We start from the raw sequence: 72089 nt of genomic DNA on the forward strand, positions 1-72089 counted from the left end.
CTATTAGTAAATTTACAGAAAAGAGGTGTTTGTGAGGAAATGAGTGGATTCCATTTATTTCCATGCAGTTTTTAAAGCAGTCTAATCCAGGTCAGACTGGCTGCTGCTTAAAATGTGTCTCAGTTCTAGCACAAAGTAGTTCTCTAAGTCTGAAATAAGCTCTTGTAGGTGATAATGTGCAATTCATCCATTGCCCTAGTCAGCTGCCAAGAAACAGTTCAGTAGCTTTCTCTTTATATTTTTCTGGTTGATGACATGTCCCTAAAGAAAAAGCTGTTATATTTGCAAGTGTTCGTGAAAAGCAGAGAGGATTTGCAATGTTCAAAAAATATAATACCCAAATCACTACCTGAAATTTCATTAGCCACTTAAAATTTTCAGTTGATTGTATGCGAACTTCAACAAAACCCATATAGCTTTGCGGACAGTTCAGCAGGGAAATGCTTAGCCCCTCTTGAATTCTACATAGTCCAGACAGTGAACAGATTGTTTGCATTATTCCTTTTTCCTTCAAAATCTGTTCTTTTCTTTGCATTGTTCTAAACAATAATATCCCATTGGCTGTCCCCAGTGAGACTCCTAATTTGAAGTCATATTAACCTAAATTACAAACGTACAACACTTAATACGTTTATAAGTAGCAATTAGTTACGTTTTCATAAAGTTAAACCTTTCACCAATGTTAAATAGCCAAATATGGGGTAAACATTAGAAAATGAAATGTATATTTCTAAAGAGAATTAATCCTTTATGTATTGATAAAATCAAGAGGGTACTGTTTTATGTTACCTCTAATAATTGAAGTCTTAGGTTTAGACTTCTAAATCTGAATGCTTTTCCTTAGAGTCACTTTGAATCTTTCTCCTGTTAAGTGAAGGCACTGACAGCCAGTATTTTTTCATTTTACACTTTTTAAATACGAGGAAAGAAACACCCACCTTCTAAGGTTTAGTGTTTTAAACATGTCAGAGAACCTCATTTTGTATGGAGACATGAAGACCAGAATGACATGAATACTGATTTGTCTTCTCTCCTTAAAGAATACAAAAAGGAGGAGCATTGGAAAATATATTTAATTTAGTTGTTCCAACAGAAAATGCTACCTTGACTCAGTTTGCCAGGCAAACTACACTGGACTCAGCCTTTACAATATCAAGTCTAGAGAGATGTAAGGTTCGTGCTTGTTCAGTGGAGATCTTTCTGGAATAAAAGAACACTGAAGTTCTCCTTCAGATGATTGTTGTGTATGGATGTGGTAAGCCTGCAATTTCCATTTCATCTGCAGTGCTTGGCTTTGAGCAGCCTATAGCACGGGTTATTCAACTGATCGCGTGGTGCAACAGGCTTGATTTTTGTAAAAGCTATTGATGTTGGCAGCTTTGCCAAACTGTTTAGTTCCATCCCACAGCCAAATGGTTGTTAAATACCAACAAGTATCCATAGATGGTTTCTAAGGGAACTTGCATATCAACATACAAATATTAAATGTGCCTTTCACATGCATAATCACTTGTTGGTAACATAGTTGAAGAAAATGCTGTCAATTATTTTAGGTTGTTTAAATATTTCTGTATATTAATAGAGTTTATATAGTTTGAAGGAGAAAAGTGAACAGCAGAAAATGAGGTAGTTAAGAGATAAAAGGTAAAATAAGTAGTCTGTTATACTTGTAATGCAGAGTCAGTACCTCACTTAATTTACCACTGTTCCTGACAGGAAGAACTACGTAACAGCATGGTAATATTCATTAGGTTGGGACTGATACTCTGAAGTTCTGATTATGGAAGCAACAGATGGAGTTACCACATCTAGATCTTTGAAATGCTGAGGGATAGTTCATCTTGTGTGCCATTTAATGCAGTCAAGGTAGTGAATATTTACAATATCACTGATAACTAAGGTAAAAAAAAAAAAAAAAGTCTGTTTATGCATTCAAACCTACAGTATAATTGAAAATAGAGAGCTTAATTGTTGCTTTCACTTTAAGTCATTTTAAATGTTGATGTTTGCTAAGGAAATCTAGGAACTGCTTGTCATTGAGTGCTCCATTGTGCTGCCCCTGTCAATTCAGACTGGCCATCGTGCCAGTCTAATAGCTTTCCCTTTTCTTCCTTAAAAATATTTTAACCACTGGGATAACTGTAGATAGTAATAAATTAAGAACTCATAAACGTATGCAGTGTAAAGAACTGTTTTTTAAACAAGATTAAGCTCTTGGGAACTTGGAGCACAATATTCTACTACATGTGCATGTAAAACAAGTACTGCATGCTACAAGGAATGTTTGCTTGGCTGACAGAAACTGAAGAGTGCTTGAAGTTTGCATTGGACTAGTTCCAACAATCTCTATATAAATACATTTTAAAAAATCCGTTTAATTGATTTACGGGTAGGACCTTGAAAAGTGAGAGATCAGAGCAGGATTTATTCTACAAGTTTCCCAGAAAAGGAATTTGCTCAAGCAAGAACTAGTTTTGAAAACTTAAGACGGCAATTTCACTTACCTGTATTTCTATACACGCGAGGGGGATCAGTCAGGTTTTATAAAAGCATGTAATCACAGTAATAACATGTTTGAGGTCATGAGTGACATACTCAAGGACTATTCAATTTTTGTCAAATTAGTGTCTGTTACTAATCTGTGAGCCTATAAGCTTTCCTCTTTAGATGTATCTCAGAACCAGAGGGGCTTTTGGCAAAAGAGGTGTTTTTTATAGCACCAAGTCTTCCATAATGATCTTAGCTTGGGAATATTGTGCCTATGTAAGCGTACAGATAAGGTAAAATAATGGAAACCAAGAAGGAATCTCTAACTAGGATAATTAACTCTAGGTGCTAATTTTCAATACATTTAGAAGCACGGGGAGGGGGAGAGTCATAAATTTGAGAGAGTTTGTACAATTATATTTTTATGCAGTGAGGATCAAAAAGTAAGTACTGCAAAGATCTTGTAATTTGTGCTCACACCTGCTCAAGACAATGTAATATGTACGTGTAATGTGCAAACATAACTCTACAAGGAGGGTACTCATATGCTGCCAATGAAGTACATATTCCTGTACTTCAGAGGCTGTTACAGTATTGCTCATTGACATGACTGATTCATTTTCAGGTGGATGCCCAAAACATAATTCCTTCCAAACAGGTGGAGGGAAAAAAAAAAAAAAGCAACCAAGAAATGGTCTGCTAGTGACTTACAGCCAAGGTACAGCTCTTGAGCCAGCTGTGGCTCCCTGTTGGGACTACCTTGCGGGACTGGCTGTGCTAATGGAAAGGCATCTGTGGGAGAACTCAAGCTCCAGTGGAAACAGGTCACTATGGTACACAGCAATACACACACACCAAATTAAGTAGTAGGAGTCCCCTGTCTATGATCTAGTCTCCAAAGTATGTCATACACATCTTCTGTCTCTTGGCTGCAAACTGTTGCCATGACCTGTGGAAGGTTGCTATGTTTCGGGCTGTTTATGCAGTCATTCTAAGCTGCGGTTCATATTTTCAAGTTTTTTTAATGGTTGGATGAAAATAGCATTTGTTCCTCAGAAAGGATTATTTCTGTGTCCATTAAGTGAATTCTGTGAAGCTTGTCAGATCATCTGAAATAAAGTTTATTTAAAAGAAAGACAACTACAGTTGACAGACCGGTGAATGCATGAAACCAAGAAGATGAGGAAGCAGCAATGTTGGATTGATATGGTAGTACAGCATCAAATTGATACGAGGAAAGAAGATGTAGATTTTCAAGATCCCCGTATGCTGTTATCTACTTAAACACTAAATCTACTTCTTTACTAGCTTTGGCTAGTGATGCAATCTCGTGTGTGTGGTGGGACTGTCAGGTAGGAGGCAGTGTGATTTTCTGGATTTTTTTTTTTCCACTCCTCTTGCCCTTTTACTTGCACTTTAAAGATAATTGCTTGATCCTCCTCCAGTTTCAGCCTAAGGAAAAGGCTTTAAGTTGTGATTATTTTTAATATAATTGAAGAAAGAAAATGATAAGGTCAGTCACCAATAAAATGGATTTCTTGTTTTATGAGGAGCATATAAAAAACAATGAGATCTATTGCTCAAGAGTATATCGAGGACAAACTTTTCTTGTTTAACTTTCCCACAGCTGCTTTGTAAACTAACAGGAACGTTCTTTCACCTTTTACACAACAGAAACTGTTTTGGATTTTTTTTGTTCCTGAATTCAAGATTAATGATTTAGTCATTTATATTCAGAAAATAACTAATTAAGCAAAATTTATAACACTGAAGTGATGCTAAGACTGTAAAGACCATGCCAAATGTTTTGCCCTCTAATGCTGTGTGTGACGTGGTGAAGTCACGCATAAAACAGCTGCAAGAAAAACATTCACAAAATGAAAAACAGTAACTTTTTCTTAACATGGCCACAGGAATATAACATACAGGAACTTCCTGTCAACAAGCGATTTGCTGGGGGTCCAAAAATCCCTGAAGCTATGCTCAGTTACAGATGGTGCATTAGTTAGGCTGGAACACAGCTACTAGAGTCTGTGCATCTGCTTTTGAAAATGGAAGGAGTGCGTAAGTCTCCACAAAGAAAGCACGTTATTCTACTTAAACTGTTATATGGCATGTTACTTTTGGGTCAGATTGCATTCTATGGAGTGTGCTTTAATGGAATAAAATTGTGGTATTCCATGTCAAATGCTTTATATTGTGCCTTGTTGCAAAAGGCCTGAAACTCCTTTTTTTCCTGAGATAAGTATTTTAATGAGAAACCTCACACTCCGCTGGTGGTAGAAGGCTGGTTTCAAATAGCGTACATGATCATGAGTACCAATTTACTTTTCCATACCACTTTTCGCTTGAGAATCTCAAGGTACTTTGCAATCATTAAATCTTTACTCCTCCCCTAAGAGTTCACAGAAGCCCTCTGAGTAAATCCGGGGCCCCTTTTCTGTCCCTTTGTGCGAGGTCAAGGAGCCACATTGATGCTAGGGCTACCAGAACTCCAGCTCTGCTTGGGGATGTACTTCCCTGGCATGGATGGCCCACAAGAAATACGTAAGGCTGCCCAAGAGCATCCATCCAAGAACCATGTGGGTAACTTTGCTTGAAGCAGGAATTTAGCTGTGTTCTGGGTTTGTCTGTGACATTTGTTGATATCTGGGCACTGATGAGGCTGATAGGGCATACTGAAAGGGTCCTCTGGTGAATTATATGGGGACTTTCTGCAACTTCCAACACATTTCAGGCTGGGGAGGATGCAGAGATGGCTTTTTATTTTTACTGGATTTACAAAAACCACATCCACTAGAACAGTTATTTCTGTGTTACTGTAATGTTATTGCATATTTTTGCTGCCTAGTTACTTTTAAAAATAAGGAACTATTATTTTTAAGTTAAGGAAATATGCTATACCAAACTCTGTGCAAAAGTGAAAAAAATCTCCTACCTATTATTTGAATACAATTTTCCAACACAGTTCCTGAAATGATTAGTCGTGCCAGAATTCCTTAGCTTAGTCTGCATAAAAGGCTGCTATTAGCACTAAGTAACTAAAACTGCACATGGAGTTATCACTCCCCTGAAACAGCACCTAAAATGAAAGAAATGGAATAATAGTGCTTATCTGGCAACAGGTTCTTAAAATCTTTAAGCTGTTTTCAGTCTCCACACTTTACTGCATAATACACAGGTATTTCTTTTTATCAGCAAGACTGTACAGCGTGCTGCCTCTTTCCTATAATTAGAGCAAACATTTGGAAATTGCAATAATGCTTTCTCAGTATCTTTGCAAGAAAGAAAATAACCTAAAAAGGGAAGAAAGGCTAGTCTAAGAAGGAGCACAGCTAATCTAAACATCAACCAAAACTTGCAATCAGGGAAAACAAAACAAAACAAAACCAACCACGCCTAAATGCCTTCCCTTCTCCAACCAGATCCTTTCAGGATCTGTGTTTTGGTTTTGTTTTTCAAACTCTGTCTTCACTACAGATTTCCCTACTTGGAAATATTATCGTTTAAGATCACTCTACAGCAACAACAGATAAAGCTGTGCCAAGCTGCAAACAGGCCCATGGTGTAAAAGTTTGCAATCAGTAAAGGACATGCATGCTACAGACACAGGCTACCCTACCGTGGAAATATTAAGTTCATCTGTCATTTCAATAGTGTTCATGTTGTTCAGATAGCTGCGTGCTATTTCTATATTTAGTAGACACTTCTCAAATAAGAAAATTGTGAAGAAAAATTCAACTTGGGAAGTTGAATTGTGGACTGTCAAATTCTTGACTATTGTCTTTATTATAATTTCAGCCAATGATACTTTTGCTGTAAGTAAGGGCCTTTTCAAGTTTCCTGAATGTAACAAATGATTCAAAACTCTTGAGTTCATGAAAATAACAGGACAATTTTATGCCATGAAAAGACAGTAGAAGAAATTGTAGGGACTTGTGTAGCATTAGGAAACTACAAACATTGCTGTGTTGCTAGTTCGTTGTCAGATCTGAAGCAGCTCTAGGTTCCCACTCAGTAGACAGTGTTGGTCCAAGTATAGTGCTAGATCCTAAAGAGGTGTTAAGGACACAAAGGCACAATATATATTATCAAAATTCAGACAGGCCACAGTGTTCAGATGGTAGTTTATTCTCCCAGGAATGAACGGTTAACAATAGCTTCTGGGACAGTTAAAAGCAATTTGATTATTAGAGTTCTGGCATGTTTATGCCAAAGCTTTTTGATGGGACCTATAAGGCTTGCCAAGTTGGAACAAGGACCTAATACAACAAAACCGGGAAATGGTCCTGTCTAAGTTTGTGGTTGCAAAAGATGACCAGCTTATAGTGAAGGCTTTTGGGTTTGAGAATAGTGTTGAGAACTGTAAGGAAAGAGTGCTGGTCATGCAGTACAAGGATAAGGGGTCATTTTGGCAAATGAAACTGGTTTATTGTTAATGCCTTAGGGTCACGCTTAAAACTAAATTTAGGTTATAGCAATGGCCCAACAGTGAAAGTACTTCTTCAACTCCTGCAATCCCAAATAATAACAGCATGTGTAAACTCCACCATGGGCCTTTGACTCTTGCCAGTTTAGAGATGAGAAATCCATAGACCGTGCAAAGCCAGCAATGGAAAAACCACATATTTTAATTTGCTTCTGAGCTTGAAGCCAAACCTTATGGTACCTTTAGTTCACAAGTGAACTAATTAGATCACCAGATCTAATGATAATCCCCTTCATCCTGCCTGCAGACCTCACCCACTCCACAATTTGGTAGTATTCTTCAATAAATATTGTTTTATCTGTGCTGTCCCCAACCCACAGGACTCCAGAGTCCCAAGCCAATCTCCAGTTCTAATTCTTATCTCAGTCTTGCAGCATTCGGCAATAAATACCATTTTTCATCCTTTCTTGTTTTCTCTCTCAGTGCTAACCCTAATCTGAACTATAACCGCAGTCTGGAAAGCTATACAGCCATAGTCCATTGACAATCCAACCAAAAAAAAAGTCTAAGTCCTCACTTACTACTCTGTGAGAATGGCCCCCTCATTTATTTAGGTATAACCTGGAGACTCACAACTGATAGTCACTCTCAGTCCCAAACACTCATCTTGACCGTGTGGGTTTCTGAGGAATGTGTAGGGAGTCAAACTTGACACTCCCTGCCATCTTTAACCTTAATCCAACACCCAATATTGGCAGGCCCAAAATTGATTAAAGCAGAAGCTGGAGGAGAAATGAATTAAATTAGTTTTAAACCTAGGATTTTGCACAAGACTAAAAATCTTTATGGTTCCCCATGGCTTACAGGTCTAAGGTGAGGACTCAGGATTTACAGGCACAAAAAAAGTTAATGTTTGTCTTAACATACATATGTGTTGCTGGTCTTTTTACATTAAGGTTTAGACAACAGCCAGGAACTACATTATCAGATTGTTGGATCCTTTAATTTCTTGGCTTGAATGATGTCTGGAATGAACGGCAGCATATGGTTTTAGATAGATGCAAGATGCTTTTAAGACTACCTTCAGGCTTGATTTTTGGGATAGAAAACCTAAGTTTATCGTTACATTCTGCATTGCCCATAATACTAAAATGAAGGCGTATGCTAAAGGAGTAGATATTTGAAAGACGATTATGAGATAGGTTATGGGTGACTTGACTGTAAGGTTGAGCAAAAGCAAGGATTAAAATGTGTTGCTTTGTTCGACAAAAGCAGCAGTGCTCCAGCGAGGGCTGGTGCTAGCAGAAAAGCAGGGAGGACTGCCAGAATTCCCTCAGCTTTGGTGACATCTGGGACAGTGGTGGCATGTCACTTAAACCAGTTCAATGAGGATCAGGGAAAACGAGCTAAAGCATTCTTAAAAATAAATTTGGCTGCACATACTCTTTGGCGTGTCATCACCACAGAACTCAGGAAGCAAGCAGCCACCTTCTGAGGCAGGGTTTCTTTTGACTCGCTGAATGGCTTTCATCCTGTTCCCAGAACTTGACCTACATAAAGTTACTGCTCCTCTGTTTCTGTCCTTAAATGCTTCTGCAGCGGGTGTATTCGGACAAGGACCATCCTATAAATGGTTGGATCGCATCCTTTTTTCTCAGTCTGTGTGTAAGCCCTGAGTATGGCTATGGGCAGGAGTTGCCAGATTACAGCCAGCAGGGCAGACCTGAATGCATGCAGCTGGGAGGTGTTTTTAAGGAAGCTTTGTTAACATTTCTCCCCTGTGCTTCCTGTGTCTGGGTGAGAAGATATAAACAGAGAAGATATCAACGCCCTGAACACTTAGGCTTTATTTGAGACTATTCCTTGAGAATTGCTTGTAACGCTGCACGACAGCAGGAATTTAATAACGTGTGCGCTGCACTAAGGGAAGCAAGTCCCTCAGGCCTAACTGCAGCCGCTCCACTCCCTGCACGACGACCACCGTGTGCTCACAGGAGGGTAAGGCTAATCGCCGCCGCCCGCCCCTCAGGGCCGCCCCGAGGCGTTCCCGTCGCCGTCCCCGTCCCGCCCCGGAAGGCCGGCGGCCCCCGCGGCACGGAGCGGCCCCCTGGCGGCGGCGGGGCGGCCTGAGGAAAGGGCGGCGAGACTCCCCCCCAGTCCCGTGGGGCCGCCATGCTGTTCCGCTTCGGCGTGGTGCTGCCCGGCCGCATGGCGGAGGGCGACGGCGCGGTGCTGGTGGCCGGCTCGCGGCCGGAGCTGGGCCAGTGGGACCCGCAGCGCGCCGTGCCCATGAAGCCGGCGCGGGCGGCGGCGGCGCTGTCGGCGCAGGAGCCGGCGCTGTGGCTGGGGGAGGTGCTGCTGCCCGGCGAGGAGGCCGCCAGCCCTTTCTGGTACAAGTTCCTGCGGCGGCAGGGCGGCCGCCTGCTCTGGGAAGGTAACGCTGAGCTGCGCTATCGTGAGGGCCTTTGGGGGCTGGTTAGCTTTACCATCGGAATTACAGAAAAAAAAAAATTAGGGAAAAGCTCTGTCACGTCTTTTCCAGTCCCTTTGCTGTTTCAGTTTCACCGCGCATCTCCCCTGCGTTGTCAAATGCTGAGTAAGTTCAGTGTTCAGGTGACGTGAGGCTCCGTGAGCTGGTTTAGTAGGCCTCATTTAAATACTACGCCTAAAATAACCTGCAGAGCTCCCAGTTTGCCTCTTGTCGCTAAGGAAAGGATCAGACCTGGTGAACGAAGGACAGATGACCCGAGAGTTCATGACTTGCATAACATAAAATAGTTTTACAGTCCATGCACAGAAGTGGCACATTATAAAGCTGTTTCTTTTCATCCATTTTAAGGACACGTACCATGCTTTCAAACTTTTATATGGCCAGTCTGCCATATAAACTTAAACATGGATATCGTCATAACTACCACATTTGTTCTGTGAAAATACTGTTTACGTCATGAAGTACTACTTACGTCATGTCATAGCAAATGTTTTATTTGTAGTTACAATAAACGGTACATTCTGCCTGTTTTAACCATGTTTTTCTTTTGCAGACGTGCAGGAAAAGTGAATTTATGAAATAAAAATCTTTGCATCTGTCCAAGGAAGCAGAATTGGGTATTTTTTTTGAAGGTGCTGAGTTCTACATAACATGTCAGTGATATTGGTGTGGAGAAAGTTCTTCGCCACTCAGGATATAGAAATAATAATTAAAAAAAAAAAAAGGTGTTCCAGTCTTTAAAGAACCTGTAATTGTAAGGTACAAGTTACTATCCAGTTCAGAGTAATGTTCCCTTGGGGACATACCTGGGAGTGCCTTTAGTACGTGTAGTAGATTGTCAAAACAGAGTATTCTTATTACTCAGTAGTACTATTGATCCAGTTTTAGGATTAACCTGTGTGGAATTTTGTGTCATTGTACATGCTCAGCAGTTTGAGTTTACAGGTTAGCTAGAATGATAGAAGATAAACTGGAATATCATCCAAATGCAGAGGTTTTTTTTAGTTAGTCACTCATATTAATCCCTTTTTTTCCTAAGTTGTTATTTACAAAAAAGAGCTATATTTGCCTAAATCCTGAAATCTATTGTTATTCATAGCTCCCATGAAGGGAGTTTAAGAATGTTTTTCTATTTAATAAAATAAAAAAAATTGCAAGATATTGTTTGTCATTTTTTCTAATGATTTTATTGAGCTATAGTTGAAGAAAGACATCTATAAAAAAAAACACTTTTTTGATAAGTAAATGCTGTGCTTTCTATGTTTAGTATGCTATGTGTTCAGAATGAAGATGTGCTTTGGGAGACACTTAGCAGTTACAAAACATCTGCAAGAAAGAAGACCTGGGCATGAGGGATAGAGGAAGGTGCAGAATGACACTTGCTCTAAATTTATAAGTTGAGGCATTCATGTATAACCAGAGAAACTCTTGACCAGTTATGAATGTCAGAGGTTTACATATTTTGGATGTGAAATAATACAAAACTTGACAAAGTGTTGTATTTAAGAAAATTACTTTCATTTTTTTATTAATATACTTTGCATAAGAATTCCACTGCAAATTATGCATGTTATTTTTACAACCCTACAGCATATGTTGCATCATATATTTTGAGTTTAGCTCATCCTCACAACATTCAGCGTGATGGGGAAACTGAAAAAGACAATGAGGATTTGTTTCCGTGGACTGGAAGAGTCAAAGTCTCAGGCTTTTGGGTTTTGCCAAATGGTCTGATAGGAAGCCTTTGGATCAGGCTTGGGTTGCAGGAGGGTTGCTGGCTTGCCATCTGTGTCTTGCGGGAGCTAGTTTCCCTCTGTAGGAGAATGGGGTGGGAGAGGAGACTTGTGCCCCCAGAGGGTCAGATGCTTACCTCTGCTGGTGCAGACTGTCCCAGGGTGATGATGCTGGTCTGCATCAAGGGCCTCTAAAGCTGTTGGGCTCTTCTGTCTCAAATCACGATCCCTGCATGCGCTGTGGTCCAAATAAGGTTTCTTTGGGAATGGTACTTTGCTTACCTGCTGTGAGTCCAGATGAAAGGCCTGAAATTCAGAAGGATTTTGAACTATGCCACAGTATTTGTGGAAAACCGGTTGATGGTAATGAGCCTCAGAATCTGGGAAGAGTTTTACCCAATAAAAAAAGAAAGGAATGTATGTAATATCTTTTTTTTTTTTTTTTTTTTTTTAAACTATATCCTGCATAGCTTTCTGTACTCTGCTTTTGATGTAGATTCTTCAGAACTGGGTTTATGCATTTCTCAGTTTGGAAAGTACAAGTATATTGTGCCTGATGTCAAAACTAAATAAATACAAGATGGAGCTTATGCTTGCATTTATTCTTGTGAGTTTATGCCTGAACACCTACCATGCTTTTTGTTTGTTTGTTTGTTTGTTTTTTCTTTATCTCTGGTCTAAATAAACTATGCAAGGTATAGGTACTATGTAAAATACAATGTTCCATAAAAGAACGGACAAAATGCCAAGGGTATGCCCCAAACTGTGTTTTGATATGATCAAATTCAATCTCCTGACACACTTTCACATAAGCATTGGTTTGAGACAGGGGGTGCTTGCTTGAAGCTTTGTAAATGATAGAGTCATGCCAGTTAAAAGCTTAGAACCTAGGTGCTAGCAATTTGTGAATGTGAGCAGAGCCTTATTCCTTACCAGAAAAAAGTCAATTCTGGAGAGGAGAGAAAAGGAAATGTCTTGTTTGAATTCACTTGTAACTATTGTTCTCTGGGGTTTCTTGGAGGCCCCAAGCAAACAATACAACGCAGTTCAATTTAGAAACAACTATGCTGCACAGCCTCTGACTCCCTGTGTTGACCTTCCAATGTTTCCAGCTCATGCAAGCTTGTTAGTTACAGTGTAAGCCCTCTGTTGGATGATGTATGCTTCTCATAATAGTTCAAAAGGACTGGTAAAGTTAGGGTGTAATAATATTTTTCATAATATTTTAACAGAACTAGTGGAAATATTAACCAGAACTAAAATTTGCTCCTAACTTTCAAGTATCAACCACCTGATTGGCTGAAAACATCGGCGATCCTAAGGTACATCAAAACTTTCAACTCAAGTAACAATTAGAGCAGTTTGCACATTTTGCTGTGCATGTGTCCTGGTTTTCTTCTGTGGTTTACATGCAGCCATCCAGGAGTGGCAGCTTTCTGCTTCTCTTGTCTGTATGAGAAAAAGAAACAGGTATGTGACAGTGGGCTCTTATTCTCCACTGGATGTTAAGAAGAGCTGAGTTTTTCCCCATGTTGCATGAATTGGTTTACCTACTTTTTTCAGTGGTACATCAAGAGCTTTTTGCATGCAAATAGGAAAAGGAGCTACTAGGAGCTTTGATCACTGTCCTCCAGGTAACTACATCGTAGCTATGCCTCAGGGATTACTGGGTGCAGGGAGGATGGGGTGCTGTGGCTTTGGGGGGAAGCCTGCGGGTGTGGGTCCCTGCTGTCCCTGTTCACATCTGGCTGCAGGGTGCTGTGCCCAGTCCTGCTTGTAGTGCAGTTCGGACCATCTGGATGAACCAGTTATGTCTCCTGATCCACCAGACTACAGGGATTGTGGCTTTGTTGCCTGTCTCTTGACAGCGGCCACTCGCTTTCTAGATAAAGTGCTTCTAAAGAACATTTTGCCCTTAGATCTTCCTGGCTGGATCTGCCCGCCCGGAGGTTGGTGCTGCAGGGGCTGAATTAGATGTCCTAGGGTAAGTAAGGCCTACAACACTGCATCTGAGCTGTGCAGAGCTGGAGAAGATAGGGGCTATTGGTATTTTCCTGGAAATGGCAGAGTTCTTCATGGAAGCTCTTCTTAAAGTTTAGTCCAGCTGCGTACAAAAGCAGGGTGAGCAACTTTTTTTTTTTTTTTAATAGGTGTTCATTTTTAATGTGGCAACCGAAACCAGTCTTACCTCTTGGCCTTGACTGTGTAGAACAAGAATACTTGCTGATTTTAACGGGGTGATGTTTTAAAGGCAGCAAGGGAAGTTAATACCTAGTTGCCATTCAAGTTCAAGAGACTGTAACAGAATAAAAAAAAATTAGGGCTAAACTGTAGTGGGATAAGGCTTCGTAAAACCAAGGTGATTCTAGAGAAGTACAATTTAATGCAACATTAATTTTTCTGTAACTGACATGCACCTCTTTTCTTTCTTTCCCAAAGCTAATCTACAGATCCACAAATTACATAGAATTTCTATTACTGAACAAACAATTAAAAAACACAAAACGAGAGGATAACATTTCTTCAGTCTTTTTAAAAGAACTATTTTATGTAGCATTATTCCCACTGGGTGTCGCCATTTTACTTGTGTATAGCCAGCGACTGCTTAGCTTCATGCAACTGCTTACAAATTTCATCAGTATTTAGCGTAATCTGTTCCGCTTTTGAAAATAATATAGGGTTTTACTTCCCCACCCCAACCTCATTTTTAAGTAGGTAATGTCTGAGAAGGAACATAAAGTGCAATTGGGTTTTGATAGTTGAATAATTATGTATAATATGCTTTTTGTTCATCCAAGGCTATTGCTTCCTGAACAATGCTAGATCCCCTAGCACCTTTTAGGTGTGAGGAAACTTGTTATGAGTAAAAGAGAATAATTTTGGAATCTGCTACTCAATCCCTCTTTAATGAATGGAGAGGAGTACAATAGCTCTTGTTATTTTGTTATTCAACCCTTTCAAGACATACTTATCGTAGATTACAGTCATCATAGATGATTGGTAACAAGTTTTTTTGTTCCATCCTATCTGTATGTCAACATTAATCAACTTGTACTGAGCAGACGTATGAACCAATGCAGAGTTGCCCAAGAAAGTGCAAAATTAAAAGAATAAAAATAAGTATGTGCACATGCATTTCTCTGGATTTGGCAGGTATGTGTAATTTACTACCCAGAGGGATAATCAGAGGCCAGCTTTGGCTGCCGTGAAAGGCTGATAAACATTTGTGCTTATAGTGATGAAGTTACAATAAATGTATCATTTAACAAATGCCTTATTTACCATTATTGCCATCATCCACTTCACTCCCTGCCCTCACTCCCAAGGGACAGCAGCATGCAATACGGGTCAAGAATTTATTTTCAATGGTGAGAAACATCGAGCAGTAATAAGTAACTGGCATGAGCCTTTGGTTACGATTTTGCCATGGCTACTATCCTGATGTAGCTTTTTTCCTGCCTATAATTTAGTGATCTTTTCTGGTATGGTCAAAAGTAACAATCGGTAATATACAGTACAATGCTGTAGAGAGTTTCGAAGCAGTAAGACTGTGTTACATTATGCATTTTATTATCAGGCATTTTTCTATCATCTGCATTTTCTTTATACTTATTTCCACCATCTGTCTAAGAAGAACCTTTGTTTTCATGAGCCGAATTCCCTTTGAGTTGCTTTTCTCTGGCTTAATCTACATCTGACTGGACATTTGGCTAAAAATTATGACTATAGTAGCAGCTCCCACTGAGAAACACCTGTGCCTAAGCAGACCTAGAGAGAGAAATAAAGCAGGTGTTTTTGCGAGTTGCCTTTGAAAATTCCTATTTTCTCATCTGTGGTTTAAAAAAAAAAAAAAAAAGGCCTTGTTGATTAGCAGCTGAAGAGGGCTTTCTTGTAAACCATTTACTTCTAATTCTGGCATAATTAAAATCTATGAAAAGAATGCTTTTAGAATTAGACTAATAGGCTAAAAAATCGTGAATTCAGTCTGGATTTTAATAGATTTAGAACTTATTTCCCAGGTTATGCATATTAGTCCTACAACACTACAACATGAGAATTTGAAGCAGTCTGCTTTAAATCTGACAGAAAATTAATGTGCAATGAAATAGTCTTTTGCTTTTTGGATATTTCTTTGGGGCTAGCAAATGCAAGGAAACTTTTCTGGAAATAAAACCAGTCATGAACAAGAAGTTAGTGAACTAAGTGTGGCGTTACAATTTTGTCTCAACTATTTAAGTAATTATTTAAATAATTCAATAAATTTGCTTACTGTTTTCTGAATCTAATGGGAAGGCAGTTTATTGACAGCAGAAAAATACATTAAAAAGCAGGGTAAGTGTACTTTTAAGCCTGCAAGTAATGATTACTACATGACATACAGAATTCAAATGTGTTATCTGGCAGTATTTGTCAGAGAGGTAAAAACAAAGGCCAGCTGTGTAGGAGCTTTGCTTAGACTTTGGAAAGGTGGGACTCCCGTCTAAGGGTCTGTTGCAGCCTCTGAATGCCAGAATACGTGACCTAGTGAGGGAAATTTCTGCCTCCCATATCTCCGTTTTTTAACAATCAATAGCATTTCAGTCTTGGTGAGATTGAGACAGGTCTTATTTCCAGACATGAAAGATTGAATTTCATTCTAACAGGCAGCAGGGAGGCTTTCATGGCAGTCTGATGTAAAGGGTGAGTAAATTTGAATATTTTGAGTGTAGTGGTGGAAGTCCAGTTATAACCATGTCTGATAATAACACCTTGAAGAATCACATTCAGATAACTATAGGAATGAGGTCCAAACCAGAACTTGAGGACTTCCTCTGTTGTAATGTAGGCATGAAAGATAAAGAAGCTAGCGCATACTTAGGCTTTTAATTTCTTCATTTCAGAGGGTTTTTATACGTATCCTTTAGTTCCTGTTCTTTTTTTTTTTTTTTTAAAATCTTTTATTCCTTTTTTCCATTTCCTTATCCTCAGAATGTTCATAGAGCTTATGATGTTATTAAACTCTTCCAGGGGAATTTCTAAGTGTGATCTCAAGATATTCATTTACCTTGTTTAAAGGACCTAGTTTAATATTTCAAATTATTTCAATTGTGCCAAAATGAGTCTGTGTGTTGGCAGACTGTTGGATCATATTTTTTTAATCTCTGTGGTACAACTGCAGTAAAACAGTATCTGAAGGTTCTTCTTTGTATTCTGTTACTGTATGTGGTTAGTTCAAATCTCAGAAGATCCTCTTCTGGTCCCTGTTGATCTTCTTCTAGTCCTTGATCTTTGGACATATTTTTCTTACGTATATGTTCATCTGTTTTTCCTTTGTTTTGTTCTTGTCTTAGTCTTTTGCCAGTCCCATTTTTCAGTTATGTGAAGGTCTTTGGTTTTAATCTTTGTTTTTTTCTTTGTACAGCCAGCTTCCTTAGCATGCCACTTTGATCATCCTTCATATGCATTAAACTAGGAGCCATATGTGCAGTCATGCAGATTTTGAAAGAGCACTCTGTAAAGCTTGAACTGTAGGCATGACTGCTGATTGCTTTGTTCTTGAGCAATTCCCTAGATCAGTGGATTCCACTGAGGAAGTATCAGCAGTAGAAAGAGCAACAAGTAGGTTACAAAAGCAGTGGGATTTGTTAATTTAACCTCTAGAAAATTATTTTTCATTTCTCTGTCAGATAAGCATTTTTGCTCTGAGTGTCACAAATATAGAATTTAAACAAAATCATTCTGGACCTTATTGAAGGAAAAGAATGCTACCCTATCATTTAAACTAGGTCCTGTATCTTCTAATAAACTGTTCCAAATTCTTCATGTACTTTAATTAGGAAACTCCACACAATCGTTTAACAAGAGGATGTTCAGATGTTTAACTCACTGCTTTTCACGACTAAATTATATGTGTCTTCAAATGATGTGCATACTTGCCTCCCCAAAATAAACAAATAAACTATTTTTTTGCCACTTGGAAAAAAATCAATAAAAACAAGATTAAGAAAAATATTAATTTAGAAGTGGCTTGGGCTATAAAAACATGCCCTTCCTGTTGTGTGTTGTCCTTTCTCAAAGTGCATATGTGCTTGCTTGCTTTTCCCCAAAGATGAACTGTAGAAAATGGATTTTACGTGGGTTTTTTTTTTTTTTTTTTTTTTTTTTTTTTTTTTGCTTTACTACTGTCTCCAGGAAAAGGAAAGATGAAATGCCATTAAAATTCTCCCAAATATTTGAAGATCCGTAATGTTTTCTTGACTTCAAATATTAAAATTCCTCTCAAATAATTGTTTATATCCTGTAAAAAGTGCCTGTAAGCCTACCCAGTGGTCTGGTGCTGTGTGCTCTGAGCAACGTGTGAGAAAACGGCATTTAGTTCTGAGACCCGTGCTCTTCTCTTGTAAATGCTGCTGAGGGGATGCACAGCTACTTTGCCTGAGCAGAACATTTAAATGAGAGCTGTGATGAATTCCTGCTCTTGGAGACTGATCGAATCGTGGGGAGTTTATTCAAATTATCTCGGTCTTTGTACAATGTTTGCTTAAGCTTGGAGAGACTAGCCAGTGTAAGGGGACTGATGTATTTATGCACCAAAGGGTGTCTTTTGGTGAGAGCCTGCCTTGCATCTCACATAGGGATTTTGCAGTATGCCCTTATGCTCAGCTTTAAGCTGCTTCCCTCCAAATGGAGTGAAATCTAGAATGCCCAGCTTGTAACTGGGATGCAAAGTCCTCCATATGCTCAGTTTCCACACTGGACTGGCCAGTGGTGCAGACCTTATTGCTGGTAAAGATGTGATATGCACCTGCGGTCCTGGAAGCATATTGGATTGCAGCAAATTTAGAGCTTCAGGTACAGAGATCAAATCTCAGCAGTAGACCTTCAGTTTTGGTAACTTAGTTTATGAAATGCTTCGTGTATTTGAGAAACAAGTAAATAATACATTGTGCTGAGCATAACATTTCTGTGTGGAATGCTGCTGACTGACTTCGTGAGGTCACTTAGAAGATCCAGTGGGGATCCAAGCCCAAGTGGAGTGGGAAGTTGGTGTGGATATGAGCAGCTTCAGCCGTAAGGAGACATGTCTGGACTCTGCACACATGCAGTCTCATGGCACTTCTTTCTGCCCTGGGCACTTTTCTTTCTGGTGCTTGAGCAGAAGGTAAGAAATTAGAAAGGGCACCAAGACATTTCCAATGCACTGAGAAGACTTGGATTCTGCTGAGCTTGGTCCTACTGCCTTCATCATGGTCTGTTTCCTCCCAGACTAACCAACCATAGCACTCAGACAGCCCTGGACTAGAGAGAGAGGGATGAGGTGATGTTCTTTCATCTGCGGTGCTGCTGGTCACTGCCTGTAGCTAGTACCCTGCCCAACTCCCTCTGCTAGGCATGAGAAAGTCCCCTGCTTCAATGATTCAAATCCAGAAAATAATTTGCTTGGCCTATAATGGCAAGGAAGGGGAGAGTAATTGTTTCACATAGTGTACCAAATTTTCATCCTGCCTCTGACAGCTGTTTTGTTCTTGGCACAAACTCTTCCTGTGCTTCTGAGAAGTCTTGAGCTGGGTCTTTGGAGTCAGAGGGATGGAGTCAAGGAACTCTACCACAAATTAGGTGCAAGGAGCTTGCTCCATCAGGGGCTAAGGTGCCACTAAGGCATGATTGCCTGGACGTACTAAGTGTATGTCCATGAAGTTGCATCATGAGGTTGATGCAAAGGGAACTCACGAGGAAAGGTTTATAAAGATAGGGTTACAAAAGAAAGAGCTGAAGATTGCCTAGTTAATGATTTCTGCTCATGCCTCAAGCAGCGCCCATTTTTGTAGCTGTATGTGCTCTGCAAATATATAACAGAAAATTTAAGTGATCCTATTTGTTTTCTATTTAAAACATTGTTTATGATCAGTTAACTTAAATAAAAGCTGGTTTAATTGGCTGACTTTTATTTTTGTGTAAAATGACTCTGAAAGATAAAAGTTAAGAAAATTCATTCTTTAGCTGTTTTATAGCAGCTCTAAATTATAGATGAGTTCTGCATTAGTCTTGCAAACTTGTCATGTGGCTCTACATCTAAAACTGTTTCCTTGCATTGTTATTTTATAGCAACCAAAAAAAAATAGTTTTCCTCTGACAGGCTCTGCTAGAAGAAGCATGATGTAAACTGATACAACTGTTTTCACTTAAAAAAAATAATAAAAGTTTCTATAATGCATCTTGTGAAGCAAGTGGTGGCACGAAGCACTTGTGTGGGAAGATATTATCTGGGAAGTAGGATCTTTTGGATATTACCTGGGTAGTGAAATCACAATCATTTGTGGTAAATGCCTTCATTTATAACTCTTGCAAGAGACTAAGAACTCTTAGTATTCAGTATCCTAAACAATTCAGTATGATCATTTTTTTCCTTCTTCATAGCAGTATTTTTTAGATATGATAGCCCTATTTGTCTCTGAAATCATCTCACTCTATTTGTTTTTGTATTCGTATACGTTCTGTTGCACAGACGTCATATTTCAGTAAGAGGGGTGTTAATTCATAGACCAGTATAGAATATAAGGAGAAGTAAAGAGCTGTGTAATTCTCATGAAAAATGTTATGAATGCAAGCTGTTATTGTTTACTTGAGTATTAAAATGAAAACGGAAACATTGGGATGCTCATTTGACTGTAGGCCACAGCAGGAATGTGAGGTTGAGTGGTTCAGAAAAATCAACAGTGATAAATAACAGTTAGAGGAGGAAGCTTTTAAGAATGAGATTTGACAAAACCTGTTTGAGGGAACAAATGAAGCAAATGCCTAGTGGCAATTTACTTTTGGCCTCACTTGCATGCATGTTGTAGGCTAGATAAGGAAATGAATGATGGTGGAGATGGAAAGATTACAAGGCAAGGAGGTTACTGCTATTTAAGAGAACAGATGATAGTGAAGAAAGGGAAAAAAAAAAGAGCTAATAGTTAAAGCTAAGGGAGTACGATGGGCAGTAGAACTGGTGGATGGCAGAAGTACATTCACCTCAAGCTGAAGCAGCTGGAAATGGGCAAATACAAGGTATGGAGTGGTGCAGTTGTGATCGCAAGCATGAAGCTTCAGACTTGCTTGTCTTGTAGGACCTACTAGCACCTTGGGGAAAGGAGAAATTAAGCAGGAGGGAGAGAACATGGTTTGATTGCAAAAGTTGATGCAGAAACCTTGGTGGAAGAGGAGGAACAAGTGCGAGCAATGCACGGGGAGGATACCCCATGGGGCTGGCAGCCTGTGCCCACCCCAGCTAGGAGCAGGGCACCTGGGGACAGGTCAGGCAACGATGTGAGCCTGTGGGTGGGTGAGGGTCAGGATCAGACCCAGCCTTGTGATGGCTGGGCAGGGCCGTGGTGATGTGCATTGCTACACAGCTGTCAGAGTATAAAGCAGGGAAGGCAAGGTGTATTATTTGTGGCTGTAAAGATTTTGGTGAATGCATGAAGTCAGTTAAGTGGTGTAAACATTCATAGGTTTTGTTGCACTGTTGTATTTGTTGAAGTAAACCACTTTCTTCAAATACTGTTTAAACATGGTAAAGAATGTGTAAGCAATTAGAAATGTAAGATAAAAATAAAGTGATAAGACTGATTGTTTCAGGAGCTATATACTGATACCGCTCACCTTATTTATCAAAAGCTGTGCCATACCATTGCATATGATACATAATGGCTCAGCACTATCGAAAGAGAAACTAGTTTTCTGCCTCATATTTTCTTTTTCTTTTTGGTAAATAATAATATTCACAATTATGGTAAAATGTGCTGCGTTTCATCTGGCAATAAGGAGTTTGTTTCAGCTTTACTATTAAATATTAGTCTTATACTCTAATCATTGCATTTCAAATCTCCTAAAATGCTATTCTCTGGGAAATTTTCCCTAAATGCGATGCTTGGAAGCTGGTCATGCATTTATGTGCAGTGTGAAATCAAAGACATTCCTTCAGGCATCATTTTACTCAGAAATGTTCTAACATTATTAATAATGTATAAACGTAACAGGTTTACATTAAAAGCAAGCCTTAGACTAGGTCACTTCTGATCTGCACAATAATTCCTGCATAGCAATTAGTATTACAATAAGTTTGTAAAAACAGAGGAGAAAGAATATTCATGTACTGAGTTTTTGGAGGCTAGATAACCTTTCCATTACTGCCATAACCCTGTTCACTTCAAACTGCTCACTCTGGCATGGTATTAAAAATTAGTTGCCTGTAATAAAGCTCAAACTATTGATATAAGAGAAGTTGAAGGTGTAATGGATATTAGGTAGTGCATAGCTGTAACAAAAGTTTCTTACTTTACACAAGGCCACGTAAGGCAAGAGTGCTTGCTCAGTATTGCAGATGTACCAGTCTCTCTCAGGGTCACTTTGGACAATTTTCCTGTGTGCGAAGAGGCTTTGTAAGTGTGACATATGCATCTAAAGAGCACAAAGCAATCTTTTATTGGTTAAAGGCAGGATGTAATGAGCTCCTAGGCTAGGCATTAGTATGCTGTCAATCCCCAGTACGACACTTGAAGAGTCTTTGCTGGCCAGATAGTTGCAGATCAGATGGAGGAGAGCCAGTCTTCACTGCTCCTTCAAACAAGTCTTCATTGCTGCTGGGTTGCTGTTTTCCACCTGCTTACTTTGCTTCTTTGGGATTTTATGTCATTCCACATCGGTGTTTTTCCTCTTGAATCCATGGCTGGTCATTCCAGCATCAACAGTCCTACCTTTGCTTGCAGTTGTATCTTTCTTGTCTCGCATGGCTGTACTCTATACTTTCTCCAAGGTCTGTCTCATAGCTTAGCAATTTCCTTAGAAGTCTGAGGGAAGGTTAAGCAGCTGTGCCTTGGATCATGGAAAGCTGAACCCCGGAGAGGGAGGTCACACAGCACAAACATTAAACATAAAGGTCAAATATTATCAGACATCAAATGAGGAATTTAAATGAAATTAATTATTCTTGAAATTGCAAGTGCCATGGTTCATGATTTGGGATACTTATACAGATTTAATGTTTCTTTAAGTCATTTGCAACAAGTGATTGAAATGCTGTATTTTTTTTTTTTGGGGGGGGGGGGGGGGGGGCAGTTCTGCTCTTCCAGTTATTTCAGGTGTAAAGCGTATGTTCTAGAAATGTAGTCTGAACAGGTAGCAAACACCACTCCTTGCCTTAAATACTCAGTTTACAGCACCTGCAGATCATTTGGAAGATTTTCTGGATACGCAGACTGCAGTTGTCCTTTCTTCTGTTCTAGGTAATGGGCCCCATCATGATCGAAGTTGTGTTTACAATGAGAGCAACATAGTCGATGGAGTTTACTGCCTCCCAATAACACACTGGATTGAAGTCTCTGGACATACTGATGAGATGAAACATACAACTGACTTCTATTTTAATATTGCAGGACATCAGGCTATCCATTACTCCAGGTAAAACACAAGTCCATGCCTTGGCCAGTGTCAAGTATTCAAACAGAAAATCAGTATGATATCAGCAAACTTTGAATTAGAAGTGGCGAATGGCAATATGCACGCAAAAGTTCCCCAGAAAAGCTGAACAAAAATTAAACACCTCTTTGCAATTAAATGTCTTTTTTTTTTTTTTTTTTTCTCGATAATAAGGAGAGTTTTGGAGTTCAAGGATACCTGCATTCTATGTTGCATCACATATGAAAATGCTTATCAGTAATTTATGGATAAAATTATGAGGAACTCTTATTTACAAGTGTTTGTCAATATGCATCTATACCCATGTATAACCAATATATTTGTGCTTGGGATTATTTTAATGAAGTACATAATTTGGGGAAACAAAAAGAATATATTCCTGGACCAGAACTTTAGGGCATTGTGTTATTGCTTATTTGTGGAAACAATGGCAATTAGTGACAGCTCTTATAGATGACTTCTGCTTCTTAAACATAATGAATGCATTCCCTTTAAAAAGAAAAGAAAAGAAAAGAAAAGAAAAGAAAAGAAAAGAAAAGAAAAGAAAAGAAAAGAAAAGAAAAGAAAAGAAAAGAAAAGAAAAGAAAAGAAAAGAAAAGAAAAGAAAAGAAAAGAAAAAAGAGAAAAAAGAGAAAAGGAGGTAAAATTTAATTAAGTCTTAAAATGCATTTATTTCCCTGGGGTTCTGTTGAGTCTAACTGATTCCTGCTGCTTTTTGTGTCTAGAAGACCTCTGTAAACTTGGGTTCCTGTAATTGTAGCTCATCTTTGTAGTGCTGGGTTCAAGAAGTGCTACTAGAGCCACTGCTGCTTTGTGAGGGAAAGCAGAATAAGAAGATACAGATACCTCCAAAGCCTGCACTGAAAATGAGTCTGACTGAATTAGGAACCAGTAAGACTTAAAGTGAAGATGGTATGCATCCTTCAGGGCTGTACATAAAGCAGAGGCTGTGTTTAGAGCGGCAGGCTTGGCACTGGTGGCTAACTGTGCACTGAGGACTTGGGGACCATTTGTAACTTTGCCCTTGTCTCCAGCTGTGGATGTGACAACAAGTTTGTTGATTGATAATGGTTACATCAATACTGGCAACCCTGATATGCCATGTGCAGCTGATGTTGCTTACAGAACAGTTAATGATCCTAAAAGAATATTTATTTTTTGAAAAAAAAAAATCAGATGTTTATACTTTCATTGGGTCTTAGCATTCCTTTGTGTGAATTTCTCCAGATTACCCTTTCGGCTACTCCAGCCTCACTCTTGTCTCCTTCTTCTACTGTTTTATCTGAGCCCTTATGCAGTGTAGGAAGCAGAATTGTTTTTTTCTCATGAGAGTTGCAGTGTATGACAGAAAGATTTTCTTTTCTTGGTGTCTTCTGGAATATTACAGATTCATAAATAGTGTCAGGCATATGTGGGTATTCATGTGACTTTGTACCATTTCCCAGAGACTTCCTCAAGCTATATAATACTCCTGACAGATTGTTATCTGTATCTTAAACATCCATTTCCAGCATCCTATCAGAGAAAAGATCTTGTTTCCTCCAAAGCAGAAACTTGTCAATCCCAAATAATCTTCACTTGGCAGAGGGAGTTTGTGAGAAAGAGGAACAGCTGTCAGAAAGAGAATATTTAAACACCAAAGGCTAACTTATCTTTCTTTCCAGAGGCAGCAGTGATCCATTTAATACTGCCTTATCTGCATGACTATATGTTTCCAAGATGAGGTAAAAAGCTGCAGATTCCACTAAAGAATATTTGGATAAAATTTTCTGTGTTGCATAGTCAGTTCCAGATGAGGATCTCCTCCGTTCCCATCTCTCATACCTTCACTGCAAGGAAGCCTTATATGCACGTCTTCAGTAATTCTTATCTCATTTTTTGAAGCTGTATTAAGTAAGCATACCCCGTAACAGCGCTGTCATGTAATTATTAATACTTTGAAGATATGCACCCTTAAATGATTTTTCAGTTGTTAACAGCTGGGGGCAGATTCACCCTTCCACTGGTTATTAACAAAGCAGCCCAAAGCTACTGGCTAGTTGAGATTTTTTTTTTCTTTTTCTTTTTTTTCCAGTTAAAGTGAGCTAATGAAAATGCCGTTATTTTTTATGGATTTATTGATTTGGAAGACTGCTGTGGACATTAGTATCAACAAAAACAAAAAAACCCAACAACACACAAACAAGCAAAAGCTAAGAAGCAGTCCCTCTGTCTTTACAGCTGAAAGCTTAGTTTATGGTCTGGTCTAGTTCCCCAGCTGAGATTACATTTGCCCATGTTGTAAAGCAGCGGTACCACAGGGAGCTTTAGGAGCACGGATTCTGAGTACTGCCACTAGCTATAAGAGCTGAAAAGAACAGTGGCACCTGGAAAGAAGTTATTTATTGGGGAAAACTTGTGATGTGCCTGTTCTCTACATTGGTGCTGATCTGTTACAGTTAATAGGATTGCCAGGTGCAAATCAGCTAGAGAGGAAAGATTTTCTCTGACAAAATGGCCTCCTACGTGAGCTGGTGAAATGATTTTACTTGTCATCTGTCTAATCACAATGATTAAAAGCAGTTGCTGCTGTTAACTGTTTCTTCTTAAAACATGTGCTTAAATTTTAAATGGGTTGTAGTGATATGAGATGTTGCCAAAAGTCGTTCTGAATAATTTTGAGGATGACAGTGATGCTTTGAGGAATCTTTTTTTTTTTGATTGTTTGTTTTTTATTCAGCGTATATGTATTCATTCATAAATCAGTGAACTTTTTAGACTTACAGGTTGCAGAATATGTGGTGCATTTTTTAACCATACTAGGATTTTAATTATTTTTTAAGTGTGAAATGGAGTTCACCTGCAGCTAGAGTCATGACTGATACTTCTGTAATGTTAGTGTTCACTTTTTTTTTTTGAAATGTAGCGACACACCTCACTTAAATCTGATTCAGAAAAAGAAAAAAAAAAACAGTCCATTTCTCTTTTGTGTTAGGTATTACTGTAATAAGATGCCTTAAATTGCGGAAGAGTTCATTTAGGACACAGTAATTTTCCAAAGCAAAGAAGAGTTATTTCATCTTTTCTGTGAGAAGATGGTTTCAAAAAGTCTGTAAATGTGGGTCACTTTAACTCTGTATCAGTTCCATTTGTGAAAGGTGGAACATCATAATTCAAAAGTGTTATCTGACTGAATATTTATTAATATTCTTCTGCAGTTCTCAGATGAACAGCTCTGTGTAAGGATAAAGAGGGAGTGACACCTGAAATTTCAAAATCCTTAAATAATATGTTGGAGACAGTGATGCTTGATGACAGAATTAGGTAATAGAGGAACGCATATCACTGAGAGCAAGGGCCATCTAGTTACAGTTTTCTATTTTCAGACTGTTGTTAGGTCCCCAGATCCATATTTACCATCCTCCCACCTCTGGGAAGTACTAGAGGCAAAAGAAAGGTCAGCATTTATCAGCAGAATACTGCTTTAATGCCTCAAGAAGCTAAACAAGAAGCATCTGGATTTCGCCTTGGGTTATACCTCATTCACTCGCATATCTAAATTGAGATTTTAGTGCAGATCAGGGGTACACATTTTATGTGGCTCTCCTGACCATCCCCACTTTCCACAGTTTACTTCTTATTGCAGAGCAGTCTAAGAGTGAACAATCCTTTTAGTGAATTTGAGTGATATCTTGTCAGATAAAGCTAAACTACAGTTTAGTAATTCTCCTGTGAAGAAATGAGTGTTTACTTGATTGATATGAATCTTTAGTTTGGGTGGAAGACAAGAATCTGGTTGGGTATGTTTTGCTTGAGGCTCACTGGAGAAAAGAAAACTTCATTTAACTTAACTGGATTGCATTTATTGCTGTTTGAGTGTTGCAACAATGTTGGTATTGATGAATTTAAAGGTATACTTAAAAGACATTTGTGGTAGGACTGGGTTTGAGGCTAAGTACTAACTTTGGATATCTATATAGAGCAGTTCAACTCACTGGTGACTAGGTGTCTACTTTAGAGTGAATTGAAGGGCTGAATAGATCTCCAAACTACACCGACTATGCTGATGAGATCTTTATTGATTTATAATGATACTTTAAACATCCGATTCTCGTGTCCGATTCTGTTGCTTGAAATTTGATGTCTAGTGTTATTTGAGATGATCTAGACTTTACTGTCTGGCCTTCAGCTGCTGCACTACAGGAACACAGTTCATGATAGCTCTTTGGTTATATCTGTGAGGCCCACACAGATGATCCAGATGCTCTAGGACATCTCAGATCTTAGGAAAGCTGCAATTAGGCAATGCTGTTTCTGAAAACACCCACATTTGTAGATACTCAGGGCTAAGTGTTGTTGTCTTGATATTGTACCCCAACTCTAGCCTACATTAATGAGTAATGTCCATCTCAGTTCAGTATGAAGTCAGAATTACCTTTGAATTTTGCAACTGGAAAAATACAAGAGAGGGCTTTTATTTATTTTTACTCTTTAACTGGAGCAGAATTTCATTTCTGGTTTAACTGTTTTTTAATTCATTAAAAAATAAAATACCCTTCTGTTTAAAGTGTCATTCTAAAGCAATTTTTTTAATTACTGAACTTTGTATATACATATATAGAAGCTTTAAAGGGGAAGCTGTCATTCAAAAAAGAGAAAAAAAAAACAACTAGAGTTCAGTGAACTATTCTACTGTAGTAGAAAGCTGAACTAATACTTTATGCCTACATTCAGAATTAAGAGAAGAGGTGATGATATCTACTGAGATTACCAAAATTAACATTAAAAGCTGAGAGCTAGCTGTCCCCTGTGCCTAGTGAAGGCTTGTGGTAAAAATATTAGAGAAAAGAATAAGAACTAATGAGTTCCAGATCAAAAGTCTTCCTTTGTATTCTAGTAAAATAATCTTGATTAAAAATACTCAACATCAATAGGAGTTTGCCCTGTGATTTCAGTACTTGGGGCTCTAATTGTAAAGTTATCTGGCCTTTTTATACATTAAATTATGATGATATTCTAAGGCACATTTTGTGATATGTTTACCCCATAAACTAGGACATTTAACCATTTGTTTGAATTTGTTTTCATTATACCGAGCTATAACATAGTTTAAATTAGATCCACTCTTTATTTAGCAATAGAATAATCTTTTATATAATGTTTTAAAAATTATTATTATTATTTTGTCTCATATTTATCATCCTTTTTTTTTCATCACTCTCAAGTGGAGCTGTGAAATGCTTTTACTAGTCTCTGATGTGAAGAAAGCAGATTTCAAATCAGTGTAAAAAATGACTTTTAAGTAATTTTACATTCAAGTTCTTGAAAAATTGGAATGTATATGGTGGGATACCATCTGAGGGATTAGGAGCAAGAGTGAGAAGAGAACCATATTGTGAGCTCAGAACTTTATCAATTTTTAAAGTCCTTATTGGTTTACATTTAATTTATCACTGTAGTGGGTAACAAATGCATTTTTCTTCCACATTTGCTGGCGATGCAAAAAAAAATCACAAAATTTGTCCTTTCATGAACTCCCCACATGGAGCCTTCCCCAGCAGTGTCTGTAAACTTGAAATCTGATTCTGTTTTTCCAAGTTTTGAGATCTTGCAAGAACAGAATGGCACTTGGCTGTGTAGTCTAAGCCAGGCTAGCAGACAAACGTAAAAACCAGGCTCGCTACAAAACTAAATCCCATGAACTGTGCACAGAAATAGTTAGGATATGTTGTTAGGGAAGTCACAAACTGTGGAACCTTTGTAATGCCGTCCGTAATCTGGATTGAGGGAACTCACATTTTGGTCTTTTTTTTTTTTCTTCTGTTTTTTTCTTCTTCTTTTCCTGAGCATTAGCAAGCATCTGTTGTCAACATAGCTCTGATTCCCTCACTGTGACCTACCACCTGAGCATTAAAGAGAAGGTTGAGATGGATGGGAACTCCTGGATCTCAGTTGTTCATTACTAACCACATTTCTTGTGAGTGCCATAGTAACAAACAAAATCTGGCATTACAACAGGTGATGCAAATTTGCCAGAAGAAAAAATCATGGAGCTTTTACATTAAAAACTTTTACATGATGGTCATCGATGTCCGAATTCCCATTATTATGTCTAGCTACAGTAAATTCTCTGTTAACTCTAGTGAGTAGCTACTACCCAACATGCCGTCAGATTTATGGTGTACTGCAGTGTCTGAGGGACATGAAATATTGTCTAGACATTGAGATGACACTGTTGAAGTAATGACTGATAAATGGTAAATCATCAATGTAAACATGATAAAATTGTGGGAGGAAATGATTTTGGCAGCAAATGAGTCTGAAAACTAGCAAACTTGGGAACTAATAATGTCAGCTACTTTTAAAATGTCAGGCTTTGTTAATATTCAACAACTATTCTGAGTGTTCCTATAAAGCTACAGTGTATGTTGTCAGCATTATCGATAAATTAATATTTTTGAACTTTTTTACATTGCTCTAGGTTATGAAACAATTAGAATAATTCTTGATAGCACAACAAGGGCACATCACACTGATATGCGGATTTCACTTCTGGTGAAAACCGAAGTATTTCTAATGATTCACAGAATATTTTCACAGTTCAGAAATTACTGAATCCCCTGAATTAATGTCTGTCACTCATCTGTACTAGAAAAAAATGTCTTCCATAGCACCTTCATTGCACCTTGTTTGCCTTCTTTTTCTCAACTCTGTTATACTTCTCCTTTTGAGAGTAAGCAAGTTTATGAAGTTCTTACCATTTCTGATCTCTGCAAAGAAACATAAAGGAACTAAACCTTTTGGATGTTACACGTGAAAAAGGTTTTTTTTTTCTTTTTTTTCCTTTTTTTTTTCTCCTAATCATATTCTGAATCACATTCAGAAGCAATGTCAAGGTCCTTTAAACTTCCACATGACTAAGCCAACAAAGAACCAGTTGGCTTCCCTAAACTTTGGTGGCTAGCAAGGTGCTATGAATATGCAATAGTTTCTTGATAGTATTGCTAGAAACCTTAAGAGTAAGGCCCTGCAGGCACAGGAGAGCTTTTGCAGAAATAAAGCTCTTAAAGTAGTTTCATCTCAGAAGATAATATAATTTTGTCTGTCACAGGGATAGGATGAGGTTTACGAGGTCTGTGCAGTGCCACTGTCAGCATGGGCATGGCAGAAACAGAAACAACAGGACTACCGTATTGATTCTGATGCTTGTAATTCCACATCAGCACAAAGCTCTGAAGGGCAGCAATTGTTAGATGTGACATTTCTCTGGAAAACAAATAATTTTTAAATACAGAACTTGAGCATGGCGCAACGTACTTCTAAGCAGCTAGGTGAATGTGGCAAATTTTCAGAATTTTTAAAAATTGTATTTATCACCAGCACCAAGAATTACCCTGATCATATTAAACAATATGTTTGATATGCTGTGTACAGAAATACCCAGTAGGAAGTCTGTAGCTGAGTGTTGTGACATGGCAAGGGGAGAGGAAGCTGCAAAGAGCAGCTACTATTTCATGGAAGCAAATGTTTTTTCTCCATGTGCTAAGAACTTATGGCTTGCAGGGTGCTTAAGAAAGAAACCAGGAATGAAGGTTCAACTCAAAAGAGCTGTAGTAATTTCCAAACAAGGAGTGTGCAACAGTACACTAAAGGGAGCTTAGTGTGCTGCTTTGATAGTCTTGTGAGTTTTATCTGGATTTTTCTTTTCCATTCTACCTTTCATATGTGGTATTTGGAACTGGCACTTCATTGAGAATTATTTGTTTGGAGGGGGTGACTGTTCAGAAATGAGTGTTTTGTTAATAAAATGGCAGCAAGCAGAGCCTGGCTGTTGATGGCTAGATGAATGTTTTTCATCAGCTGGCTGGTATTGGGTAATATTTTCTTAAAACTACTGTTGCTCTTTAAAATGGATCTTTTCATAGCTGTGTCACTACACAAAATGATTTCCTTACCTTGTAAGAAAAACTCACAATTCTGTGTTATTATGGGAGCAAAAGCCAGAAGGAATACTGGGAACCCTGCATGAAAAAAAATCCTGAGGAGTAAACATACTTATTTGTTCTGTTTTTTCTCTGTGGGAAAGAACGGACAAATGTTGATAGTCTAATAAGTATGAATTTTATGTGGAGTATCACTGTTAGGGAGCAAAAGCTATTGCTGATCCTAATTTCTCTTTCCGAGCCTACCTGTCTTTTGCCTGTATTTCTTCTGAACGTCTTCAGCCTTTTCTCCTGCCTCTTTGCTCTTTAACATTCAGGTGGTCAGCAAGAGAATAAAGTTCTGCCTCTATTGGAAAGCAATTTGCTGGTGGTGCCGGCTGTGAATAAAATTGCCTGAAATGGTGAAATCCTGCTCCATTTAGCTCACAGCTGGGGCTTTGAGGAAGGGAGGCAGCACAGCTTTTTCACCAAAGAGGATGTTTCAGTGGTCTTGCAGATATTTATTGCTTGTTATCTTTTACATATGTTTATCAGGTGCCCTACAATGGCTGGCATTTCTTAATATAGTTTACCTCTTGATAGTGGAAATGCTTTTTCAAGACCAGATATTGTGCACTCAGTCTTCTTGCTATCTACCAGGAGGGAGGGAATTCAGATACTTAGATATTTGGTTGTTATTGAAAGAACTTAACTGAGAAAACTCCAAAATTTACAACCAGCAAAACAGATGAACCAGCGGCTGTTGTTTGCCATCCCCTTGCCTAGCCTTTCTGTGGTTTTCACAGGTACAGCTCCTGGGCCAGGGTAGCCCAGCAAGCCTTCGGCTATCTCTTGCAAAGACAATTTTCTTAGACAAACATCCTCAAAATGAAAGAGTTTTCAGTCTGCAAATGGGAAAGGTGATGCCATCAGATAGTTTAGTACCACCAACTGCTTTGGTGTTTGCTTGCTGAGTGTACACCGCATATGTACAAACCAGTAGCCTCCAGCTCAAAATATCTGAAAAAACACCATGTAGTTGTTTCAATGTAAATGACATGGGAAAAGTTTAAAAGATACTTAATTTAAAACAGTAGCAATCTGAAGTTATTAAATTATGAATTCTACCTCTATTTTAATTTTTTATAGGTGCTCATGGATGTAAATGCAAGTTTTCATGTTTGAATGCTCTAGATATTTACAAGATGATTTTAAAAAAGGTCCTCCATATATGTGGCAGATACTATTTAAAGGATAAAAAATAACTTATTAGAAAGGAAACTTGAATGTAGCTCTAGTTTCTTTGAAGTTTGTATCAGAAACATAAGTATTTCATTTCCCAAGAGTAAATGAACATTATCAAATTTCTGCTGCATTTTTGCATTTATAATTTTCTTTCTGAAAACAAACAAACAAACAAAAAAAAAGAAAAGAAATGTGTTTGTCTTCCCAGGGGAACATATTAAGAGACTATACAGAAAACCTCTTGTTCCCTTCTTTAATGCTTTGGAAATTTAATTTCAGAGAGTCAGGTACATAATCCATGATACTGTTCAGAAGTTTAATGCGTGTCCTCTTGTGAACTATGATAAAAATTGAGTTCAATGTCATAGAGGTTGCCATGTTATAAGAAATATGGATTTGCTCTTTATTGGCTCAAACAACACTGGTTTGTAAGTTTAAGCAAAATGTCTTTTTCCTTTGATATGAAAAGACTAATAATAGAAAAGATGATTTTAAGCATGCAGGAAGAGGAAAAAGGGGAAATACACATTTCAGTTTTAATACAGAGACAATGTATAGAATATAAATTATGTAAATAATGAAGTAGAATCTTGATTTTTCGTCTATTTATTTAATCTATCTATCTATATGTCTATCTACCTTATTACAGTTTAAAGTAATTGAATGAAGAGTAGCAGCAGAAATAGGATGGTAGCATTCATGCACAAAGTCAGCCGTGGACCAGCAACAAGACTCTCTTTGGCTCTGTCTTTCAGTTTAGGGGCTGGATGCTAGGTGCTAGTGTTGAAGTTTGTGGGTTTCTGGAGCCTTCCATTTAGTTTATCTAGCTTCTTCAGGGCTGCCTTTTCAAAACTCTTCAGAACAATTATAGTCTGTGCCTTCATTGTCCCAAGATGAAGGTCTGATGAGGAGGATATGCGGTTTCCTTAATACAATACTTTCCTTAGCGTTCCTTCTTTCTGCTGTCCACCTGCCATCTTGAAGTGCTGGTCTTGTACAGACCATTCCTAAACACAGGAAACTAACTGTTGCCTTCACTGCAGAAGACTGAATTGCTGAACTCTAATACTGAGTTGCTTCAATCCAGTAAGGTGAAAGGAGGAAAAACCTTCTTGTACATATTTATGCTCTGGATAGTAAGGCTATACAGTATTGAGTAATGTTTTACAAAGTCATGCTTCAGCTGAGAATGTAAAGATATTTACATGAACTGCTGTAAGAGTAGATGACTTTAATACATTTATTCAAATGCTTGCAATTTTCATCTCCAAGCAGGTAAAAATATACTACTAGGAAAAGAAATAAAGCTGAAAAAAACTTTATTATTATTACTATTATTATTTTATTTTATTTTATTTGGTGGGAGCTTGCTCTTTTAGATATTTATGTGGCTGACTGTGGTGATGATTCATTTTTTTTCCATATTTCTAAAGCATTTTCTAGATTACTCGGTCTGTGGTATTCTAGAATGCATCTGCCCCTCTTTAAAAGAATACAAATGAGCTGTTGCAGTTTTGGAAATTCTGGATAAATATTTTGACTTGAATGGACACAGATGCAGAAGCTATCAGGACTGTTGTGTTTGAACGGTACCACAAGAAATGAATATGTCTCTTCCTCTGATTGTCTCCCAGCTCTGAGGAGATTCCAGTACTCTGTGCTGGAATGGTAATGTACTACCATTAGATCATGAAGACACTTTTCAATAAGCTATGTTTTGCAGTTATAAAATTTTCACAAATACCTACTTGTTTCAGAAGCATTGTAAAATTTATATTGGATCTGAAAATCTGCATTTTGAGAAGTAGAGTCATTATTTATTATTTTTGCAGTCTAGGTTTTTAAGCAGCTACTAAAAAGTAAAACCTGAAAGAATGCAAAAGATATTTTTACCAACGCTTCCTGAAACTTCTCAGGTACTAACTTAAAGTTCATCTGTAGTGTTTCAAGTCAACTTTATTAAGCTGCTTTAACTTAGATGCCAGCAGTGGCATCATTCCCATTACTAAGCATTAATGTTAGAAATTCTCATTACTATTGCCAAGGGATTCATGGCTCATTACTCTCTGGCGTTGTTTAGCAGCCTGTTGTTCTTGTGTTTCCAAGTATTTGTTCTAATTCAAAACAAATGGGAATGTTGGCAACGTAACAGAGACATATGTAGGAAGTAACCATTGGCAACCAGTACATCAGACAAGATTCTATAACTGGAGCATTTAAATATTAATTCCTACAAGCCAACTGAGAAGTCATTTCCAGAATGTGATCCTGAGATTGTTCAGTGCAAGCCTTGGAACTTGCTTCTCTTCTCAGGCTGTATTTTTTGCATTTGGCCATCATTTGCTTCAGATCATGTTATACAAATGAAGGTATGAGAAGAGTCGTTCCCTGCCAGGGCAAATGCTGCTTTCTGCTGGCTGCAGTGTGCTCCTAGAATCAGTAGAAACTTTACACGTATGTTTCAAAATAAAGCCTGACTAACTCCTATAAGGCTAGATCTGGACACACTTTCCTACTGTCACTATCAGTGTGCATATAAGATGATGATAAAATTACTTTCTTATCTTCATGGTATCTTATCCTCATGCTAGAAAATACACAGTAAAATATGACATAAAGTATTTCACTTTGAATACAAGGAGGATAAAATTTCTCTTCCCTAATTTAGTTTTACTCATGTACATAAAGTATTGTGTGACCAAGTTATATCATTTCCAGAATAGAGATAAAATAGAGTATTTAAAATGTATAAGTTATAAATTCATTGGCTTCAAGCTTTCTAATAGAGTGAGATGAATGAGGCAGGAGAAGAGTTTATGGTGGTGGTGTTTTTTTTTTCTTCATTTTTTTCTCCTGTATAGGTTCCAGTGTACTGTGAGCTTAACAAGAACAATTTCACTGAATTCAGTGAAGCATGCCCACTAATCCCTGAGGCAAAATTAGATTTCATTTGATCTGTTATTGTGACAGAAGAGCAAAGATGGTTTACAATCCCTTTGCACTTCTGTTCCCAAGGGGGATGAATTTGGGATATATTCTAGTCCTGGCATGGAAGAAGTCAGCTGTATCAGGTTCTCTTTTCAATACTATCAGTAAATAACCTTTGTGGTAATGTTGTAATCACTGTTAATGGGAATACACTTCCTCATCTGTGTTGCTTTCTTCAGAGGAACTTTGTGGTCAGGTGACACTCCACAAAAAAGAATCCCTGATACTTCTGGTTCGAAGGACTTCACATCCTCTTTGCATCATGGGATCAATGGGACGAGAGATTTGGTTTTGCAAACCCATTTAAAATATGAAATGACAGAACATTATGTTTTGGTTCCGTGTCAGGTATTCCGTGATGTAAGATACGCCTTCATCACAAACTGCAGTGAAAAGCAGAGATACCTGAGCTAGCTTGGAATGACTGAGGGCATCATCCAGAGGCTGTGTAGCAATCATGACACTGAAGCTGTAGCAAAGTAAGTTTGCTTGCAAGGAACTCTGTTTCCACAGTTTGACTACTTCTGGTGTTTGAGATAGCATCGTTAAATGAAGACTGAGAGAGAAGATATATTATCATTTAAGAAAGACATTCAGGAATTAGTACAATTCCAGGTTTAAATTGAACCTGCTTTAAGATCAAAAGGATATTAATTGGTTCTGAATGAATTTAGAATGTAAAGTAGAACAAGGTTTCTGACATCAAAGGAATGATGTCTGAATTGTGAAACAACCTTTTAAACAGGGCAGGGAGGACAAGGAACCTAAATTATTTCAAGATGGATCTTGATAAATAAATGTAGGTAGTGATCCCAGAGATGGAGATCAAAGTTTGGGATTATAGTATTGCAGGTCATAGGCTCAAAGAGACCTCAGAAAATATCCAGTCCATTTTCTTGCTCTCACTTATTCTCAATTACATTTAAACTATTCCGGTTTTATCCAGTGTGATCTGAAATATGATGTCATCTCAGTTATGAGATTCTACAGCCCTGTCACTGTTCCATTCAATTACCTCACTATTCTTGCCATTAAAAAGCTTTCCTAATGTTAACTTAAGTCTCCCTAGCTGCAATTCATTTCTTTTCCTCTCCACAGCAGTTTTGTAGTTTTTTAATTTTCTGTGCTTCCATCCTTTTGAGGTTAAGTTGCACAGGGTCAGTTAACAGAGACTTCATGTCTATGTGTTTATTAAGAAATAACTCAATGCAGTAGAAGTGGGTTAGTAGACAATAGGCTCCTGACATTTCTATTACGTGCAGTGCTAGAAGACTTCAGATTAATTGTCTTTCTAGCATGCATAACGCTGCCCTTTTATATGTTGCACAAATGATGGTAGCATATCAGTGGCCCTGATTATCCATGTGAAGCTTTCTTTCTGCTCCTATTTTATGCCATTTCTGAGTGAGACTGGTACCTAATGCCTTTCCCACTCTTTTTGGACAATATCTGTTAGAAGGTACTGGGATGAGCGCCATGAACTACTTAATCTTGCAGCTGCAATAGGTACTCAGGAAGGATACTGAGAGAACCGATAACTTGTATCCTGGGCATCTGTTTTCTGGAGAACAAGGCAAATATGATGATTTTCTGGGACTCCATGCCATTGCAGCAGTTCTGACTGCAATTAACTGGGGCTCATGACCCAGAGAAATAAGCTGTTGTGTTCACTTCACCTTAGGTCATGGGATGATGAGCAGCAGATGTGAAGGGACACAGTTAAGAGTATCTCCTGTGAGTTGGTTCAATGTATTTCATATTCACACATCTCAGAAGCACTTACGTGTGCTTAGTGTTGTTTTTTACTAGAACATTTGAATTTTGTGTGCGCTGAAGGCTCCTCTTGTGTTGTGGGATGCTTATTGCGCTGTTCCTGCATATCAGCATTAGGCACAAAGGTGTCTTTGGAGTGAAGCTTCCTTGTTCCTCCAAATGGTATCTGGGTTGTGCGCACCACAACAACTTTGAGAACAAACCTGCCATGAGTGAAGACAGTTCAAATCAGCTTCAGAACCACAGTGATGTGCTAGACCAAACTGCTAGTGTGGGCACAGCACCTGAGAGTTACCTAGCTCTGTGATGTGGGATAGGGTGTACTTCCCAGTTATCCAGGTGTTTTCATCAAATAAGTTCCCTGCTGTGGCAGGATGGAGGATGTTAGAAACACCTTTGATCTCTGCTACTGTCTCATGTGATGTTTTTGTGAGTTTCTTATATTATAATAAAGCTCTTATGCTCCTTTTAAGGGAATTTGTGGGGTTTCTGTGGAAGGGGAAAATAGGCCATAAACAGAAAGTATTATGGACCCACCTATAATAAATCTCTCTTACATGAATAACTTTAATTTTTCTCAAGTGGATCCTTCTTATCCAGTGTTCCTAGAACATTCAAAGCTAGAACAATTCATAGACAGACATAGAATACAGGCTTCCCCAGAGTCAGAATCCACCAAAAGATTATGAATGAGGTGGCGATCTACGCTTAGTCATTAGCGCGGCTGCTCTTTGTCTCATAACCTGAAGAGTATACCATACCACTATCTATAAATCATAGAATCATGGAATGGTTTGGGTTAGAAGGCACCTTAAAATTATTCAGTTCCAACTCCCCTCCCATGGGCAGGGATACCTCCCACTACCCCAGGTTGCCCAGGCCCCATCCAACCTGGCCTTGAATACCTCCAGGGATGGGGCATCCACAGCTTTTCTGGGCAACCTGTTCTGGTATCTCACCACCCTCTGAGTGAAGAATTTCCTCCTAACTTCTAATCTAAATCATCCCTCTTTTAGTTTAAAAACCATTCCCCTTTATCTTGTCATTACCTGTCCAAATAAAAAGTCACTCTCCATCTTTTTATAACCTCCCTTTAAGTACTGAAAGGCTCCCTGGAGTCTCCTCTACTCCAGGCTGAACAATCCCAGCTCACTCAGCCTTTCTTCATAGGAGAGGTTGTCCAGCCCTCTGATCATCCCCATGGTCCCTAAATGCAGGCTACGGGGTGAAGAGAGGACAACTTTGGCCTTTTTGTGTCATCACCCTGATGCTGCAGGATTCTTCTCCTAAGAAGAAGATTCAATAGAACCTGAGGACACTGTACCACTGGAACTGCTTTGTGTCTGAATATCTGCATATTTCAGTTATAGTCTGGTATTACCTGTTTTTATTTTAGCACATTGTCAGCTTGAGGTAAAATCTTAATAGTTTGTTCACTCTGCATATCAGCAAATGAAGTAGTTTGATGCCACATTCATACATACATTTGTGAGCATGAAATAAATGTGATATTATTAAGCATAACACTCAGAATTCAAGGGCTTGAGAAACTTTGTGTATTGCTAAGCTGACAAAGTGTTGTTCTAAGGTGATAAAAGCAGGTTTTTCTTTTCAGTTGCCAAGTCTGCTCCCATGTGAGAGGCTCGATAAGTAGCCCAAATTACATCTAAGAAGAAATTTGCCACAGCATAATTACTTTTCATCACAATGCCAAATCATAATAATAATAATTAAAAAACAACTGGAACTACATTTTAGTCTGTTATTCTCCTCATTTAAAGCCCTGAGGTAGAATTCTTAACCTCAGAGTAAACTGCACTCTTTCAGTGGTAAAGCAGAATATTTTATCAACAATGACTTATGCTCCTTCTATGTTTGGCATTTATTTTGAACAAAAATAACTTTTACCTATAAGTAGTTATTACAAGGTTTGCAGCTGTGTCTTTTCAGCAGGATGTAGTTTTATCATTAATCGGTGCTTTACTCTGATGACTTCTGCTAAGATTATGGCCTTTTAATCCATCTTATTGATGAGAATGATGTTACTAAGCCTGGCTATTAGATCTTGGTGTTTTGCGAGTTAGCCCATACTATCATCAAACCTTGCTCTCCAACTGTGGCCAGTAGGGCTTGTCCACATGCTGGGCAATGGAGTGCATCAGACTGTATTCATTCAATCCTGCTTAAATCAAGCCTCTCATCTCAAAGCCTCAGTCAGCTTGTCTTCTGCAAGGAGACTTTATCAGTAAGTCAGCAGGAGAAGGTATTAAGACCATGGTCATTTACCCCCATGTCATATGTAATGAATTGTCAGGGTCAGAACTCCTCAGTTCTGCATTATTATTGTAATAGTAAGGATACATTTTAGTGAGGGATCTCTCTCTGTCCTTTATTTAAAGAGAATTGAATGAAACCAATATTGTTGTAAAAGACCAAACCAGGGATTCATCTGCTTATCTTGACAGTATTTTGGATGAAGATTCAAGAATTAAAACAAATCCAACCCAACCCAACCCAAACCAAACCAAAACAACAACCAACCAACCAAAGAAAACCCACTATTTTACTTATTTCTTAGCAGTTGCTTTGTAGGTGAAGCTATATGGAAGCTGAGATTCTGAGATTCTTTACCTCTTTTATGTAGATAGGGCCACTTGCTTTGCTTCTCCCATGTGACTTATCCTTAAGCAGTAATCTCATTCTCTCTTAAATACTCTGCATCCTTAGTCTGTCCTCATATGGAAATATTTTCATAGGTAATAGTTGGCATCTCCTTTACTTTGAATGTTTTAATTTTTCTATATCTTTTTTGATACAGTGCAATAATTAATAAAAGGTTCAAAGTTTGAGTGCATAGACCGAGATCATTGGTTTGAGAAGGTTCTTATAAATTTTGTATTTCTTTCAGTCCACTTCTTTGTACAGGCTAATATTTCTGCTTTGACCTCTCTACAAAGCAACACACCAAGCATAATTGCAAGTATACACTTTTTCCTCTTGGAACTGATTATAGTTAATTAAACCCCAGTGATGTGTGTGAGATTATTTATTACAATATGTATTACTGAGATGCATCCATCAACTGTGAATCTCATCTGCTCTTTTGTTGCATATTCATTTAGTTTCATTTGATACCACTGGCAGTTGTAACTAATAAGATCTTAAATAATTCTGCTTCAGGCAGATTTCACTCTGTCATTGAGTAGCCTAATTTCTTGTGAGAGATCTTAACTTGAAACCAGAATTTCATGTTGAAAGTAGGCCAACAGGGTCATACTATAAAAAGACACGCAGAGAACTATACATAGGGATATAGCCTTTGGGGCGCAAGAAGTAACTAATCTTTGCTTCTGCTCAGAACTGGTAGGACCTCTTTCCAGTACTAGGCATAACATCTTAGGAAAGACGTTGACCAACTGGAGAGTCCAAAGGCAAACAAGAATCGTCAAATGCTCTGAATATATGACAAGGAAGGGAAGATTGATTTTTTAAAAAATTTATTATTATTTTTTTAGTATAAAGAAGCCACAGCTGTGTGGGTGTGTGCTAGTAATTTTTGGATATGTAAAAGGATTCTTAGGAGTGGAAGGGAATAACCTGTTCTTCATGTCTGTTGTTGAGACAACAAGAAGTCGTTGTGACCTGTGACTGCACTATTCATATTAGACATTAGGAAATTATTTCTGGAGGCAAGAATAATCATCAGTGTGCTTTCTACATATCAAGCAATATTTGAAAATGTTCAGATTATCCATTGGAGAGCAGAATTTAGTCATTTAAAAATCTTTCTCTGTTTGTAAATGCATTTCAGGATGTTAGATAGCAATCTAAACCATTTTTTTTTATATGGCGCTAACAAAGGTACAGAAACCTTATTTGAATTCTAGCAAGTTCTCTTATCACTTTCATCAATACAAGATCAGAAGGAAAGAACAAGTAAGGTCCAGAAGAGAGATGTCTAATTTGGTACTTCAGCAAAGGCATGCATGTACTTAAGAATATACTGCATGTGGCATTAAAAAAATGCTAATGCCAAAAGGGGGAGCACATATAGGATGATGGTTGTGGGTCATCATAATCCAGTGGTATCACTGTTTAAAATGATGTGCCTTGTCACAAGGCAGAGAGTGGAGGAAAGATTGAAAGAGCATCTCAGCTACAGCTGGTAAAATTTACTATATTCTCATTTTTAACATGCCCAAAGCAATGCTTTTGGAAATCTCCTTTTAGTCAAGTGAGAGAGAGGGAGAGAAAGGTAGGATTTTTTTGCTTGTATCCCTTGGTCTTCCTTTATTTCTCATCAGGCATTTAGTTTTTGAATTATTTTAAACTTGATTAAAAACTAAAAAGTCTCAGTGCAAACTTTTGGTTTAGACAGATCATCATTTTCCATTAAATTCCACCTTATCAAAAAATTCTCTACCAGTTCCTCCTCCACTGTCATCAGGGGAGGAAATGGGAATGCACTGTAATTTGAAGCAGTCTTCAGTAGTTACGGTGCTGCAAACCCATCTCTAACAGAGTTGCACTTGAGGCCTACATTTCCCTTGGGCTGCTTGCTTGTACTGGTGTCAGGGTAATACCACTGCATCAGTACAAAAACACTCCATGTGCTTATGAGCACCACAAAATGCTGGGAGCAATCTTCTGGGAATGCAAAGCAAGTTTTGCTGTAAGTTACATGTAGCTGTAGCTGCATGCTGCACCTTTAGGAAATCAAAGCCTTAAGGGAGGGCACAGCCAATTTAATCAGTATTTTGTTTGTTGTTTCAGCTAAATTGCTCTACCCTGTTATATGTATATATTAGTACACATCCTGCTGTCATCAGATTCTTAATAAGATCTAAGAGAAGTCTGCAGTGCAGTGCAGACAACTAAAATGAATTACAAACTTCAACACTGGGCTACATCTTGACATGGCGCTAAGGGATGAATCCATCATTTTCCATTTAAAATAATATGCTGGACCTTGACCAAAAATATTATCAATATAAACAGATGGAATGGCTAATGGATCACTCTGTTGCTAATAACCAGTGAAGAATACCTATAGTTTGGCAAAGCCCTCTTTCTTGATTAAGTCTGGCAACTATAGGGATAAATGGACATCTGAAATATTGTACCTGATAGATGTTCTAAGGAAATGTGTTCCCCAAAGGCTTGAATCCTAGGCTTATGTAAGAGCTGTGACGCCCCAGAAGGGCTGACTGATTTTAGGAGAGTTTGTAAGAACACTTCTCCTGTGTACTGATGATTGAATGGATCTGGAAACAGTACCTGAGTCATCTCTATTTACAGCTCAGCATTTTGAGGAAAACTGAAATTTGTGCCCATTTGCCTTAAACCATGACCAACAAAAGTAAGGAGCTGCTTAAGAAGCAGTGTCGACTTCGGTGTGATGGAGGAGCAGTTGGCAGCCAGATGCAGCAACTTTGTGCCTTCCCCTAAGTCACCTATGCTGTGAATCAGACCCCTACAGCTGCAGCGGTTGCGTTGGTATTGTACTGCCTACGGAGGTCTAGGAATTAAAAGTCCAGTGCATCATTCTTTGGGAACATTTCTTCTAGCCTGAAAATGACAATCTGCTCCATTATAAATAAAAGTGTGAGAATGCTAATCTTCCATTGCCTCAGACTCATTTTCTCCTTACGGATGGGAAGACTATTTGCATGTGCATTGATTAAATGGAATGTATTTCTTGTTCCAGATGCATTCATAGTGAATAGTTATAATTTAATCTAGGCTGTGCAGGGTCCTCGGGGGAAGCAGCCAAGTGTGATATATATCTGCATCATTAAAAATAATTTAAGTGTGATGACAGCTGGAAAATAACCATACAAGTGATTTCAGGGTGTTCCATATTTATTCCCTAGTAATAATAAATTGTTATTGGGTTTTTCAGTTTATAAGTCAAAATGCAGATTTTTTAACATGTCAGCCTTCAGTCTAGGATCTGTAAGTCAAGTAAATCAAGCAGATACCTGCCTAACATTTAATCATTTTTACTACAAATTCAAACTTCTCACATTCATTCATTCATTTAATCCCCCAAAGTTCCCTTGAGGTAGGTAAATATCATGTTCACATTACCTATTGGGAACTGAGGCATAGTGCAGGCTGAAAGTAACTGTACAGAAAGCAGCTTTAAAGAAAGGGTTTTTAGAAAATCTGCAAGTCTTAATCTCCCAAGTTAGCCAAATATTTTTGATGTTGCTCTAGGTGATTTCTTCATTGCTAAACTGTGACTGAATTGACCATGTCTTCTCAGACCAACCATGGTATACTATCCTTAGTAACATAAGTTAACAATACACTAACAAAGTGTCATTTTAATATTAAAACAGAATTCTAAGTAAAATTTTGTTAAAACATGATCCTGTTGTGATATTTGGGGAATATAAAAAGGGTTAATGGCTGAAAAGATTATAGAAAGATTATAGGTTTACCAAACAGACATAATCCCTAAATGTTTTTTTTTTTGTTTTGTTTTAACTGTATGTAGGTTTCACTTAATCTACTGCTGGAAAACAACCGCATGTGAGCTGGAAAGCAGCAGCTTCCAGGCAACTCAAAGCAGTATTACATGACAGTTGAGGAGAGAAAATAACAGAGGTCTCTTTCCCATGCTGGGTACTCTCATTGCTAAAATCTAGTTACCTACTGAAGCACAGAAGCAGTTTACAGAAGCAAGGCCATACTGCAAAAAGAAAACTAAAAACCTATTACTCATGTAAGAGATGTAAAAATGAAATTAGCACTTTCGTGTTTTTAATAGGTGTGTTTGCTGGTCCTTAGCACAATCAAGCCCTCAGGAGGGCTATCAAAAGTCCTTATATGAAATATAGCTGCTAAACTCTTTATCAGTTGCTGTGCTTGCATTTGCACTGACCTTTTCCTTCTTTCCTTCTCATGTAAGACAAAGTCAAGGTATGAACCAGACAAAGCCAAATAGAAATACAAGTACTGTACAGTAGGATTATCCCAGAACTTTTATATAAACTGGCCAATACAGCAGCTGTGCACTCCTGTTCTTTGCAGGGACTGTTTTCCAGAAAAAGAGCAGTAAAGCTACGTCCAGCAAGACCAAGACTTTAGAGTCATTGGTAAGTAAGGAGCTTGAAGACCAAGATCAATGCTGTATCTTTATCCTGTCAAAAGCCAAACCGTAGGATGTGATCAGAAGACTAGTACACAAGAGTTGTTTGCCCAAATAGAGGAAAATATCAATTGTTGTTGTGGTCATTTCCTGAATATTACCACTGATCTGGCTAATTGCAGGGAAATACAGTGATAAAAAACTTGGTAAACCATCAGTTGCTCAGGAAATGTGATTATTATTGTTAAATAAAAGAGTTTTTCTCATGGACCAGACTTGCTGGACTACAAAAAAAAAAAAAAAAAAGTAAATAAATGGTCTATATCCCAGTGGTCTTGCAGATAGTACATCTGTGATGTTTTCCCATTCAGTAATCACTAGGGAGAAAATTGTAAGGCATTGCTTTATCTGTAAGCAAGAGTACTACCCAGAATTTTATTTGTCTCAAGAATGCTTTAGTCACTCCTAATTCAATCAAATGCTAGAAAACATGCTTTTTCTCTCCTGTCAAGGTAACTTATAAGATGTATTAGATGTTTCCCAAAATATCAAGAGAATTACATATGTATGAGTCTCTAGGAAAGCCTTTGATGGAACGATACTAACGTTCTTGTTCTTAAAAGACTATCCTCGTATTGTCACAAGGCATTAATGGTATTGCCATTTTTTTCTTTTATGCAGCACAGTTGAAATGGTTATTTGCTATATTTGCCTAAATTCTAGGGTTATCATTCATCGTCTGTGATCCAGAAAGTTGGGACTCAGTTACTCTATCCTGACATCAAGTTCTTTATCTCACTGGAGTAGGGGCTGTTGGGGCCGATGGCTGTGTTTGGGTAGCTGGTAGGCTGCTCACTGTGGATGCAGCTGAAATACAGGAAACAATAATACTAAAATGTGTTTCCTGGAGTGAATTTCTGGTTTTCACAGTCTTTCAGTAGTAACATTGCAGAATTTAAGCATTACCAATTGCAGAGCTTAGCTAAATGCTATTTAGTACTTATTTCTGTTGTAGTCTTATCAAATGGAAATAGCTACCTGATTAAGGTCTGTTTATATGAGTAACTGTTCCTCAGTAAGAATAAAAGTTTTCCTATGTGTCCCTGAGATTAAAATTGGGAAAAAAAAGTATAAGAAATGTATGGTAGATATTTTATTTTTGAGGATCTTGCTTTTGTTGTAGCTTGCATTCATTTTTTTGCAGCTAATAAAGTTTGCAAGATTGGATGCTCTACTGTGGGTGTATTTAGTGTAGTTTATGGATTATATGTTCAAAATAGATTCAAATCCATTTTAGATAACATCAATTTAATTCTGTGTAGATTAAATATCTCCATTGAAAACAAGGCTCTTAATATTCAGTTTATATAAAAATCTGTTGAGACATAGGATAATTTTATGATTATTATTAATGGGGAAACCATAGAAGTCTTGAAGTTTGATTTGGAGAAGTATCAAAAATACAGATGTTTATATGACCTACACATATCTCTTGAGTTGTCTTGACAAAATTTCTTGTCTTCAAGCCCTGAGGGAAGCTAGACATGTACTGTAATTCTGCATTTGGTTCCCACTAGACTCCACAAGTGAAGAGGAAAATGAGAAGAAAATTACTAATTCATCTTTGAATTTTCTCACGGAAGGGTGGTTAAAGTTGTTCTTTTGTGTGTGTGTGTGTGTTTGTTTTTCTCCCTGTCTACTGTCCTCATTATACCAGCAGCTACAAAGCTGGAAGAGTCCTATGCTTTTGAATTTTTACTAGCGTAATTCTGATTTGGATCATGTGAATCTTCTGGGTGTTTTTCTTTTGTGTAAATTGCACAAATCTTCAGAGTTTTCTTATTCTTAATCTGTGATGTTAATAAGTTTCCTCTGTAGGCTTAATGATGGATGCCTTGGAGACCTGTGCTACTAATTATGCTCTAATTTTTTTCTTAGACTCTCTGGCTCTTTGTGGTGGGTTAGAAGCTTGATCCCCAGCATCAAACATTATAAACTAAACAGTAATAAATTAGGAAATTGCTTACTGTATGACATGGAAATGTTGTACTTAAGAGTATTCATGCGATGATGCAAAGCAGGTTTTGAGCTGGAACACCACTTAATTTGGCTGTTTCTGCATTTAGATATTTTAATCAAACCTACTTCAATGTCTTCTCCATGCTAGAATTCTGCCAAACATCTGGCTAGGAAGTTGCCCTCGGCAGCTGGAGCATGTGACTGTCAAGCTAAAACACGAGCTGGGTGTTACAGCGGTGATGAACTTCCAGACCGAGTGGGACATTGTTCAGAATTCCTGGGGCTGCAACCGCTACCCAGAACCCATGAGCCCTGAAATACTCATGAGACTATACAAAGAGGAAGGTCTTGCCTATGTCTGGATGCCAACTCCGGATATGAGCACTGAAGGTAATGCTCAGACCAATCTTGCAGCTAACTTAATAGTAACAAAATCTCTTAGTTACTAATCTGTTGCTTTCATGGCTGCTCTTTTTTTTTTTTTTTTTTTCCCTGTGTAAATTTTGTGTGAAAATATAGCTAGAGCCCAATGTGCATTTTTAGTTTTATTCGTATTTTCTGGTAGGTGGAGAGTTCATCTAAAGTACTTCGTATCTGCAGTATATGTGTAATTGAGTTTAAAGCCAGCCAACATTGATAACTGCTTGGCTGTTGTTGCTTTCAGCTTGAATTCAGCCTGTATAATGAAAATGTGCTGTGTAGGTGGAAGACTGCAAGCTTGCACAGCAGGACAGCTTGCCATCCTTGCTGGTTAAAAACGGAGAGGCAGTGCTGCATGTCCAGCTCAGCTGCTCCCTTCCCCTAGCAAATCATTTCTCTTTCTCTATAGTGTATCCCAGTCTGATAATCTTTACACAGTCATTTCTTGACAAGACCACCAGCTCTGGTACAGGCATGTTCTGCAGTGGAGCAGGGGTTCACAGCGCACAGGCAGGTTTCCTGAGCTGGGGAAGGCCCAGGGGAGCGCAGAGACCTGGCAGGTCCAAGAGTAATGGCGGCCACCATGGCAGCTGCAACCTGCTTGTGAGGAGCTCCAGTCATGGCATCCACCCAACAGAAAGTTGTGTCCTCTGTGTCCCTTGTGGCCTCTCCAGCCACAGGAACCAACCAACACAGCTACCCAGACAGAGCACCCAAGGGAATATGCGGCCACGCAGGTCTCAGGCTGCAGGGTGTGCCTGAGTTTTCTGTCAGTGTCTGATGGCAGCAGTGAGTACACCTGTGGGAGGTACACCCAGGTAGAAGAATGGCTCAGCCTGGTGACAGAGCTCTGGGAGGAGGTGGGCAGGCTGAGGAGCATCAGGGAGCCAGGGGAGGAGATCGACTGGTGAAATCGTGCTCTCCAACACAAGAAACAAGGATCCCCTACCCTCTTTCCACCAGGCAGGAGGGGACCTAAGGGGCAGCAGGGAATGGAAGCAGGTTTCTGCTTTGGCCAGCAGGTGAATCCCCTCCCTGCCTACCTCTCCTTCTTAGGTGCCCTTACACAACAGGTGTGAGGCTCTGGCATTTGATGGGCAGGCAAATGATGTGGACGAAGGTCTGTTCAGGTTAGAGGGGTCACCTAAGCAAGTCAGCCTACCCTCTGTATCGCAACCTCCATCATGAAAAAAAAGAAGGATTGGTGTCAATGGTTACTCCCTTCAGAGGGGAACAGGGGGCCTGATATGCTGACTGCCCTCAACACATAGGGTAGTCTGCTACCTCCCTAGGGCCCGGGTAAGAGATGTTGCTAGAAAGCTCACTAGCCTGGTACAGCCCTATAATTATTATCCATTATTGGTTTTTCATGTTGGCACCGATGAAATAGCAAAGAGAAGTCCAAGGGCAAACGAGGGCCTTCAGGGCCTTGGGGCAATTGATTAAAGGATCGGGGGCACGAGTAGTGTGTTCTTCTATCCTTCCAGTAGCAGGAAATGATATTGAAAAGAATAGGAAGACCTAGCTGTTCAAATTGTGGCTCTGAGGCTAAGATCATCAGCAGAATTTTGGGATAATTGATTGTGGGATGTTCTACACAACACCAGGCCAGCTGGCACCTGATGGGTTGCACCTTTCTCAGAGAGGAAGAAGGATTTTTGTGCAGGAGTTAGCAGGGCTGATTGATAGAGCTTTAAACTAGATTTAAAGGGGGAAAGGGATAAAACCGGGCTTTCCAGTGATAAGCCATGAGACAACATGGCAAAATTTGAGGGACTGGATGCTAGTGATATCCTTTGGTGAGCTCCATGAGGTGCTGGGTACAATGAAGCACATTTGAAAAGTTTCTACACAAATACACACAGCATGAGGAACAAGCAAGAGAAGCTAGAAGCCTTGGCTCTGTCCCAGATATATGACATCATTGGCATAAGTGAAACCTGATGGGAAGAAGAGTCTTGTGAATGGTTTGTTATGACAATTACAGGCTCTTCAGAAGGGGCAAGCAGGGCACATGAGGCAGGGGGGTGCTGCTGCATGTAATGGAGGGGCTGGGCTGTATGGAGCTGGTAATGACAGGGTTGAAAGTCTCTGGGTAAGGATTAAGAGACAAGCAAATAATGTGGATGTCGTTATGGTAGTCTACTATCAGCCACCCAGCCAGGATGATGACACCAATGAATTGTTCTTTAAGGAACTAAGAGATACCTCTAGATCATCCACCCTTGTCTTTATGGGTGACTTTGACTTTCCAGATGTGAACTGGGCCAGTTCTCTTTAAAGTTTTCATAAGTGACTTGGATGCAGGACTTGAAGGTATACTAAGTTTAGAGATTACACTAAATGGGAGGACCTGTTGACTCTGTTGAAGGTAGAGAGGCCTTGCAGAAAGATCTTAACAAATTAGAGGGCTGGGCAATCACCAACCATATGAAGTTTAACAAGAACAAATGCTGGATTCTGCACCTGGGATGGGGCAGCCCTGGCTGTACATACAGCCTAGGGGATGAGAGGCTGGAGAGCAGCCCCTTGGAAAGGAATCTGAGGCTTCTGGTTGATGGCAAAATGTATAGGAGTCAACAGTGTGCCCTGGCAGCCAAAAGGGCCAACCATATTCTGGGATGCATCAAGCATGGCATTACTAGCTGGTTGAGGGAAGTGACTGTCCCACCCTACACTACACTGGTGCAGCCTCACCTCGAGCACTGTGTGCAGTTTTGGGCACCACAATGTAAGAAGAGCATGAAACTATTAGAGTGTGTCCAAGGGAAGGCTATGAAGATGGTGAAGGATCTAGAGGAGGTGTATAAGGAGCGGCTGAGGTCCCTTGGTTTGTTCAACACAGGAAAGGGGAGGCTGAGGGTAGGCCTCATGGCTGCCTACAGCTTCCTCACGAGGGGAGTGAAGGGGCAGGTGCTGATCTGTTTTCTGTAGTGACCAGCAATAGGAACCGAGGAAATGGCATGGAGCTGTGACAGGGGAGGTTCAGGTTGGGTGTCAGGAAAAAGTTCTTCACTGAGAGGGTGGTCAGGCAGTGGAACAGGCTCCTCAGGGCAGTGGACACAGTACCAAACCTGCTGGACTGAGTTCAAGAAGTGTGTAGACAATGCTCTCAGACACATGGTCTTATTTTTGGGTGATCCTATGTGGAGCCAGGAGTTGGACTCGATGATACTTGTGGGTCCCTTCCAGCTCAGGACATTCTATGATTATGTGATTTATATAATTATTAATTATTCATTATTTAGAACACCCATGGTGCATTGTGTCATAACATAATATATTTAATTTCTGCATTAGAATGCTCAGTCCAAAATCTTGGTTTTAGCTGGTAGTTTAGGAAGTGTGCGTGTTTTTGAGAGAGTAGCCTACCAGCTGAGCAGAGTGTTTTCAATAGAGTGAAGTTCCACTGCCACAAATAGGGAGCTGTCATATCTGTAACAGGATATCAGGGAGGACAGGAGACCTAAAGACAGGGATTTGAAAGGACTTAATGTCAATGCTCATCTGTGCCATGAGGAAAAGTTACATTTTGATGTTTGCAGCTTCAATTTGCAGAGTAGTAAGGAGAGGTATGAGGAAATACGGTATTATCAAGAAATATGGTATTCTGACTCCCAAGGGAGTCAGAAAGGCTGTTTTGCATTTTTTTAACATATCCTTAGTACACGATTATATCATAAGAGTGTTAAGTAGTACAGCAAAATGATTTTTTGTTCTCCCTCCCTCCCTTACTATTGGCATTATGGTCTTCATTACAAGGGTTTGGAAAGCAGCAGTATGTAGGTAGATACACAAACTGGTGGTAAAAAATATTTTATTTTTGGCTTGGTAACTTCAATGATATATAAGATGTGCTGCTTGATGTAATTTGCTGCCTTATCTCAGGCCCTGTGAAAATGAATATGCTACACACATCCAGTGTTAATCAGAATGTGTATTTAGAGAAGACTTGGAACACTTTACAGATTTTGTGTGATCCAAATCTACGTTGCAAGAAGAAATGAAGGTTAAAGTAGAAGGTCATTTGAAAGAAAAAAATAAATACATCAGGTTTGCCCTTGTAACTCACAGTGAATCAGGCTATACAGAAAAAATCTCAACCATGAACATAACTTTCTCAAATACTTGTGACCGTGCCTTGTTTTTATCCCTAGGAAGAATACAGATGTTGCCACAAGCTGTCTGCCTATTGCATGGGCTGCTGGAGAATGGACACACTGTCTATGTTCACTGCAACGCTGGCGTTGGCAGGTCTACAGCTGCTGTCAGTGGCTGGCTGAAGTATGTAATGGGATGGAACCTACGGAAGGTGCAGTACTTCTTGGCTTCCCGGAGACCAGCTGTCTACATAGACGAGGAAGCCCTGATTCGTGCTGAAGATGATTTCTACCAGAAATTTGGACCTCTTCGTTCCTCATGCAAAGTGCAAGAGTAGAAAAGCAGAAGAGGAAAAGGAAGGTGAAGAGGAATCCTTGCATGTGAACCCCAAGGATTTAGAAATCATGAGTCAAATTCCTGCCTCTCCTCATCAGATTATACACTTGTCATAACAGCTTGAAAATTTTGTTAAAAAGTGCCTTTGAGTGTTTTTATTTGCCTTCTTTAAGTTGATGTGATTCATGTTTTCAGGCCTTTAGCTGCAAATACAAGACCTAGAAGCTCTGCAAAGGGAAACTAAGATTCTGTTTTAATTACTTGCCTACAGGAACTTAAGCAAGGTTCCTAGGTTTTTAGGGTAGACACTAAATAAGGTAAGACATAAAATAATTAGTGTTGGCAGTATTTTAGTGAGAAGAAAGGGAAGGAAGTCTCAGAAAAACAGATACAAAGGTTGACTGACTTCATGTTCAAGTTTTGATGGGGCTGATAGTCAAAGTTGCTCAGTTATTTTAGAGTGTACATTATTGAAATGTTTTCTAGTAATTTTTAGAAGAATGGTATTAACGAGAAAGACCAGAAGGAAACTGATTTTCCATCTGAGTTTCTTAAACAAAAACTGATAGCTAATGCAGTGAACTAAATTTTGCTTTCTTTGCCTATCCAGTCAATGTTAAATATTATGAGTTACAGCTATGTTCTTTTATGACATTGAGGTTAAGCTACAATGTGACACGAAGAGAGGAAACAGCTCCACTTAATAGAGTCTTATTGTGTTGCAGAGAAGAACTGCTATTTATTACGTTATCCTAGTCTGTGAGCTCTGTAAGTCACAGGTACGTTTTGCTCTTCTGGTACATGCAGTGCTGTGAAGTGGGATCTCTGGGTGCTATGTCAATTAGTGACATAGTGACCACTAGCCTAAAGCAGAACGTGTAGGAACTACTTGATGAGCCTCTGCATATGACTGGTAGTACAGCCTCTGTGTTGTTGACCTAGATGGATTTCTTCTCTACAGCAGAAATCTCTTAATGTGGAAGAAATCTTTTCAGCCTGTGGAAGATGATGGTGGGCTGTCTCTGGGGCGAATGGAGCAAGTGTGTTCCTCTATAGGAGCAAAGAAAAAGTCTTTGGGCAGTTTACTCAGGAATGTGGTCTAGGTCAGGCTAGTGTTGGCTCTGTGGATGATCCCTAATGTTTTCCAGAGCTGCTCAGTGCCTTAGATAAACTAAGAAGTGGTACCAATAGCTTCCAGCCCTGCTCAGGTAAAATCAATTTGCTGTAGGTTATGTCCAAGAGAGATCAAGGGAGAGAAAGCATTCCCTAAGGAACAGAGGATTAACGATGCATCAACATATGAATTTCATTTCTATAAGTTCAGTAAAATCTCTTTACTTTTCAGCCAGCCATCATATTCCTCTAAAGAACCAGTCAGTGCTGGAGTAGTTTAGCTGATATGTTTTGATTATTTGAATACTTAATGGAAAAACTATTGGATTTGAATTGTTTATGGAGAAAGTCCAGCATAATGCAATATGTTTTATTTATCTTTAATTATCTTCAAAAGGAAGATGGCAATTTAAGTTATTCTAAGTGTGTGGTTTTGATCTTGAATCAATTTGTGTTTTGTTGTTGTTGTTGTTTTTGTTTTGCTTTGAAATAACATTGCCTGTTTAGATATGAACCGTTAATGAATAATGTCCAGCATAATACAATGTTTTGTTTACCCTGTATTTATATCATCTTCAAAAGGAAAAAAAAAATGTTTATTTAAGTTATTCTATATATGTGATTTTGATCATTACTTTTTTTTTTTTTTTGCTTTGAAATAACACTGCCTGTTTAGAAAGTGGATGACAAAAGTTCACTATTAAATAACAACATGCTGACAATTCCAGCAGTTCGTTTTGTCCTGTGTCTTTGGCTCCTAATTTCATAAATAGCAAGAAGGGCCATGGCTGATATTTCTATATGGAGGTGGGACCAGCCACTTGAATGGTTATGATCCATTGCTTGTTTGCTATGCTGAGTCAGTTTTGATGAACTGTTGAGAAGGAAATCTCAAAAGGCAGAGCCCAGCAAAGATGTGTGGGTGATAAGGCACCTCTGGTACCTTCAGAGACCAAAACCAGGGGTTGCTCTGCAGCCTGATGGGATAGCAGAAGGGGTGCATAAGTGCTGCTCCTAGGTTTTTTTTGGGTGCTGCTGCTGCTGTCTGCCCCTCCAAATCAAGCACTGAGAACAGGAGGATGGTACGAGAAGTAGAAACTAGAACTCACTTAATTTTTACAGTTCTTTTGAAATATGTTTGAAACCCCAAGCTTAAAATGTGTTTCAAAGCCTCCCTGACAGACAGTCCTTTTCATTAGATGCAACTTGTAATGTATGTTGGGACCAGCACTTGTGGTTTTGCTCCTGACATTTTATTTGTTTCACAGCTGATTATATTTCTTTTTTAGTGCTCTTGGGACTGTACAGTCCATAACATGGCACAAAGAAGTGAGTATATGGCTGAAGAGGTATAACCATGCTGTGTTGGCTATTCCCTAATGCTGATTTTGTTGGCAGTGGAAGCAGACTTGTGCTTCATCTCTTGAAGAGTAAAAATTCAAATTATACAGAAGCCATACATTCAAGGAAGGCCTAGCAAGGGGTCGTTAATTAATTGTTTATTGTCATTTCAGCTTCCTTGTCTGCTAAACTCTTGGGGGGCAATATCATATACAGATTGCATTAGCTGATGAAAAACATGAAAACAACCTGCCAACATCATGTTAACAATGAATGCAAAGAGTTCTCATGGCTTGCAGTCCCTTTGTACCTATTTGTAGCTTACTTACTTTTTTTTCTCATTGCCACCTTCCTGCTTTTCTTATTGAAGACCACCCTGTCGGGTAACATTCAAAGTTCTGTCTGCTGAAAGCCACCAGCAATTTAAATGGTAAAGAGATTGTTGCAAGAGGCTACAGCAACAGAAAAAGCAATCACATAAAAATACTCAACTTCTCCAACTATATAATTACATGATAGAGCTGCATCTAGAGCTTATCTGTTAGAATTGCAATCTGTAATATGTTCTTTTGCTGATTGGATCATTAGCTGTTTACACATACTAGCCTCCTTATGCAATTTGGATGTAAGGATGAGGACAGCTCTGATGTTTATATCCTTGTATACTTCTTCACTAGGTTGGTCATTAAAGTGCTATGATGCTTAGACAAGAACAACTCCTATAGAAGGAATCACAAACAAAAAATAAAAGTTATTTTACAGTGCACCCAGGAAGCCAAACACATACATACATAGACAATAGTGGGAACCAGGTATAAATATTTTGGTAACTCATCATTGGAAAACATTGTTTGGGGAAAATACAGCTGGTATGAAAGTATTCTCTGACCTGTTCCAGCAGGTTTTTTTATCTTTGTGAAATTGAAGAAGTGGAGTTTGCTACATGGGATGAGACGATTTATGTTTCAGGGTACTTAGGATACCTCAATGCATTATTAGGCCTAGCCAGGGCTGTGCAGATGACGAAGCTATGCACAGGTAGCTCTTACGAGCAATTTTGTAACAAACAAAGCCCCTCGAAGGATGGGTTGGGATTTGAGTGGTCTGGTTTCATGAGTTTTTTACCTCTTGACATCAGAAGGTGACTAATGGGGATGTCTTGTATGAGATATTAGGTAGGCAATGCAGTCCGGTGGTGGAGGCTGGGTTGGCTGGCAGGGCTGCTAAATACCTTCTTTTCTCCCTTCCTCCTTATGGGTTATTGCACACTTCGAACTTTGTTCCTTTTGGCACTTTTCTGCTCTAGGTGCTTAGGTTGCAAGTCTTCCCTGTCTGTTCGTACAGTGTCAAGCACAGTGGAGCTCTGGATGAGGCCAGGACTGCTGTCTTTGCACCAGGTTGTCTTTGGAGTAACTGAAAAGTCTTACAACTGTTAACTGAGTTGGGTGTACTGCACAAAAACATATGCAAAACTCTCTGCTCTGGGGTAGAATTAGGATTTGAACTGCCAACCAAGACCTCCTGAGCAAAGATAATAGAAAAGTCTAGGCTGTATGTTGTGCAGGAGCAGGTAATATACCCCCTATTTAAAACAAGAATGTTCAACACACAAGAAAATGCTAGGCAACTCTGTATGTGCCAAGGTCAACTCTTTCTGAGTTCAAATTTATAGTTTAACACATTGACTTTCCTGGTCTGCAGCTGAGAAAAAGAGTTTGACTGAAAGTCATCAAATAAATTTGCCACAACTTTATTATCTCACCTCTTCTTTCATTCTTCATCATTAATTTGCAGTGAGAGGTTTCATATCAATTGTAGTGTTAAATATATATATATATTAATATAATCCATTTAAATAAATACACTGGGAGGCTGTGAAGAAATATTTGGAAGCATAATAACTACCACAAAAGCATATATTTGGCAAGCAAGCCCTAACTTCCTGAAGGATAATGAACATCAGGCTGCCCTTAGCAAAAATTGAATTGGATTAATGGAACAGAGCGTAGAACATAGATGGCTTTCTCCAACTCCAGCTGTCCAGCTGTTTGCATACTCAGTGTTAAATCAGCACCTCTGCAGTTATTTCTTTAAACAAATTCTGCTGGAAAAAAATGTTTATTTTCCACATTTATATAGCTTAAAGGAAAAGGGGCAGCTCTGAGGGAGCAGCCTTTTGAACAGTAGAAGTCAAAGAATTAACCCTTTTCCTGTTGCTCCGTGACACAACAATGACATCACCAACGAAACCAAACTATATTAATTCATAACTGATCTTCTTCCTAAATTAACAAAGGAAAGCAATTTTTTCACGAGCAGTGACATTACCCTATATTAGCATAATTGCATAGTTTTGATATAATCAACCAAATACATGTTGTTGGCCCTTCAGCTTTGATAACATTGACCCTATACTGTATTTATTCTCAGTTAGATACGTATTTTCTTGCTCCACACTTTCACCTCAAGATGATTCATCTCTGTCTTGACTAGGAGTCTTGACTAAAAATTACAGTATTTGTAAAGATAAATAATGAGCATTTAAAAAACCCTTTTATAAGTATCAAAGCTTGTCTGGGGATAAGGAAATAAGAACAGTTATGCCCTGTAAAATAAGCATGGTGACATTGTGAGCCCTAGCCCTATGTAATTCAAACTTTTTGCACTTAAACATGTTGTCCTGTTTGGAAGATTGAATTTGTAAAGATTGCAGGATAATGTCTGTGATTTGGTAATTATTTCCATGCTGATGTTTTTATATTTACATCAAGGAAATTAGAAGGCCTGTTTATTTATGTGCTGGTAAAATATTAAATGATACCTCATTCTTGATTTAGATGATGTGAGGAAAAAGCATAGAACAGATGCCAAGAAAAAACTTCTAATGCTGGGCAGGTTTCTGTGGTCTTTACTTAATGTCATTATAACAAAATTTGTTTTGTGCTAATGCAGTTTCAGCAGGAAAATATTCAACAGTCAGGCTATCATCCAAGAGTAGCAGCCATAAGTTGGGCAGCCAGCCCAAAGTCACTGCAACAAATCAAATGCTGAAAATGAATCTAATCTCCAAAAATTCAATAAAATACATAAACATAGAGGTTAAATTAATGTAAGGATTGTATTTGGAGAAGGGGAAAATACATAAATATATAGTATAATTGTGTGTAATGTCAAAGGGAAAAGTATTTGGAGTGGGATAGCAAACACCACGATTCACTTGAAAACATGATCAATATGTTGGATAGAAGTATAGCTGGTATTTAAAATTTGTTAACCTGTTAAAGGGATGCTACCAAAATATTTAGACTTAAAATGCAGTTACAATAGTTAGCGGTATAGAGAAAGAAATGTAGAAGAGTAATTTCTCAAGAACACAGACTTATTTTACACCCTCCCTTGGGTAACCAACTGATGGAGTGCACTTAAGCAGGTGGAGCTTTATGAGCACAAAAGTGGTTGCTGATGCAGTGTGGTTTGGCAGTCAAACAAATCCCTTCCATGGAGATGTGTTGTTCTGAAACAGGATCAATGAGGCTATTCTTTAGAAGAACTAAAGGGAAGGGCACACCTTAAAATGTGCTTAAATGATAGCTGCAGATGGAGGTGTAGACAAACGGATGGAGTCTTTCTGTTGGCATGCATGCATCCTGCTGAAACAGAACAGCCTCTTAGAGGTATTCTGCCTTGCAGAACCTGTGCTTGAAGCCAGAGCACCATGATGGGAAATTTTAAAAGTGAGTGGCAGTGGCCCTGACACCCATTAGTTGATCGTTAAATGCCATCATTCAGACAGCTGACAAGTTTGGCTGAGCTGAGCAAATTTAGAGGAAGGCTGCTATGTGGGTGTTTGAGGCACTCAAAGGTGGGAGCTAAAAATCGTCTTGCAGGACTAAGATGTACCAGCATGATCCAGCCAGGAGAAGGTTGAACTGGAGAAACAAGAGACAAGTCCTGCACACACTTTGACACTACCGGTGAAATGGATGAAATAATTTCAACTCTCTTTATTTGAGTTATTTGGTGTCTGACAATGACATGAAGGATACTTAACCTCAGTCCACTATCAGTAATTGTATGGGACAACTGCTGTTCTCAGTGCCTCCATCCACAATGGCTGTGCGGGTGCCTGCATGGTCACCACTGTAGGCAACCAAACTGGAAAATGCTGCTTTGAGTATTTGATGTCTTCCACCCTTTCTAAATGGTAAAGCATATGCATTATTTTGCAGTAAGGTTCATGCAAAGGACTAGAAAATTTTTCTCAAGGTGAGAACAAGGTATGTACTAGAACACCAGAGAAAGATTTAGAAGCAGGAGTGGGAAAATATGTGAACTGAAGAACAAAGTGAACTGTTGAGATTAGACAGAGCTCAGTGAGACACAAATACATCGCAACACCCAATGAGCAATAAAAGTACAATGATATCCACCGGAATAGCAAAGCCTGGCAAACTATTCAACAAAATCTGCCAAGATCATTATTTCTGAGAGGAAAAAATTTGATTAGGTCTCTCTTGATTGCTGGGAACATGACTTGAGTACACTTCAGAAAATGCTGAGTTATGCCATTTGTGCATTTCTGCTTATGGAACTGAAATCTATAACATTATTTTAGCTGTGAACATGGTTCTTATTTTACATTCCTGAGTAGCAATAATTTCAGTGTGTCTTCCAGTGGCATCCAGATTAAAGAAAAAACAAAACCAAAAAAAAAAACCTGAAGCATCTTACCAGAAATTTTATAAATTATATATATTTAAGGTAATTTCTGTGCTTTCGATGAACATCATCCTCGTTTATTGGAGCATTACTGAGCTTAGAATGTGCAGTTATCTTCTTTTACTTCTCTGCTGTCTCATATTCTAGGCTAAAACACATGCTTGGATAGCACAGAAAATAAGAAAATTAGCCAGGTTTGAAACTGTTGCTGAAACTGCTATGCTTTTGTGCTGCTGTAAATACCCAAAGTTCATGGTGTTAAAATTTGTGATAGAAAAAACAAACAAACAAACAAAAAAAAAAACAAACCACAACACCACCCTTGAAAATGAACATTAGTGAGAAAGCAGTAGCTACCAGAATGTTTATCCTGCCACTAATCTGCTTTTCTATGACAAGACAGGAGGGAAAACAATTTCCCTCCCATGGACTGAAATGCTCCACTCAAGGGACACCTCCTTTAGATAGAAAGTGACCTAACAAACCACTTGCCACTTGTGGAAATTTGAGTACAAGAATAGTCCTGGGGATTTCACGTTGAAAATTTTACACTTGGTGCCCAAGTGCTTTGCTGCATACTCTACCTGGGTTTTTGATGAGATGAGTTCTAAATTGGTGGATTGCTGTAACCAAAATGCCCCCAGCACATGCTGTGAGTCATCAGCTCTTAGAAAAGGGTAAAGACACTTGCTTACTGCATGACTCTGTGATTCAAGCAAGCTGTGCGAGGTGGTGAAGTGAAATCACTTCATTTGTCAAGGGAATGAGTGATAATAGGTGTTGGAACCTCTCCCACTTCGTTTTTAACACAATATCCAAAAACTCTGCAGTGCACAACAGCAGAGCTGTCTAAGCATCCATGTTCATGTGCCACATGCCTAGCTGAAAAAGAAATTAAATTAAGAGAAAACCTATCAAAGATTGGAGTTTTCAGGGCTGCAAATGGACAGAATAAATCTGCACAGGTCAGATACACCACGGCTGGAAGCACAGATAAGCTCCGCAGCATCTTGGGGTAAGCCTGCAATTTTTAGCTATATTTCTGTTGTGTTATGAATGAACATGATTTTCATTTGTACAAATTTACTCTTCTAGTCTTCTACTTCCTTTCTTCCATATCCCTCCTGGTAAAGTGGCAGAAGTTGAAGAAACTCTGTTTGGTGGAGCTTCTACAGGGAAGTGGATGGCTATGTGAGAACAGTTGACAAGAACTGATCACCCACAGCTTGAGTTTGCTTTACTTTGTACTTGGTATCTCCTGGTGGCTTGTCAGAATAGCAATACTTTTCTGATTTCTGTGGTCATCCCTATAGCTACCTTGTTTTATCAGCTCAAAAACATAAGTTGCATCCCTGGGATATCCTGGAAACAGGATTGGAGACTTAACCTTGGCTTCTGTATTCCTAAAATATTATTAATATTAATATTATTATTATTACTATTGATTATTATTATTAATATTGATTATTATTATTATTATTATTACTATTATTATTATATTGCTCTCCCATAGGCCATACCTGCACAGAGCAATCCACTTACAGAGTGACTATGCTGTAGTGTTCATGCTGAGGACCCACCCTGACCCCAACAGTGGCTGCAAGTAGAAGCCCAAGGCAGGGCTGGAACAGAGCAAACACGAGGCTGCTCCCTCAGCCTCTGACTGTTTGTAGTTTAAGGGGTTTCTAGAGCTGGTGCATTTTCTCCGTTAGCAATCTATAATACATCTTTATTGAAGTGCTTGCTCTGCCTCCCATGGGCATAAGCTTCAAGCATTCACAGTGGCCTCTGGCAAGAAACTGTGTGAGTCTGTTGCACAGTGGAGGAAGAGCCGCATTATTTTGTTTTGAGGATCATTTCATACCCCTTAGTTTTTGTACTGAAGAATACAGAGTGCAATTAATCTTCTCCACCAGAGAAGCATGTGCTCTGTTAAGCGCACACATAACAGAATATTAAATGCTTGATGAAGCTCAATGGGAGTAAACAAAACCTTAGCCCACGCCTAAACACAAGCCCATCTGCAAATGCTTTGCTGAACATGAGGGCTCCAGCATCCTTGCTGTGGAGCTAAACTAATTTTGTTCTGTTTTAAAGTGGAACTCCCTGTTCTGAGCCTTTGTTTGGGTTTAGACATTTAAAAGGCACTTCTAAACCTGTTTTCTTAAAGACAACCTTTTTCCCTCTATCCCTGTTTGTTACGTGCTGCATCAAAAACCTGCTGGCATATTAAGGCATTAAATACAGTGTGCATGCCATTCCCACAAACCTTGCATTCTTCTAACTCCTGCTTACCTCCAGTTTCCATTTGTTCACTGCCCCTGGTCAGAGGCAATCAGCACGAGGAGAGAAGTGAGCATGCACACTCAGCTGGCAGTCCCACAGAGGCCTGAAGATGCAAAAATCCTGCAGGCTTGTGAGTGATTAAACGACCAAGTGAAAGCAACCATTACATGAGCATTGCTGTGTGGCTCCTCTGGTACTTGCACTACTCTAATTCTGGTGGATTATTTTATTTGTAAAAATCCTGATAAGTATATGCATAGATAAAGGCCTAGAAGTAAAGGACGGTGACTTAAAATACTGAAAATCTTCACGTATGTGCCTGAGAATGCCTCTGATTAAAGCTTCCCAAAGTCCTCTTCCCAGTCCCCATCCCTTTCATCAAAGCTTTATTTCTGGGTATGTGGCCTGCAGACACTGTAATATCCTAACTACAGAGCATGCAGCAAGAACTTTCTTAATAAGCTTCCCCCACACCCTTTTTTTTAATTAACAGCTAAAAACCCAGTCAATATAATAAGTTTTAGTGACCAATAGAGTTAGATTATTACAGTGTTAGGTGTCCCAGCTCCACATGCCATCTGTATGTTGAATGAGGAGTCACCTGGAGGTATCTAATAGAAAATAAAAGGTTGGGGGCAAATCCAATGCCTCCCCCTAGAGTTGGGAGGGGGTTGTGGGGGAGTGGGGAAGCACTTCAGGTAAACACCTCTCCTTTGTCTTGCAGGGTGGTGTGGAGGCTGTAGCACTCATTGTGATTATCCAGGGTTTAAAATATTGACCTAGAAAAAGAGAGTGTAGGCTTGATTCAATTTTCAGCCAAAAATGTTTCAAGACAACATCTATCAGGATGTCCTAGACACTCAACTGCCCACAAAGACACTTTATTTTAAAGAGCCTTAACAAGTCAAAAACATCTTGATGACCAGGTAGCGCAACACCAGGCTCCTTCTCAACCTAGTTTCTAGATCCCACCATCAACACTTCTCTTGTGCTTTTCCTCTTTCTTGCCTTCTCCTATGCACACTAGCTCAGCTCTGGCATACTATTGGGGGAATGACTTATTAATAAAGCAACTTGCACATTTTATGCTCCTTTCCAAAGCAAGCATTCTCATGAGAACATTATACATAATATTATATATTTTGCATATCTCATTATGCAAAAGATATCACTACAACTTCTGGCATTTCAGAAATGAGGGAAATGGTGGCATTTGCTCACATAATAATATAAGTAACTCAAAGTCAACAAGTGGTATTTGTGCTGTGAAGCCTAGACAGTCTAGTGTGAGCATTGTTGAAAATCCTGTCCCTGGTGGCTAATGGATGCACTGTGTGCAAGCACTCAGAGCTGGCACCACTGACTCCCCAGAACCTAGGTGGGATTTTGGATCTCATCTCCTTCTGGGGCTGTCATCTGTCATAACAGACAAAAAAGTGTATACATGCAACCTGTGTTTTATTCAACAGCTTGCAAACATTTGCTAGAAAGAAGAAAAACAGGGAGAAGAAAAGATATATTGCAGCAGAGAGAGGGAAGATGGGGTGTTGCCTCACCAAATAGGAAATGTCTCCTCTCTTCTTCTTCTTAGTCCTCCATACAAGATACTCAAAAACAGCCAGCAAAAGCTATAGTTCAGAATGGAGAAATATTATGAGTTTATAATGTGAAGAATTTGTTTTTCTTGATGTCTTTTTCTTCTTTCCACCAAATAACCAAATCATTTAAGTAAAAATTTAAAGGAGAAAGCTATACCTTTAGTGGCAGGACAGTCATTGACAACACCAGTTTACTGGTAGATTTCCAGAACTGATAGCTCTGGGGAAAGACACAAAGTAAAGAGAAAAGAGAAAGACAAGTGCCTTTACAACCATCCCCACACTCTTCATCTACCACCTTCAAACAGCTGGTGCCACAGCTGGGGAATCCTGAACTGGGCTGAAGTCCCTCAGGAAACATATCACTGAAAAACAGGGAAAACCTGAAAGTGGATGTCACGGTGAGGGATGTTTTTTCAGTTGAGGGAGTTCATTGCAATCTCTGTCCTGCACAGACAGGCCACACTCTCCTGGTGGAAAATGCCTTCATGAGCAGATTTGATGACAGCCTCACAGCAGAGACCGACCCCTCACCTCAGCGCTGTAAATGATCTTTAAATATCCCAGGCCTAAGCTACTGAATGCCTGCTGCCACAGATTTTTGGTCCTGACCGGTGGTCCTGACTCCTTGCATGGTGCATGTCTTGCCCTCAGAGAGAAGGAAGGGGAGAAAAATAGAGCCAAGTCAGTGCAGAGAGCCCATTACTCACCATGGTGTGTTGCTGCACCGGTCAGCAGGGGCTGGCATTAGGGGGAGTTTATAGAAATGGCAACTGTTATGGCCTGGCACAAATATAGAGGCAGATTAAGGTTTAAACAAATAATGTGAACTCCCTTATATGAGTAAGGTTTTGAGAGTTGTCACAAAATGTATTTGGGATATTGCAATGAAACTTGCTATTTAATTTTGCAGAAATGGAGAAACCAGCTTGAAAATGTAATGAAAGTCGTAGAAAGTGAGGCAAAGTGCACCAAGAGAAGAAAATATGCAAACACTCTTGGGCTTGTGTGGGTTGGCAACTTTGTCAAAGTGTTCCCAGCAGCACCAAGAAGGTAGAAATAAAAGGCCCTGGCTTTACAGATCCTTGTGTTTGTGGCATCCCAATAAAAGACTCAGTCGCCCACATATGCACCAAAGTCTGCTGCCTATGTACAGTTCCAAGCACAAAATGCTGTTTCAGATTTTTTTATTGTGTTCTGTGTCTCGCTGACTGAAAAATATGCATGATATGTGGTATTTGCCAGAAATACACAAATGAAGATCCTGTTTTAAATATCAAGTTCTGTGATGTTTACAATACAACTTTGCCGTGGGCTTGGTCTTTTATAGTATATGATAATGCTTTTGCATTTGGCAAAAAGCAGCTGTTTACCCTGCAAGTAGTCATTTTGTGACTGGCAGATTTTCTTAAATTCAGCTATTTTCTCTTCTAATTTCTCCCCTGAGATATTCCTGATAGAATAATGCATTCCCCTATCATAATATTTCACATCACAACATCTAATATGAAGGGGAAGGATGGATGAGACTTTCCTACAGTTTTCCTCATATCTCACCCCATTTCTGTGATTATTCCGTATGGGGGATCTTGAAAAGGGAGGCCAGATGCCCAGGTAGTATTTTGCGGGGAAAACCCTTTGCTGTGGAAAGGACAGGTTCTTGCAATGCCCACCTGAAAAGGCTTTTGCCTCAACTGTGCATGGCAGGGCAGAGCTGGGACAGGGCTCTGTGGCCCCAGGGCACCTTGTAGCACCAAGTGGCTTGGTTTCCTCCATCTTCATTCATTCTCTGTCCCTGCAGATTTCAGGACACTGACCTCAGTGACATAGGATTTGTTTCTTTTGTCTCTCCAAAACTGGGTAAAAAATTAATACCTGTGGAAACTCAGATTTCTTTGTATGGTTTTGTGCAGGGACAAAATTTTCAGTTCTCTGTAGAGCAGCCGATGCAACAAGTTCCTTTCACTGCTGCAACTGGATGGTGTGTCTGTAAAGCATGCGGGGATGCTGAGAATGCAAATGCTGAGTATGTATCAGGTGTTTATGGAAAAATACAGGCAAACCCTGAAAATCTGAAATACTGTTTCAACCAATATTTGCCACGCTTGATTTGGTTATTCCTGGACAAACCGCCCTTTATCTGTATTATTTCATGGTCAATTAGTAGAAGACTGTCAAGCTGGCTGACTGGAAATCTTTGCTGCAGTCTAATCACAAAGGGTAGAGCTGTGAATTCATGAGGGGAGCAGACATTCGCCCTGCTCATTGGTTTTGTCACAGCTTGAACCAGCTAGATGCAGCACTGCTTACTGCTGGGACTGGGGTATTCACACCCTGATGCAGGTGGTTAATTTGGTCAGGAAAAGACGATCACAAAGATTAACACAAGAAAACAGGATCGTACCCTGCTTTGTAGTGTAGGCTGAAAGTTTCACTGACATCCTGGGACTTAGCACTGTTTTCTGCAGCATCTGGCCTGTAAGAAATACAAATGCACGCATGTGAAAAAGATGCAGTATACAAAGAAAGAAGTAAAAGATACAGCTGATAGCAATGCTTTCCTAAAAATATTACGGATTTAAATGTTGATCAACACATCAGCACCTTCTTTCATTACTTACTAATGAACTGGCAGTCCCAGAAGAACTGCTGTAACAGCCTTCACATGCTTCCAGTACGTTTCTCTTAAAGTGCCTCCCAAATTAACTTGACTTCAGCTGTTACCCCTCTCTCCGTCTGTTCTCAAGTGTTCCCTTGCTATGCATTTGTTGTATTTTTGAGACACTGCAGTTTCTGTTGGTCTTTGAGAAAAAAATATGGAGAACCCCCATAAGGTTTTGAGCAGCCTGACTTGCCGGGCTTCACTTTTAAGGATGTAAGTGACAGTTTTAAAGAGTTTTCCTTGTGGGGCTGTTGAAGACTTTTTTTTCCACCTTAGAGAGGATGTCTTTTTTTTTTTTTTTTTAAATGTTTTTAAAGTGGAATTTTCATTTTCATTTCTACTGTTTGGTCAAAATGAAACTGAGCTCCAAGGAAGGTGACTTTGCTCATTCGGATTGTATTGGTATGGTTTCTTACACACACAAAGCTATAGAAGGATAAAAATGATGAAGTGTCTGACAGTGCATACCTATCAGTCTTCCCAGATCTTAATTTTGGAAGGACTAGGGGGTTTTTGAGTTAGTCTTTCATCAGACTGTCGGGACATTATTTTTCTTATAAACTATAGGTTCTGTTTGCATTTCAGTGGCATCTTCCATCCCAAAGGACTGACAGCTTTTCACCTTCTATCCATCTGGTCTGTCCTCACCCTCTGTTGAAGTACAGCTGCCACAGTCTCAGGAGCACAAGCAGGAAATGTGTTTAATTGTGTGTAACAACAGTGGCCCACAGTGAAAGACAGAAGCAAGGCAGAATGCAATAGAAACAGCGGGGAACCTTTAGATAAAAGTGTAGCTAAAAATGAACAACTACTAATAAAAATTTCTGAACGTATTAACATCTCACTTCATCTCTTCCCCTACCTGTTTTCAGCCTGTTTGTATTATAGGTATTGTGTGGAGGGTATCCCGTCTACCTATCCCACCCTGGAGCTAGTATTTTGATAAATACCCATTAATTTCTAACTGATTCTGAATTTCCTTAGGTAGGAGACGCTTTCTGAGTCTCAGAGGTACTCCTTGTATATTATCAGTGGGTACCATTGTTTCCCAACCCACATACTCATCCCGCCAAAACCCAGGCTCCCTAGATAGCCCAAGTCACGACTGTCAAATTCATGCTTACTGCTGAAAGTGTTGATCATAACAGCAGTACCCTGTTAATGCACGACAGGCACATCAGCAAATGGGTCAGGATCATCCCAGTCTGCCTGGGGAATAAGGTGGTTCAGGACCACATGAGCACAGATGTTCAGGGGCTCCAGCTGCTACAATGGCACTGCTAGTAGCTTAGCAGCAGCAGTATTTTGGGACTTTTGTTCAATGCTGCATGGTCAGTGATGTGACTGTGTGCAGCTTCCCCATTGTTCTCTGCAGAAAAGCAGGGCAGCAAGCATGGCAGCCCACAACATACCTCCGATGTGCTCAGTTTTCTCCCCTGGAGGCTGCTCTCGGGGTGAATGAGAGGCAACAGAGCAGTGACGTGCTGACAGGCATGGGCAGGGTCCTTGGCAAGTAATCCCCAAAGCAAATGCCATAAAACACTGAAGGATTTCAGCCCCAATTAGCTGAAATTGTAGCAAAGAATGTTTACCTAGTGAAAAAAAATAGTTCAAAGGGGCAGAAATTTGTTGCAGTCAATGAAATGCTGTTTGTTTAATGCAGAGAAAAGTAGTTAGGTCATTCTTGCAGAGAGAAACTCTCAAGAGTTCTGTTTTCAGCAAGGTTATTCTGATTTAATAACACACAGCATTGTCATGCTGAGGCCATATGGGGGGCAGTACATGCTCTAGAGTCGTCTTTAGCATTGGCCATTTTTTTAATCATCTGTGAACATGATTTTTGGGTGATTCTGCTGGAGAGACTTGGTATTCATGGCAGCAATCCCCTTCCTTCCAGCCATCTCGGTGGACTCATTTGGTGATGTCTATCACATGCAATTATGTTGAAACCCCATTAATTAATTAATGTTAGTTACTAATGGTTATGCAATTAATTGCATTTGGAATAATATAAAATTGAGTAAATAACTTCAAAGTGTTGAGTCCTATTTGGCAAGCTAATACAGCTCATCCTGCCCAATTACACTGATAAGATTTTAAACTAATTGAGCTCACACTGTGCCTCTCCATTACCTGACATTCAGAAGCATGCAGAGAAGATTAAAGGGATTCAGGGGATGGTGTGCTTGTAAAACCAGGAATAGTCACTCCTGGTTCTCATTTAAGCATAAATACATATTAACTCACAACTGAACAATACTTTGCATGGAGGTTGCCATAGAGATGAGCATTCTGAGATTTTGGGGGCTTTTGCTGGCATTTCAGGTTAAAAATAAAGACCCAGGTTGCCCAGGACGTCATTACACAATGGCAGGTGCATATCCTGCAGTCCAACTGCTTGCTCACCACTGCACTACAGGAGCAGAGGACTTGCCATAGCAGATTAAAACATTTATTCATCTAACCTGACATTTTGCTTTCTGCACTGATATTCTTGAGGAAGGTAGAAGGCTCCCATAATGCCTATTACCTATCCAATTATTCTAGGTGGTGTACAGGGAAGAAACATCCTTTGAGAGCCCTGCAGGCAATTAGCTTACACCCAAAAGTGTGTTATTCAATTACCCTTATTATTTCAGCATGCCAAGCAGCAAGAGGTGGTTAATGATTGCATGAAATTTTCCAGCCTTTACAAAAAAATCTGCTCGATGTTACCAGAACCTTAAATCTCATGCCAGCAAACCCCATGTGAGGCCCACAAGCTGCACTAAAACCGAGGGAGGGTGAGTGACACATCATTCATTTGCATGGCCCAATTTGTTTTTTTGAGCCTCTTGCTCATACCCACAGAGTCAGTCCTTAGGAACATTTTACAGCATAATGAAGTTCATCCAGAAGCAAATCTGTGTCTTTCCTGATGAAGTGCCTGTCTTTTTGTTTGCTCTACAGAAATGGCTGTTTTTTTCAGAGAAGGTTTTGGGCTGCTGAGTTCTCAGTTTCTGCTGCAGCACTTTGGATTCAGAAGGCGCTGGTGACCACATCCATGGTATGTTGAAGTCTTCTGCAAAACACTAGCAAAACACTCTGTAATGATGGAGAGTTTCTGATAGAATGTTGTGAAGAAATGTTTTTGGAAGATTAATTATTTTTCATTGAATAAGAATGGGCAGTTGAACTAATTAACAGATTGACTTCTTAGAGAAGAAAAGTGAAGTTCATGAGGTGGAACAAATTAAATGTTGAAAATTGAGTTGTCTTTCAACAATTGTCTTTTAAAAACTTTGCAGTAGAGATTGCACTTGAACAAGTATTTCTAATGTCACGGAAAACTGGGGTCAAAGATACCGAGCTCCGTGTAAAGTATATAACAAAACAGTACCAAAACCATTCCCCTTGATGAGCAGTGACAGGGTACAGAAATAGATTATTAATAGACTTTTTACAAGAAAAGATGTAGTAAATAAGGAGTGTAACAGCTTTGAGAAATCATACATTTGATACCTGTTTTAACCAGACAAGAAAGAAATCTGGTCTGGTAAGTTTCTGTCCTTCAGAGAAAGCATAAGGGAGTAGTTGACAAAATGAGTCTGCATTTTTGATTGTACCAAACGAATGCTGAACTTTGTCAAACAGACATTACAAATGGGCTGCAGGTTAAATTTCACAAGACCTTCAGTCTCTGAAGGACATATGCTCTGATTAAGATGTATTGAGTCATTACTTATTCAGTAAGAGACAGTTAAGTTCTTCCTGCTCAAAATTCAGGCAAAACACTTTAAGGCTCAAAGAAATTAAACTCCTTTAAGTGTAAAAGTGTCTGCTAAAACCGAAGGTGGGGGGTGAGTCCCCCTCGCAGCTGAAGATTCTAATTCAAGTATTTAGGATGTCAAGAAGTCAGGTAAAAAGCAGTGTCATACTTTCCATCAGTATTGATAGGATCAAATGTATATTCTATACATAAGTATTTCTCCACCTATTTCTGTGGCAGTGCCTCCATAAATACCAGGCCTAGTTTTGGCCAGTGTCACATTTACTAAGGAATCATTTAATTATACTGTCTTTGCAGGAAAAGACTACTTTTTTAAATGGACTTTAAAATGGACTAGTTAGAGAATGTGAATTTTGGTCTCTGAAGTGGATGGTGGTGTTTTGGGCACTGCCTCAGGACTCACAAAGACAGCGTCATCCTTTAAATTCTGCAATGGCAGACCTCTTACTTGTGGCAGGCAAAATCCAGTTGCCTCACGATGGGTCACTGCAACTGCACAGAGACAAAATATCACTTTGCCAAATATATTTGATTATTGCAAAATTCTTTTCCCCTAATACCGCTTTTTCCTGTAGCAGGTAGTAGGAAAAAGTGAGACTAATTAGATAAAAATGCTTTATTTTCCACACCGGGATTAAAAAGTAAATGTGTTATCAATTCAAATATTCTTAAATATGTACAACTGTAGCTTATTGAATAAAATGAGTGTAAGTGAGAAAAATGGGTGGATTTACCTCTTCCATTAATCAAAGGAGTAAATTGCATTAAGATGTTGATATTTTGCTGGAACAGAAAACATATGATTCTGTGAAAGACATGTAGGAAATAAACCCCGAACTGCTGCAAGTCTTCTGGTAACTGCCGCCAAGAGCAGCAAACATCAGAGGTAGTTGAATAATCACCAGCAGAGCAGAACAGCCATTAGACATAATGATAGAAAAGCTTCTTTCACACTCACAGACATTCACCTTTCAGTGCAATTACAAGCTGGCAGAAGAAAACAATTGGCTTTAAAACAAGATAAAGAACTAGGCAAAGAACTTGACTTTTACTGCAAGTGACTGGACTACAAGTAATTCAGCTACTCTGCTAAGAAAAAAAAAAAAGTGAGAGCAGATACTCTTGCATCCTTAAAAAAAATATATGTATATATATATATATATATATAAATAAAATCAATCTACTTTAATTCTTGCATCTTAACAAATCCAAGAACTCCCCAACCTCTCTGAGGACCTCTCAGGAGAGCCTTTAGATTGATGTCCCTCTTCAGATGGGTGCAGAGAAATGAGGAGCCATCACTGGCTGATGAGCAGCAAGAGCAGGATAAGGGGGAACACTGTAAGGCTGTGCCTTCTTCCATGACATCTGGTGCAATGCTGTTGGCTTCTTACGTTATTTTTATTTTGTGAAGGAAGTTGCCAAAGAAGATGTATTTCAGTATGTATTTCAGAAATAGCAGTATTTCTCCAATCAACATCTTTAAATGACTCCAGTTATTTCATGCTGAGAATATTAAAAAATATATAAAACGTATACCTCGTCCCTGAGCAAGAGGGCTCAGGACTGCATTTCCTCTGTGCTCTTAAATGTTTTATTTTTATATTTAGGAAAGAAGAGAGACTTTTAATTGAATTTCTCTCAAGTTATAAAAATGAGAATACCCAGAATTTTATAATTGAAGAAAATAAATTACATGGCACCCATCAGAAACAACTGTTGATTTTGGCTATTCCAAGCTGAAATGATGGCACTGGCAATCTTCTAAAGAAGATTTTATGAGGATTTAATGAAAACTTTAATGCAATTTGAATTTTTCAGAGTTAAAATTTATTATTTTAAAACTTTCTGCAGGAAGCAGTTTCCAAAACAATAAGTGACAGACAAACAAGTTGGTGGGCTCCTCAGAAGTCAGGTTAGTCCATAAATTACAATGGAAAATGCAATTTTATTTAATTTTAAATATATTTTTACCATTTTTCTTATTGTAAGCTGCATACTCCTCTCTCTCTCTCAAAGAGAAAATGTTACCATATCATAGAGATGTAAGCCGTTTGTTCTGTGCTGAAACAAAACCCAGCAAGGTTTCAGTTCAGAAATATTATTTTTCAGCTCAGTTTCAGGAAAAAATAAAATAAAATCTATACTCTCTGCTGCTAAAGGATTATCTTGTTGTGAACAATTTCATTCTCTTGGAATTCATACCACTATGCTGTATGGAAGGTTTAGTTTCAAGAATTCAATAAAATGATAGATTGACCAGATCCTTTTTGGTCATTGCGTGTATAGTAATATTTTACTGATGTAGGGTTTTTGAGAACACTCCTATACTCCCTAGAAAGTGTTTGCTCCCAACAAAATGGTGTATGTAAACAAAGAGAAATGTGAGACTTTGTTGTATGAAATAGCTCATTAGTTAATTACCTTCAGCACATGTGGAGACTTCAGGGGATTTTACAGTAACCTGAAAAATTGTATTCAAAAAAAGTGTCAGCATGACAGAGATGGGATATATTTTTCAGAAGAAATGTAATCAGTATTTCTAAAACACTGACTGACAGAATAATCAAAAACAAACGGCTTGTTACAGGCAATTGAGTAAATAATATGCATGCCTGAAATTACTTTATATACTGCACTGCAGATTTACTTGATGGTTCTGATGGCTTTACTAAGAAGAATGTATTGCTTCTCAGGAAAGTGATCATCATCATCTCCATCTCATCTCTAAGCAGGACTAAACATAACTTCTTCCATAAATATATGGAATAAGAAGCTGCCATGGAGCTGACTGATGGGTGCCTTTTAAAACTCTGTTTGTGGCAGTGTGAGAGGACCAGGAATTCACCATGTCCTGTTGAAGATCTCTTAGAGGACAGCGCTGAGGGACAGCTGTACCCTGCACCACTCTGGAGCCCACACAGGGACGAGGGTCCACGTGTCTTGGTAATTCAGCTCCAGTATTCAAGGTATTTCGTACCACACAGGTACAAAACCAGTTTATATATTCCAAGTTATATTTGTGGATTTTATATGTACAATGCGTATATATGTATAACTTTACAAATTGCATATAGTGAAATTTTCAGGGTGAAAGAAAAGCAGTGAAGTTTTCTGTTTCCTGTGTAGTTCTCACAGGGTGAAGACCCAATTCAGCCTGCAGACCCAACACTGTAGGTGCTATGCAACACAGTAATTTTCACTTAGGTGAGTAGACCAGCTGATATCAGGGCCACTTTTTGCACTGTACTTGGCACAGAGATTTATTGAAAGGAGGAGAAATTGGGAGGAAAAAATACCTTCTGCTTACACAGACAATGCAATTTTGGCTGAAATAACAGATATTATTTCTAAAACTAACATATAATGTAACTTTCCTGTTATACTCAAATATCTTTCATGACACCAAATATTTTTGTCTAGTTGTAGTTTTTGTCAAGTCATGAAATATTGTAGAAAATGTAATTTGTGATTCTTTACTATTGATGTTTAGCTGGATTTTAATAGTGTGGTGAAAAGCACTTTATAGCCAAAGTATGCAAAAATTACTTTTCTGGCTCGGTTAGTCTGGCTTATAGAGTGTTCACTGAAGGAAACACTCGCATGAGTGCTTGGCCATTAGCGTATTAGGGCTTTGCTGTATGGAAAAGCATTTAAGCACTTAAGCATTTCACTGAACTGAAACCACGTAGTGTAGAACAGTATTACAAATTGTCATAGGTAAGTACATTAAGCTGGAGCAGAAGAAAACACTTAGAAGGAGGAAACTTGGGTGTTTCTCAGAAGTAGGAAAAGATTAGATGATGTTCTTTACAACAGAAAATAAGAAGGGGGGGGAGGGGAGGTAGAACATAAAATATATTCCTGAAAGAATATATTCCTGAAAGAAAGACTAGGAAAGAGGAAAAAATGAAATGGGATAGAAGCAAAATGTAAGAGGGGCTGAGGGGGAACCTGAGATTTTAAGAACAACTTGAAGTTTAATAAGTTGGCATCCTTGCCAGTCAGTTTCCTTTCTGGATGCACTGAGGGATGATGTTAACACCTCAGAGGAGGAGAACAAATTGCCTGAGCTTCCTGGCTCTCATTATTTGCCCTACTAGTGACCACCCTACAACTTGCCCTAGCAACGTTGTAGAAGGA

The 72089-nt window shown here is 38.9% G+C and overlaps 1 protein-coding gene across 2 annotated transcripts; it reads left to right on the forward strand.

Annotated features, from left to right (window-relative positions):
- Nucleotides 1-8994: 8994 nt before the first annotated feature.
- Nucleotides 8995-52298, forward strand: EPM2A (EPM2A glucan phosphatase, laforin). Of its 2 annotated transcripts, XM_040554378.1 has the most exons (4): nt 9000-9350; nt 22387-22561; nt 45750-45991; nt 50179-52298. In XM_040554378.1, exons 1-4 carry the CDS (start codon nt 9089-9091, stop codon nt 50457-50459), a joined length of 960 nt encoding a protein of 319 aa, XP_040410312.1. In that variant the 5' UTR covers nt 9000-9088; the 3' UTR covers nt 50460-52298. The 2 variants fall into 2 exon arrangements, with proteins under 2 accessions (XP_040410313.1, XP_040410312.1); XM_040554379.1 differs by lacking the exon at nt 45750-45991 and having other exon boundaries at nt 8995-9350.
- The last annotated feature ends 19791 nt before the right edge of the window (nt 52299-72089 follow it).

Source organism: Cygnus olor, chromosome 3, assembly GCF_009769625.2.
Source record: "Cygnus olor isolate bCygOlo1 chromosome 3, bCygOlo1.pri.v2, whole genome shotgun sequence".
Lineage (NCBI taxonomy): Eukaryota > Metazoa > Chordata > Aves > Anseriformes > Anatidae > Cygnus > Cygnus olor.

Bases quoted from the DNA above. Each gene is read 5' to 3' on its own strand.
- EPM2A (XM_040554378.1), top strand. From the start codon at position 9,089: ATGCTGTTCCGCTTCGGCGTGGTGCTGCCCGGCCGCATGGCGGAGGGC. The intron at 9,351-22,386 runs GTAACGCTGAGC...CTTCTGTTCTAG, and splicing joins CGGCCGCCTGCTCTGGGAAG to GTAATGGGCCCCATCATGAT. The intron at 22,562-45,749 runs GTAAAACACAAG...TCTCCATGCTAG, and splicing joins CAGGCTATCCATTACTCCAG to AATTCTGCCAAACATCTGGC.